We start from the raw sequence: 72,089 nt of genomic DNA, 5'->3' as shown, positions 1-72,089 counted from the left end.
GACCCCCACAGAGCCGAAATCTGTACATAACCTCATCGGGTGGTCCGGTGGGACCGCAGGTGAGCACAGGCGGAAGAATGATGATGTTGATATCCGCACATGGGAGAGACCTGATCTAAGCCATTTCCCCTGGCTCGTTCCGTGTGATTTACGAATACTCTCCTCCTCTTAACGCCCAGCACACGGATGCTTGAGTGTATTAAATCGCATTGTGATGGGTACATTTTATAACAGTTTATAGTTTGTATTAGAATTGTTTTATTATACTATTAGCTGGAGTTTCAAATTGGACACGTTGATCCTGATGTGTTTCCGTACATATGATTTGAGGGTTTTTACAGTTATAACGCACCTGCAATATAAGGGAATATGTTTGTCGTAAGTGGTTTGTGATTTGCATTTTTCTCTTGCAGTCATCAGATTTAAGAAAGCACTTTATTTAATGAACATAAAGTGACCCAATTCTGAATATTCTTTGTTGTCATTAAATGGTAATTCTTCATGACGGGGACTAATATCTGGTTTTCTTGAATGTATGAAAAACTCGATTCTCTACCCAAAACGCCCCGCGGGGTTCTGAGGCGATATGATCGTGTTTCTTCAGTCACACAATCAAACGCCTCATATGCAGTTCCAGCATCTGTAACATAACGTTTGAACACTGTCCCATTTGGAAAATGTGCATGTGAGAGCCAAAATGGCCGACATTACAGTGGAATGTTTAATTTCTCCTCTGAAATCGTTTTTCTGTCACTGGTTTGTTCCTGACGGTTAATGGAGAACTGTAGCCACCCAGCATGTTAAAGGTATTGTTCTTTATGTTTCTAAACTTTAGGTTTTATTTATTTTGATTTTGGTCGTTTTAACTTCGCTTGAACTCTAATTTGCATGGTCATTTTCTTTCGGACGGAACATTATTGTACATTACTGTTGTCATACGGTGGGTTTGTGACTTGCTTTGTATTGGATTGCCTTAAATAAAAAATGAATAAAAACAAATGAATACTTTTGAGCAAAATGTGCAGAGGCCTTTTATTCTAATGGAAGGCAAGTCATCGGTCTGGCAGTTCAGCCCAATGGGGAATAGTTCTCCATGACAAATCTGGTGGTATTATGTTCCCCTAAACTGCAAAGGATTCCTCCCATGAGTCAATCCCTGAGTCCCATCGATCGCGTGTTTCACTTGCTGGACAGAAGACCAAAGGCAAAAGGAAAAAACAGGAACTGGAGAGGGCCTGATCATGGAAGATGTTCTGCATCTGGTGATGTGATATCTATGGTTCACGTACTTCAGGCAGTCGTAGAATGCAAAGGCCTAAGTACCAAATATGAAAGGCCAAGTACTAAATATGACTACTTTATTTCAGATTATGTTCATTCATTTGTCTAATTAGTTTTGCTCCCTGATTGGTGATTGCATTGCCCAGCGTATGGTAAAGTTTGGTCCATTAGGGGTCCGTATTTCATATCTCTCCAGTGACCCCTGCTGGTTGACTGGGTGCCTGTGCATTCTGATGCCGCATGTGAAAGGTCCTCCTCTGACTCCACTCTTTAAGCTCGGCTGTGGTCTGTGCTGTGAAGAGAAGCAGCTGGCAACAGCATGGAATCTGGGTTTTCAGCATGAGCGTGTTTGGGATTGCAGATAATGCCAAATTTACAAAAATAAAAAATACGAAATTCTGTGCCAACCTCATTGGAGAATTTTCACTTGAATAAGCAGACATGGCTGTTTATAAATCTTTTTTATTGGCAAGGAGATTCTTCCTGGAAGGTTTGAGAAAAATAATTGCCAAACATCAATACTGATATTTCAGCAACAACATAAACAACAAAGAATACATTTTAAATTTGGTTTGAGCCCGTGAGGACAGCCCGTGGGAGGATGAGGGTTTGATTGAATTATTTTAAAAAGTTGTTCCTCACAGAACTCGTCTGGGCACTCGGGCACTGTGCCCTCCAGGCCACTAGGGGGCAGCACATTCTGAGAGTCAAGATGTATTTTATTGGAAGCCGTGGGGCACTCACAAAGCCAGTGTGCTGGTCAAGGGCAACGGCTGCTGGTATCCATGCCTTTGTGTGTGGGAGGAAACCGCAGTTCTTTACGAGGCACTAACCACTGTCCTGGTGAGTGCTGCTGTTTCATGTGGTAGATGTTCAGGTGAGTTCAGGTGAATAGCCCATAGCCCATGTTCACAGCGCTCACAGGAGGACAAAGTCATAGGTTTGCAGGTCCAAGAGCAGGCGAGATAATGAGTCTCCAGCAGTGTCTCTAAACTGTGTGAGTTCCGTGATTCCGTGATTAATTCAATCAGATGTGTGAGTTCCTGGTTACAACAAAAACCTTCTGGCAAGTGGGTCTGGAGTTGGGTCTGGTCAACAGGGCCTCATTCCCAAAATGCATTTTGATTCCTGCAGTGCTGGCCTCTCACTCCTCTGGGTCTTCTCTCCAGATGTCAAGATTCCCGACCGGGATCTTGTCTGTTCATTGCTCAAATCCCCCTATGGTCAGTGCCTGCTCTGTCTACCCCCTGTGAGTATGTGTTCAGCTCTACCCTCAAAATTTACCATAGGGGTTTTCTGAAGAATATCATTTTCTTGTGATATTTTCTTTAAAAAAGAATAATAATATGCATATTTTAACAAAGACATTTTTATACAGTTTTGATTTCAGGGCCTTTGCTGGCTTGACGTTGATATGAAACAGCTGCCGGAAATATTTTATGCATATAACTAACATTTGTAGTTACCATGAATATATATGCACGCAGCTACCCATTACAGTCACTATCCCTGGCGGCAAGTATGCCCATGCTAATTTAGTTTAACTTCAAACCAGCAAAGCTTGTCAGTGCAAGTAATAATCTTACATTTTTAAATTTTATTTCCAGGTGGCAAGATGCTGTTGTATAATTGAGCGAGTCACATAATCTCAATGTCTTAATTAGGCATCCACTTATCGAAACACACACGAGATACAGTGTAGCTTTGCAAGACTTCCGGTGTGAGGAATGCTCGCCAAGTACATAAACTGTAAATAACACAACAAAAGACCAGAAATCTCTTTGCAGCTATTTCACCTTATATTATTGTCTGAGCGTTTATGAACCTTAAACTGTGCGGTCAGAGTGAGAATTTACAGTATATAAACAAAAAAATATTTTTCAAATAAAGTTTTTCATTTTTATTTATAGGGAGGGCTAACTTCTTTCGCAAACAAAATGTGAAAACTTGTGCATGCAAAAAAGAGCAGGTTGTGAAACGGGTGGCGCAGTTAGAGGGGAGCTCAGGCCAACGACGCGAAGAATGACAGCTTGCCAACGCGCGTTATATTTACAGCTGTCCGCCCACACCGCGGCTTGTTTACTCGCGTTTAACGGTCATCCGCATTTCTGTGCGCGCGCGAGGTTCCCAGACGAGCTCGCTGGAGAGAACGACGCGACGGACAAGAGACGCGGCGACTGGAGCCTCTGTACGGTACACACCTTTTTCATACCCTCTCTCTTTCTCTCTCCTTGTTCGTCGGGTTTTGCCGTGTGAAACTCTCGTTGGAGTTTTCACGACGATTGCAGTTTCCTCTTTCTGCTGACAAGTCAAGTCACCCCCCAGGGAAACTCCAGCAGCTGCTGCTACCGCGAATCAAACTCAACCCCCCCCGCCCTCCACCTCAAAGCTCGCTCTCCTGCCTCCCACACATCATTAAAGCGCCAGGCTGTCCCCAACTCTCTGACACTTCCTTCCTTTTTGGGTTATTATACAATGCAGGTGCGGGCGGGCAATTAACTGGAGGGCTGCTGCCACGACGATGCGAAATGTCACAAAATTCGAAACTCTGACACGAAAGTCGCTTTATCAGCGTTGTTAACGTGTTTAATTAGTTAATAATCAGCTACTGCACAGGACACAGCAAGAACCTGCTCTGTGTGGAATAATTAGCATTGGCTACACCAAACGGTTTTCCATGTTTTCCAAGTATACTACCTAACCAGAGCTTGAAATTAATTGTATTTTTTTTCTGGAAATGTCAACACAACACCCTGCTGAAAAAACCCCCCAACTCAAGCTAGATTTTGAAACAGCTGGTGGCTGGTTGACCAGCTCAGACCAGTTCCCAGCTCGACATGGTTTGGCTGGTTGACCACTCCAGCATGACATTGTTTGGGCCAGCACAAGCTATGTTTTGAAATAGCTGGTAGCTGCTAGCACTAGCTGGTTCACCAGCTTGTTGACCAGCTTGACCAGCTTATTTTTCAGCTCAATTTTCAAGCTGGTCAAGCTGGCATAGCTGGATTTTACAGCGGCTGTATTTGGAATCAAACTACATGTAAGTATTTGGTAACATATAATAGTATAAGTATATTGCATCTGAAAGTTGACATGGTGCACTGAATAAAACAAGACTCCTGGGTTAGTTATTTAATTAAGTAACACGTTAACATAACATAATGTGATGCAAACAGGCCATTCACCACTCGCCTGTTCCTCCCACTAAGTGCACCTATTGCTTAGTTTGCCTAAACGCAAGATAACATCTAGCACCATATCAAGTCTGGCCTTGAAAACCCCCAGTGTTTCTGCCTCCACTACATGTCCTGGCAAGCTATTCCACACATTGACCACTCGCTGTGTGAACAAATACTTTCTAATATCTGTACGTAATTTGTCCTTTTCCAATTTCCATTTGTGCCCTCTCGTTCTGCTTACCAAACTCACCCTGAAGAATCCCCAATGATTCAGTTTGTAAATCCCTTTAATGGAAAACCACCCAGTGCCATCTAGGCACATTCCTAACTTAAATACCATATTTAATGTTTGATATTGAGCCATCGCAGGAGAGGTGTGTTGCCAATGTGATGGCATTGTATCAGATTTCAGCGTCATAGAGAATGAACACAGTACCAGATTTATCACATTTTTACCTTTTTGTGGTGAAAAGTCAGTGAAATGTCATCTAGGCATTCTGGTAAAAAAAAATAAAAAAATAAAAAACAAATCTACATTTGGTTGAAAAGTCAACGTTTTCTCACCGATTAGGACATAGCAGGGCTATACCCAGGTCAAACCTAGCTGGGGTTAACGTACCGAATACAGGATTATCAGTTGGGAAGGGGCTTCATATTTTGTCTGAAATATGAGATATGTTTCGCATTAAGCATGCAAACACTGCAGTGAACAGTATGTAAATATTTTATGTACGGAACATTCCCCAACAGAGCAACGCTAAAGCACTTCCTCCGCACATCAAAACGTCTCTCAGCCTGGGTTTTCCCCTCTCTAGAGATCTGTGTTCCAGTGTTGCTCCCTGTGTAGTTGCAGCAGTAGCTACTGTAAATCCTCAAATCGTGGCCGGGGTCTTTTATTTACTTAGGCTGCACAAAGCACAGGCCTTTATTTGGGGCAGGCTTGTATTCGAGGCAGGCCTTTATTTATTATTAGGCTTCTGTTGTAGAATTTTATTCTTAGAAATAAAGTAAAAGGCTACACTTAAAGTGGGCCAGCACTGTTCAACACTTCCTGTAACTGTTCAGAAATCAATTAGTGTAGGCTAATCAGGAAACACCGTTTGGTAAGTCATAGTGTCAGTCTTAACAGACTTAGTTTATTGCAAATATTCTCAAACACAATAAATCACATGCAAGTCCAGAATCCAGTCCACTTGCCAGACACGCCTTCATGAACAATAACAAATTAGCGTAGATAACAGCAAGTTAAGGATCTTTTTTTCCTAAAGTGCGTTTTATTGTGAGACATGTGTTTCGTTTGGAGCAGCATACCGGTAGGCTATCAAAAGATTTTCGCTTTGGTTTGGGATTTAATTTACTTTTGGACTGTTTCTATTTCTATTGCTAAATATTGGGACTGATGGGCACTGAAATCTGGGGGGTATTTGATGGTTCAATGTTAAGTTTTATGTAGTTGAAAGAGTGTCGGGATTTCCACCCGTCTGTTTATTGTGAGCCAAGGCAAATGCTTTCATTCATTCATTGAACGTGCGCTGTGCTGTAAATACATGGAAACCTTATTGCGTAGCCAAGTAGCCTAAATTGAGTTAGTTTTTTATTTTGCCTGATTTACTTTTTATTAAATTTGTAGGCTGGAATGCCTCGCGGCAACAATTGTGTTTAAATGTATACTGCTTCAGCCTTTGCTTTCGTCTGGCAGTCGGAGGGTTGCCTGTTCGATCTTGCTCAGGGTGTGTCGAAGTGTCCCTGAGCATGACGCCTAACCCCCAATTGCTCCTGACGAGCTGGTTGGTGCCTTGCATGGCAGCCAATCGCCTTTGGTGTGTGTATGAACGGGTGAATGAGAAGCATCCGTTGTTCAGAGCTTTGGATAAAGGCGCTATATAAATGCCAGCCATTTACCATTTACCATCTGTATCTCGTATTCTCTTTTCTGCTTTCATCTGGTATTTGTTTGGATGTGATACCTGTCCCCAGCTATCGGTGGAGCTGCAGTGGAAGGAGCCTAACTGGGGGATGAATTTCATTGTAGCGTAGTGGTTAAGGTAAATGACCGGGACACGCAAGATTGGTGGTTCTAATTCCGGTGTAGCCACAATAAGATCCGCACAGCCGTTGGGCCCTTGAGCAAGGCCCTTAACCCTGCATTGCTCCAGGGGAGGATTGTCTCCTGCTTAGTCTAATCAACTGTACGTTGCTCTGGATAAGAGCATCTGCCAAATGCCAATAATGTAATGTAATATCTCATGTTTGATGTCTATTGCCTTTTATTAACTTAACTTCACTTTGGCTACATTTGGGTTTTTAGGAACGTTGGTTGATTTCTGGATTTTTTTTTGGCTTTGTGGCATTCTCCTGTCAGTTTTTCAGGCACAGTTATCTTGTTTATTTTTATTTATTTGTTTTATTTTAAACTACAACGATCCAGGAATTGTATTCAGCCCAAACGGTCTGAAGAGCCAGAGATGCTGGCACCCAAACCGCACTCCCTGCAGCAGCTGATAAAGCCGTATGCAAGGCCCAGCCTGGAGACTGAGAGGACAGAAGAGCCTTCTGAGGGACTGGCTCTGGAGGTACTGTACTGTCTGGAGCCCCTCGCAGCACTAAACGCTAGTGAACGCTAAACAGAGAGAGGGCCAGAAACACTCACCTGCTCACTCACCTGAAACACTACCCTGAAACACTACCCTGCTCACTCACCTGCTGCCTCACCTGAAACACTCACCTGCTCACTCACCTGAAACACTAACCTGCTCATTCACCTGAAACACTACCCTGCTCACTCACCTGCTGCCTCACCTGAAACACCCACCTGCTCACTCACCTGAAACACTACCCTGAAACACTCACCTGCTGCCTCACCTGAAACACTCACCTGAAACACTCATCTGCTCACTCACCTGCTCATTCACCTGGAACACTCACCTGCTGCCTCACCTGAAACACTCACCTGCTCACTCACCTGAAACACTCACCTGCTCACTCACCTGAAACACTCACCTGCTCACTCACCTGAAACACTCACCTGCTCACTCACCTGAAACACTCACCTGCTGCCTCACCTGAAACACTCACCTGCTCACTCACCTGCCGATGCGACACAGGGCCAGGTGTCTGACACAGACAGGGCCAGGTGACTGACACAGGGCCAGGTGTCTGACACAGACAGGACCAGGTGTCTGACACAGACAGGGGCAGGTGTCTGACACAGGGGCAGGTGTCTGACACAGGGGCAGGTGTCTGACACAGACAGGGGCAGGTGTCTGACACAGACAGGACCAGGTGTCTGACACAGGGGCAGGTGTCTGACACAGACAGGACCAGGTGTCTGACACAGACAGTCTCGGAGAGGGGAGCTGTCAATCACGCTGGATGCGTCTTCAGTCTTCTGACATGAAGGAAAGCTTCTCATTTCACTGTCGCAAAGGTGTGTGTGTGTGTGCTGTGGTGTGTGATGTATGTGTGTGTGTGTGTGTGTGTGTTCACTCCAGAGAGGTAAACTGGGAGTGAACATCATTCTGTGGATGAAGATCAGTTCAGAGTCCCTGCACACACTTATCCCAGATCTAATCTTCCACTGTCAATTGAATTAATTTAGAGGAAGATTCAATCTCCCTGCTGCTGTGAACGGTTGGGGGGGGGGGGGGGGGGGGGTGGAAACAAAAGCAGGGTGTGAGTAAGCTGCTCCAGAGATGTGTGTGTGTGTGTGTGTGTGTGTGATTGAGTGAGTGAGTGTGTGTGTGTGGTGTGTGAGATTGTGTGAGTGTGTGTGTGTGTGTCCTGCGATGGACTGGTGACCTGTCCAGGGTGTATCCCTGCCTCTCACCTGCGTCACGTTCAGCCCCGACAAAACATAGCAAAACGTTTATTTAAACAGAAACAGTGGCGCGTTGAACACCATCTGAGAAACTGGGTGGACTGACAGACAGAGTGCAGACTGACAGACAGAGTGCAGGCTGACAGACAGAGTGCAGGCTGACAGACAGAGTGCAGACTGACAGACAGAGTGCAGACTGACAGACAGAGTGCAGGCTGACAGACAGAGTGCAGGCTGACAGACAGAGTGCAGACTGACAGACAGAGTGCAGACTGACAGACAGAGTGCAGACTGACAGAGTGCAGGCTGACAGACAGAGTGCAGACTGACAGACAGAGTGCAGACTGACAGACAGAGTGCAGACTGACTGACAGAGTGCAGACTGACAGACAGAGTGCAGACTGACAGACAGACTGACAGACAGAGTGCAGACTGACAGACAGACTGACAGACAGAGTGCAGGCTGACAGACAGAGTGCAGACTGACAGACAGACTGACAGACAGAGTGCAGACTGACAGACAAGAGTGCAGGCTGACAGACAGAGTGCAGGCTGACAGACAGAGTGCAGACTGACAGACAGAGTGCAGACTGACAGAGTGCAGGCTGACAGACAGAGTGCAGACTGACAGACAGAGTGCAGGCTGACAGACAGAGTGCAGACTGCTCTTGTGGAATTCTCCGGACTGTAAAGCCTTTTAAGGCCTACGTCATTATTGTTTCTGGCTAATACTACTGCTACACAGAAACCATAGCAACATGTAGCAAAACGTTTTCTGATCGAATGTGCCCCTGTGGTACTGACCAGGAGTGAGTGACTTCATAAAATGGATGGATGGATGGATGGATATTTGAAATGGTTCAGGAATTCAGTCAATATATAATTCTACATATTAGATTTTTTAAATTTTTATAAATACATTGTATATTATACTAATACTATATTAAATGTAAGTACATTTGGAGGGTTGGGTGTGGTTGCAGGTTTTCATTACGTTGAGACGTTTGACATTTACTAAAACACAAACCTGAGAATTTCTGCGGGGAAACTGACCTTCATGCTATTTGTTTTAAACCTGGCTTTGATAGAGGCTAGAGTAATGCGTAAGATTAAACCACATGATCTGTGCCTGGCACACAGGCCATAGTGCAATATGGACTCTGTGTGTTAGCTCTCTGAACACACACTAATAAAACAGCGTGGGGAATCTACACAGGACTGGCGCTGGCTTTTGTATCGGTTGGACAGGGAGTGTTTAAATTCACACAGCATTCTGGGTAATGGTCGTCATCCTGGTTCTGGTGGTATTGTGAATGAGACACAGTGAGCTATGCTATCTCTGCATGTCTTAGATACCTGAGGTAAAGGAAATGCAGGAATAATCCTCCTCTTTGGGAGAATAATTCTTTTAGCTTTTATTGCGAAGCCATTCTCATTGTCACCTTGGATTTTTCTATCTGTGGCAATGTTCAGAAATTGCATCATATTTATAACTTTCATCGCTGAGAGACAGAAATGGGTCTCACAGTTGCTCCAGAAATATACGCTGTGTGGGTTCTCCATGACAACAAGCTAGCGGGTCGATTGTTACGCTAGATCCCGGAAAAATAGGACGCACTGATGTGTGTTTCTGGGTGGGAGTCGCTGTCTGAATAAGGTCTTTTATTTACATGCAGGTCTTGATATTCTGTTTCTGATATTACAGGAATATTGCATTCATTTGGTAGTGATCATCAGAAAGAGGAGTTTACATTACATTAGTTATTTGGCTGATGCTTTTATCTGAAGTGACTTACAGTTGATTAGACTAACACAGGGACAATCCCACTGGAGCAATGTGGGGTCAAGGGCCCAACAGCTGCACTGATCTTATTGTGGCTACACTGGGGCTTGAACCACCAACCCTCTGGGTCCCAGGCATGGACCCTAGCCACGCTGGTACAGGCTGCCCCCTGCTATAGTGGGGGGGGGGGGCAGTTAGATATTTGCATTGATGTGAGAATGTTGGTGTGAATTCTATCACAGCCTGTATATCCCCGGACATTCATTGTCACGGAAAGGCGGAGGCTTGAATGAATTTTTATGTGATTTTCTCCCAGAGGCAGGGGGAACATGTTTATTTAAAACGCAGCTGATGAAATGAAACGCCGCGCGCGCTGTTTTCCCGCCTGAACCCGGTCCGCACCGCCGAGAGGCAATTTAACCTGCAGCCTCCAGACTCTCCGTCTTTAATCCTCGCAAAACCCTGTTTGCCAAACACATCACACGCATGACCTCGCCTTTTCCCTGCGTGAGTGATCGGACCGGCCCGTGTGACGGGTCTCAGCGGGCCTCCAGGGGCCGGGGCGGGTCTGAACGGGCCTCCAGGGACCGGGGCCGGTCTGAACGGGCCTCCAGGGGCCGGGGCGGGTCTGCGGGTCAGACTTCATCATTCCGCCTCGCTCCGGGCCGGGGGGTTACTCCAGGAAGCGCGACTGTGCCGAATGCGGAAGGGGGAAGGGGCCTCATATCTTAAGTCTGAAATATGAAATATGTTTCGCATTAAGAATGCAAACGCTGCAGTGAACAGTATGTAAATATTTAATGTGCAGAACCTTCCCCAACAGAGCAGCGCTGCAATACTCCCTCCGCAGCCAAATATCTTATATAATCTTATATGTTGCATATTGTTACACTGCGGCTCATATTTCCAGGGGAAGCATAAGGTTACGCGGAATAAGACTGAATATTAAATCATTCGATTATGTCATTTGATGTCAATGGATTTACTTGGTAATGCTGTTTTATTTAACAATGTACGGCTGATCTATATTACAGCACGGCTTTGAAAATCAATGCAAGCCGCAAGCCTCCATAATCGAGGTTATATCGCAACAGTCGCAGGACCTGATGCAATGAGTGTGTGTGCTGACATGCAGGTGAAGTGGGGTGTGCTGACATTGCAGCTGTAGTGGGGTGTGCTGACATTGCAGCTGTAGTGGGGTGTGCTGGCATTGCAGCTGTAGTGGGGTGTGCTGACATGCAGCTGTAGTGGGGTGTGCTGGCATTGCCTCCCCACGCTGAAGGAGCAGGGGCTGAATCCGCTTTAAACTCACCATTGTAGGAAACTCAAGAGGCCCGAATACGCCCAGTCACCCACATTCAGGACGACAAAACGACACCCTCACCTGTGACACGTGGTGTGTAAGTAAGTAAGTATTAGTAAGTCATTTTTATAGCACCTTTCACAGACAGAGTCACAAAGTGCTTCACAGGATCAAAAATAATAATAATACATAAAAGAACAGTCAATAAAACCAACAAATCACAAATAACAGGACATGAAATAAACGGTCACAAAAGCGGCGAGACAAACGCCTGTCTGAAGAGATGAGACTTCAGCTGCTTTTTCAAATGTTCCACAGAGGCCACAGCTCTGAAGTCTGGTGGAAGAGTATTCCACAATTTAAGAGCCACCGATTCAAAGGCTCGGTCGCCTTTAGTTTTGAGTCTAGTGCGAGGGACGTGTGCTTATGCCACGACTTTTCCACTGCGTTGTACGTCACTTTGGATAAAAGCATCTGCCAAGTACAGAATAATGTAAAATAATTGAGGCTGGTTCTGTCGGTTGATTGCCTCTCTGTGGGATCAGCACAGGCCAGTACAGACACACGGCAGCTCCCTGTTTTTAGAGCAACACGGCGGCCTGTTCAGAGCAACACAGAATATCCCCACTGAGATCAAAATCTCTTCTGCTAGGGGGACCTGACATAAAACACGAAGTTGCTGAACAAGACAGAAAATCAGCTCACCAGGACTGGAGTTAAACCTGCAGACACTGCGGCCCTCCAGGACTGGAGTTAAACCTGCAGACACTGCGGCCCTCCAGGACTGGAGTTAAACCTGCAGACACTGCGGCCCTCCAGGACTGGAGTTAAACCTGCAGACACTGCGGCCCTCCAGGACTGGAGTTAAACCTGCAGACACTGCGGCGCTCCAGGACCCCTCAGCTATCCATGGTCCTGTAAAGCCACAGTGCTATGCCTGGAACTCTGAAGCACAAATCTCAGCAGGACTTGTCTTTCTCTCTACTTTTGTGACCCCCCTTTGAAACGCAATGTTGAAGTTCAGAGATAATTCATTCAGGTGACAAGCCTGAAATACTGAGAGACTGAATCCAGGCCAAAAACTAATTTCCTCCCCCTGAGAGAGAGAGTTCCTGCTGCAGGCAAACATCATCAGGGTGATCTGCCCACGGTGCCGTCCGTATCTGCTTATATTGAAGCAAGAGGTTGGAAACAATTCATATTATCTTTTAATTTCCTTCTGTGCAGCATATGACGATCTCACCCCTGTTTTGCCGGAGAGACATCAAACTGTTCCAGGAGAGCTACTGTTCTTTCGCAGTTTTTGTTGTCAAACGATTACCATATCTAGTCAATTAGCCGCATAAAACAACGCCAATGCATTTCCGACAAATGCATCGCAGCAGAATGCCTGAGTATCTGAACACTGGCAGTGGAGTTCTGGAACGCTGAAAAAAGAAACAACAACAAAACAAAAACAAGACAACGAGGAACCGTTTCCCCCGTAGCTGGGTACGGCACGGGGCTGTAGACCTCCTGCAGCAGGCCTTCCTGTGGACGGGGCTGTAGACCTCCTCCAGCAGGCCTTCCTGTGGACGGGGCTGTAGACCTCCTCCAGCAGGCCTTGCTGTGGACGGGGCTGTAGACCTCCTCCAGCAGGCCTTCCTGTGGACGGGGCTGTAGACCTCCTCCAGCAGGCCTTGCTGTGGACGGGGCTGTAGACCTCCTCCAGCAGGCCTTCCTGTGGACGGGGCTGTAGACCTCCTCCAGCAGGCCTTCCTGTGGACGGGGCTGTAGACCTCCTCCAGCAGGCCTTGCTGTGGACGGGGCTGTAGACCTCCTCCAGCAGGCCTTCCTGTGGACGGGGCTGTAGACCTCCTCCAGCAGGCCTTGCTGTGGACGGGGCTGTAGACCTCCTCCAGCAGGCCTTGCTGTGGCTCCCTGGGGTTGTCTCAGCAGGCCTGGAATCGCACTCACACACAGGCTGTGTGTTCGGCAGTAAAGGCACTGTGTGCATTATAGCACGGACACACACGCGGTGCATCATATTTTATTGCGTTTGCAGGTTTAATTTGTTCAGCTGCTGCTCATAATGACGCAGGTCAGAGGCGGGTAGTTAATCACAGAAGACCTCTGTGACTGTGCGCAGTGACATTGTTTCCTTGCACGTGGATTTCTCTGCCTGGTCAACGGCAGGCTCAGCACAATGCGTTTCATTTCCCCTAGGAGACCAGAGGTGGTTTGTGCTAATGCTAAAACAACAGTGCTAGTGCTCACGGAACAATGCTCTGTGCTAATTCTAAATCAACAGTGCTAATGCTCACAGAAAAATGCTCTGTGCTAATGCTAAATCAACAGTGCTAATGCTCATGGTACAATGCTCCATGCTGATGCTAAATCAACAATGCTAATGTTCCATGCTAATATAATGGTAAATGGTTGGCATTTATATAGCGCCTTTATCCACAGTGCTGTAGTGCTATAGCTGATGCTTCTCATTCACCCATTCTCACACACACACACCAATAGCAATAGGTGACAGTTGTAACAGCGGGCCTGAACAGGCTGTAATATGACAGGGGACAGTCGTAACAGCGGGCTTGAACAGGCTGTAATGTGACAGGGGACAGTCATAACAGCGGGCCTGAACAGGCTGTAATATGACAGGGGACAGTCATAACAGCGGGCTTGAACAGGCTGTAATGTGACAGGGGACAGTTGTAACAGCGGGCCTGAACAGGCTGTAATGTGACAGGTGTAATGGCCTTGCCTGTGTGGGAAGGGTTGGATTTAATTAGACCTGGCAATCCTGCCCGCCCATGGCATCCCTCTGCTCCCTGTTCTCACCTGTCTGTACCTGCTGGGACGGGAAGGGGGGAGGGGCAATGGGAGAGAAAGAGAAAGAGAGAGAGAGAGAGAGAGATAGAGAGAGAAACAGGGAGAGAGACGGAGAGATGAGAGAGAGAGAAACAGGGAGAGAGACGGAGAGATGAGAGAGAGATAGAGAGAGAGAGAGAGAGAGAAACAGGGAGAGAGGAATAACAGGCTGTGACAATCACACGTGGAATGGAGGCATTTCTATAATCTCACTCATCACTCGCTTTGATCCTGCATCTTCAAAGGCCTGCTGTGTGTGTGTGTGTGTGTGGTGTGTTTACACGTGTGTGTCTGTGTGTGCGTGTTTGCACGTGCGTGTCTGATGTGTGTGTGTGTTTACACGTGTCTGTGCGTCTTTGCACAAGTGTGTCTGTGGTGTGTGTGTGTTTGCATGTTTACACGTGTGTGTGTGTGGTACTTTTACACATGCGTGTCTGTGTATGCCTGTTTGCATGTGTATGCGCATCTTTGCATGTGGGTGTCTGTGTGTCCATACTGAACACAATGTCAAGAAAGTAAAAAGATTATTAATGTTGATGATCTTTCATGACTAGTTGGTAACGGAAAACTCCACTATATTATATAATGTCTTTCTTGTGTATAGATTCATTGCTTAATGGACAAGGTAATGTCGCACTTTACTGAAAATCTCTGTATCCTATAAAACAGAATTACTCTGTGAAATGTTTGTGCTGCCATCTCCTCTCATTAGACTATGAAGCAGGATAATCACACAAAAAACAGCTGGAAACAGTTCAGCAGTGACATTTTTGGAATGCTTCTCTCCTCCTGTTCATCTCTGCTTTATTTCCTGCAGGAGCTTTTAAGCTTCTCGTTGCATCCAACATGGACTGTAATATCACAGAACCAGGACCAAAAGGTGGCTCAGAAGCAGGACCAGAAGACTGACCAGAACCAGAAGATCTGTTTCAAACCTTTGGCAATTGGAGTCTCCTGGAGCTCATTCCAATCACTTGTTATTATCCACTTTTTAATTTTCCTTGCTCCAAACCCAGAAATCTGTAAGTAGAAGTTCAGAACTTCCGATCTGCAGAATTATCTTATCGTTGTACAGCCTGGCGTGTGAATGATCGATCTCTCCCCATCTGCCCACACAGCTGCCCCGTCTGTGACTGAGGGGGCGTTCCATTCGCCTAATTTACGTCTTTACTTCTTTTCCTTTCCTCTTTTCCTGGCCTCTCCTGACAGGCGGAGCCAGGGGTAGAAAGGGAAAAAGACACGGACTGGAACTGATGCCCCTGGTATATCATTCCTGATTTCTGAGGTGGCCTACTAAAGTTGTATTTTCAGACGTGAGAGAAAAACGGATGCATCAGTGTGGGCCAGCGCATGCAGACACTGCCATCTTGTGGGCTGGGGTGGGAAGTGGCATGGTGAGCTTATGGCCCCAACAGCTTGATTAAACCGATACCAAGCACCACCAAAGGACTACCGTGTAAAGTGTAAATAACTCAAGACATTCAGCATGATCAAGGTCATCTCAGTCAGCTTTGATGGCTTGCACTATGAACTGGTCCTAAAGAGTGCATATGCATGTGCATTACCATAAGGGAAACCCATCCACAGCTTTGGCAGGTTTATGAAACTTTTTCTGTGATCACCGTCAATGTGCTGCTTCAGTAGTGAGCAAGAAACGTGCACACACACGTGCAAACATGCACACACTACACACCACACACACATGCAAACACGCACACACCATACACACACACACACACATGCAAACACACACACACCACACACACACACATGCAAACATGTACACACCACACACACACACTTGCAAACATGTACACACCACACACACACACATGCAAACACGCACACACCACACACACATGCAAACACGCACACACCACACACACACATGCAAACACGCACACACACGCTCGTGTTTTCATTGGAAGTGAGTGAGTGAATGAAGGAATGAATGGCAGAAATGTCTAGCTGTGCTCAGCCAGGCTTGTTAAAGACCGTTTTAAAGGCTAACCATAAATAAAGCAATTTCCTCTCAAATAAAGGGGATGGAGAAATAAAAAACCAGCGCTAATAACAGACGCTTGATGAGCTTTCAAATGTCATCTCTTCACCACCTGGGCTATGACGCATTACTTCCTGTTTTTTAGCCAATCAGGCGTCAGTTCTGACTCTGTGTCCAAAGGGGGGTGTGGCCAGTATCCTGGAAACCACTGGGAACACTGTAATCAATCAGTGAAATGGCCGACCAATGGGACGGAGCCTTAATAACTTGTGTTAATGAGTGTTAATGTCATGTTGTTTAGGAAGGGAATCTACGTCAAAGGGGGAAATAAACGTGTGAAGTGCGTCTGACGAAAGAGGAAGCGATGACTTTTGGGGGTGAGATGAGTGCATTGCTCCAGGGGAGGATTGTCTCCTGCTTAGTCTAATCAACTGTACATTGCTCTAGATAAGAGCATCTGCCAGATGCCATTAATGTAATTAATGTAAAGTGCGCTGAAGGCCCTAGAGGGAAGTACGGTTCCAAGTGCAAGAGTGATCACATGGACTAAAACTTGAACCCTTAGATAACCCTCAGATAAACTGTCCAAGTAGCAATACCACAGTTGGGAGATCGAACACCTTGAGTAGTAAACTAATGAGACACAAGTGCAATTATTATATATATAAGATACACACAGCATACATGGCTAATTATTATAGTGCGGAAAAGGTACAGCTTGAAGAGGTGAGTTTCCAGTCTGCGTTTGAAAATGGTCAAAGGCGGTTTGATGTCCACAGGAAGGTCATTCCACCACCGTGGGGCCAGGACAGATTGCAAAGTGCAGGTGCAAGGAGGGGGGACCAGGCATCCGGAGGTAGTCGAAGATGCTGAATGCAATGACGACAGGAAATAAGAAATAACATCGGCCATACCTGATTTACTGCAGTGCAGTTACATGCAGTGTTTGTGGACCCTGCTGAAAAAAGACCAGCTGGGATTCTAAGATGGTTAAGCTGTGTTTTCCACACCTCTAGCTGGTCAGTGGCTGGTTTGCTGGTGAAAGCTGGTGGGTATTCCCATTATCCAGCTAACTTGGTTATCCTGCTTTGTGAAACAGGGCCCTGCCACCTATATAACGTTCACATCGAGAACAGGAATAAATTACTCGTAAATTATACGAGGTTATAATAAAATACTTTATTTCAACTGTTGGAGAGCAATACATAGCAAAGAAAAAACACCGTTAAGGCAGTCCAAATACATCCAATAAAAGCCATTAACGAGTCACCGCAAACTAGAATAGGTGATACTGGAAGCCTACAGACTGTAGGCAGCCGTTGAGCTTGAGAGAATAGTTTACCCATCATATTACTTTACACCTGACGTTAGAATGGCAGGAGACGCGAATCGCGATGTTTTTTAAACGTAGGTGATTGGTCTGAATATAGAAACATCACTGAATGCGACAATGTTTTGGCTTACTGCCAATTTAGCGCTGACGTAGCTTAAACATGAATTGTGCAACTGAATAAAGACATACAACGTAACATGTAACGTGGACTTTACACCCTAACTTGCGGCTCTAGCTGGTCAAAGCTGGTTAGGCTGGTAGAGCAAACTAGTGGACTAGATGACTAGCTACATAGACTGCGCAGGTGGTTGACCAGCTTATAAATGTTGAAAACACAGCGGAAACCATGTTAACCGCCTTAGGCTGGTTTCGGATTGAGTTTTCAGCGGGGACATCTCGGCAGGAGACCCGTTGCTACAGCGCCAGGTGATGCGCTGCTGTTTTGCCCTTGGGGAAGGAGTTCTACGGGAATGGCTTCAGCATATCTAACTACATACATGGATTGTACATAAATAATGCAATCTGTGTATGATATGTGCCCTAAATAAGACATAAAATGTAAATTGTTGTGACCTTTCTATGGCTAAATTCCTTCTCTTAAAGCTTCACACAAAAAGGCCACAGCAAACCTCGAAAAAAAACTAAAGCAGCACTTCTGTGATTTTCTTAGACAGGCGTTTCTAACTCGCGCTGTTCTCCAGAAAACTTTTACACAACTCTCTAAGCTTGTTAACAATCTGACTATGTGCTTTTCGCAGACGGACGTTTCTAACTTGCGCTGGTAGTTTCGAAGCACTTCGCCCCAACTCTGTAAGCTTGTTAATGAACTGTGAGCTTTTGGCAGACCGACGTTTCTAACTTGCGCTGTTTTATTGAATCACTTTTACACGACTCCGTGAGCTTGTTAACAATCTGACAGTGTGCTTTTCGCAGACGGACGTTTCTAAATTGCGGTGAATCACTTTCCCCTTACTCTGTAAGCTTGTTAGCGCTCTCGGAGGGTCTGTCCAGCCGTTGCGTGCGCCGGTTCCAGCTTTCCGCTCCCAGCACATCGCCTCCCGCAGACGAAACCTTGTGCAGGATCACAGCGGTGGTCCGTCCGTCTCATGCTCCGGGGGCAATGATTCAATATCTGAGAAAAAATGACTCTGAAAGAGGCTATTTGGGAGACTAGACAGTAGCGGCGGCAGGGAGAAGTCCTAATTCAGTGTCTGCAACAGCTCTGGGTCCACTTTATTTACCCACTGCGCAAAAGACGATCTGGACCGATACAGACGTCCGACGATACAGGTGGAAATCTGGAACTACGAGACGTTTGAACACAGACTAATTCAGCCCTAATTTGGCTCTAGTTTAGCCTGGATATAGCCTGGGCATGACCCACTCGGCGAGAAACCTTTCACTTTTCAACCGCTTTTCACCTATGTTTGGTCTCGAGGAGTCTAGATGTCTAGAGGTACAGGTGAAATATCTGGTTGACAAGCTAAAGGTTTCTAGCCGACCCGGACATACCTAGGCTATATCCAGGTGAAATCAGCGCTCAATCGGGGCTAAATTAGTCTGTTTGCTTCAAAACATCTCTTCTCACTCCCAGATTTCCACTGCTGTAGACCAGCTTCCGCCCCTTGCTCACTGGTTAGGCACCAGCTCTTAACCAGACGCACACAAAGAGCTACTGGTCCCTCAGATTCCAGAACATTCCAGAAATTGGTGGTGTGCCGCAGGCCACATCCCTCTATGACAGGGGTACTCTGGTTTTCTTTCCTCCCAGGTAATTAACTGAACTATTCGTGCTATTGATAGGCCAGGCTGTCTTCACACCTGACTCCCAGGAAAAGGGAGGGTGCAAAACCAGCAGTTCTCAGCCCTCTGGGACTGTGAGTTTGCCAAATGCCAATCATGTAGTGTCATGTGAGTCGAGGAATAGGGCCCCGGTTTGATTTTGTTTGGCGAAACCGCTAGCCAATCCAAGGCAACAAGTACAGTTTGAGTGTAATTTTTCTCACCGACATTGGCTGAGTGAGTGAGGGGGTGTGAATGGTGAGGGTTGAAGCCGCCCGTTAGAAACAAAAAACAGGGGTGGGGGGGGCCTAAAACATTCTTACTACCTGACACAAAGGTTTTTGGAAGCAGTGGACTCACCTTTCTGTTGTATCCAGGGTTTACTGTTTTGAGAAACAACGCAGATTAAAAAAACAGCTCAACCAGAATGTGTATGTGGGGACATTACATGACTCACTTCCTGTGGATTCACAATACGACACTGCCACTTTGCGAGAGCCTTTACAACAGATCTGTTCACAGTGTGCAAACAAAGAGTGATTCATCAGCAGGTCCGGGCCTTGTCAGGTATGCTACCTCTGCTGATAAGGAGGTAAGACTTTATGAGAGATGCCTTCTGGGAAACGCAGTTCAGGATGTATGTGGAGCGATATTCCCCCAGCAATTCAACAGATACCGTACTGAGATTGTAGTGTTTGCGGGTGACCATTTCAAAAACAAAACGGAAAAGGGCAATAGGGAATATGTAAAAAGACCAAAGGATTATAAGTGCTGCTTTTAATTATCAAGAAGGAAGGATTGGCACGGGAAATAATCCAAAGTGTTTTTACCAAAACACCACAAAGTGGGCACACCCTGTTTCCCGACTCTACATATTGTGATATGTCTCCATCTAGCGGCCAAAATCATTATTCATAGTTTATTGTGAACGCAAGTAGCCTACTTGAGTTGTTATTGCTGTGTATTATAATACGAACAATAATAACATAATGGCACGTGGGAATCGCTCTCCAAGTGATTTGTCTCATATTTTATAATAGAAAGGGCTGGGGAAATTAAACGATGCATTTCTAAATAGTTATGAACAAACTGAAGCAATTTCCAAACATTGCGTTCATATCTATCCTCATATAGAGTGACATAGCCACTTGAAACGTGCGCTAAAAATGTTCAGCTTCATTTAAAATGGCTCTGATTACATATCCAAAGTCACAAAGTTAAATACAATGGCTTCACTGCAGTTTATATATAGTATTTGGTAATGGATGCACCAGTACTGAGCTATTTTGAAAAAGAGATCATAGGAAAATCAGCGGAACACGTAATGTGATATGATCAGACCTTGAAATCTGCTATTAATACACGAATCGGTACTACCTTCAGTCAAGAACATTAAAAAAACACATTTTCGAAGTCAGCGTTTCTAAAGCACGGGGTACTTGGGTATACCATAAGTGGTAAAAAAAAAAAAAATGCATGTGACATTCCAAGAACCTGACATGACTCACAAGACAAGTCAAGGTTACCACAATTTTGTAAAACGGTAACTTTCCGGGACATAATTGACAGGCAGCGGTTTTATCCAATGAGCTTTGATTCTGGCTCAACTAATGTCCAATCCACGATACGTGCTGTTGTACTCTCGTTTACAGCGCGTCTCTTCATATTTAAACACTAATTCCAAATTTCGTAAAATTAAAAGGAACTAATATTGTTTATTCAGACTACATTCTATACGGGCTTCTTCCGCCTTTTAGCCTACTGTCGCTATCAATGAAAAAGTCGCTATCAAGGAAATGGCGGGAGGTTTCTGATGCAAGCGGCCGAAATTTCAGTTTGATTTGCATTTTACCAGATTAAACACAGCATGCAGTTGCATGGAAACATGCAAAAATATATTATCTACAGAGTTTCCACGGAAAACATGTTGGGAATAACAGTCTAATATTTATGTGCTCGGCAGGAAGACCGAAACTAAATATCTGACATTGTCCAACCTGTCCAACCAAGATACGCGTCGTTAAGGCGTGTCTGTGTGTGTGTGTGTGTGTGTGTGTGGTTTGCTCCTTCCCACAGCAGGCTGGAGAAGGAAGTACAGGCGAATATATACAGCTACTAGCTTGGTCACTGTATCAGAACGTAGCCAACTCGGCGATTGACGACTCACCATCATTAGAAATGGCGCCGAAACATATCGAAAACCAGACGCGTTGTATTATAAGTTGTCTTTTTCATGAAGGAGACGCACATGATAGAGGAATGGTTGTGCCGGACGGGGATGTAGGAGACGGTAGGTGTCTAGTACAGTGTGTCGGATGATGTCATTTTATCTTCAGCAATAATTGACTAAGCACAAGTGCACTGTCGCTTACGTTCAATTGCTTCACGTTCATGCAGGTCGGCGACCGGTCGTGCTTTTGAGCACTAATCTGCTTTATTCTTATTTACGAATGGCAATTATACTTACGAAACAGCACGGCTGTGCATTAAAACATTTATGAATGGCACCTTCGATCAATGGTTCGGGGACACAAGCATGGATAGTTTCGTTTTGTCAGCACATCCAACATGCATATCATACGTATCATTAACTCGCTAGAAAACTGCAGTTGAATGAACTGCACAAGGTATATGGGCAAATCTGAAAGCATATCGGAATTACAATTGTATTGATAGGACATTGACAAAAAATCCGAATTCACTTCGAGAGGTTGTCAGTCTTGTTATAAAGAAAATAAGATGTGGCATCAATATCAGTTGCATATAGGGAGAGCACATAATCGCTCTGGATAAGAGCGTCTACCGAATTCCAATAATGTAATGTAATGTAATGTAACATAATGTAGGCTATTACTGTGGGACATCTTGCCAAGTTCGTGGTACAGTGGCCTACATCGAAGAACCGTATTTGTGTGAGCGACTTTGTACATGATGTACTGTACAGAACGACGCTGTCTGCACATCCATTCACGGTTGACACGCACGTTGAAGATGTAAGCGTAATGGCGACGGCACTCTAAAACCAAAATGTTTCATGATGAACTACATCATTATGTATGAATAGACTATATAATAATAATAATAATAATCATAATCATAATAATAATAATAATAATAATAATAATTATTATTATTATTATTATTATTATTAATAATAATATCCAATGAGCTTTGATTCTTTTATCATTATTATAATTAATAATAATAATTATAATTATTATAATTATTATAATTATTATAATAATAATTATAAGTAATAACTTTACTTATCATGCATTGGAAGCAGCTCAGAGTGCTTTGACAATAGACAGAAAAAATATAAAATAAAAAGAAATGATTTCTTTCTCTGATTTCTTTAGGTAGACTGTTCCACATTTTCGGTGCGAAATAAAAGAAGGCAGATTTTTCTGTGGGGCACTTTAGGGACAATTAAAAAAACTCGCTTCAGTGGACCTAAGTGTTCTCGAAGGGATGTAACACAGCAGAGACTCTGTGATATAAAATGGTGCTATATCATTTAAGGCCTTATACACAATTTAAGTAACTAAAAGCTTGTTAGCAAACTAAAAGAGACTAGCTAGAACAGGGATGACATGCTCTCTTCCGTGTTTTCGTTAAAAGTGTTTTATTTTGGCAGACCGGTAAAAAGAGCATTACAATAATCAAGTCGACTTGAAATAAAAGCATTAATTAACTTTTTTGCATCATGTTGGGTTAAAAATGGCCGCACTTTGGCAATGTTTCTTTGGTGAAAAAATGCTACTTTAGTCACCTTGTTTATTTGCTTTTTAAAACTAGGCTAGTTACTTCTGGTTTAATCTGATGGGCTAGATTTCCTAGCCTAATTGAAACAGCATCCCTTTTTGCTTTGGGGCCAACCAGAAGAATTTCTGTCTTATCCTCATTTAATTTTTAAAAAGTACAATTAAATGTACAATTGTGTGTCGTCGGAATAACTATGAAAATTGACGTTATGTTTTCTAATAATCCAAAGGTAACATATATATTGAAAAAGGAAGAGGGCCAAGACAACTTCCCTGTGTAACACCAAAGGCCATGTCGCAGTTCTCTGACACACATACATACATAAAATGTTCTCTCTAAAAAATATGTTCGAAACCAGTTCAGAGCATTTTCAGACAGGCCAACCCAGTTTTCCAAACGGGGAATTAGGATGGTCAATTGTATCAAAAGTCCAGAAGAATAAGAACTGAGATATTGCCAGCAGCAGCACTAAGTCTGAGATCGTCGGTTACTCTAATTAAAGCCGTCTCCGTACTGTGGTTAGGTTTCTCCAATATGCCATTTAATTTTAATTTATTTAGTTTATTTAGTTGGTTAAAAACTACTTTTTCAAGTAACTTGCTCATGAAAGGTAAGTTGGAGATAGGCCTATAATTACTATACTATAAAGGACGTTATTGTCCAAATTTGATTTCTTCAGTAGCGGTGTCGCAGCAGCGGTTTTAAATGCATTTGGAAAAATTCCAGTCTCAAGAGATGTATTAATAATTTTTTGAACTGATGGGGAAAGGCTATTAAAAACTTTTTTTTTAAAAAGGGTTGTAGGGAGTTCTGCCTCAGAGATGCCACTGAAATTCCTCAAAATTTCAAAGTATTTCTGATGACACCTGCTCTTATACTTGTTATTTTTTTTAATTCTCACATTTTGAGACAGAGGCCAGGCTGCAAATATCCCAGGCTGGTGCAGGATTTAGTTGTCTCTCAATTGTTGAGAATAAGGCCCTGGAATTGCTGCCATTCTCTGCAATAATCCTTGAGAAGTGTGCTCTTCTCTCAGAACGAATAGCCTTATTATAAGTTATAATGTGCTCCTTAAAAATACTACGATGAATCTCCAGTTCAGTTTTTCTCCATTTCCCTTCCGCTGCTGTACATACTCTCTTAAGATCTCGTGTAGTGCTATTTAACCACGGCGATAAATATTTTTGCAGTTTTAACTGGCGCAACAGTGTCTAGTGCTCTTCTCACATTGTTATTGAAGGCGTCAACCATTTCGTTTATCGAGAAGTGTTCAATACATGTGTCGAATGAGTTTGCAAGGTCAGATAATTTTGTTTCCGCTGTGGTATCTAGATAGGCTACCACACGTTTCCCTCTTATGGGAGGTAACAACGGTAGCCACAGTCATGTGTAAAACGTTTGTGCAACTTCTGCTCATTCTTCTTGATGTTACCTTGGTGAACTGCTGTATTGCGTTTCACCGGGTAAAGTTTTACTTTTCATGTGTATCGTGGTCTTACCAAACCACCCACCATCTTTTTTTCCCTAATCTCAAATGTGACTTCGCTAGCTGGTCAACATAAAGTGAATTAAATTACATTTTCTAATAGGGAATTTCTCCATTTCCATCATGCCAGGAGTGCAGGAACTGAGAGAACCGCAACCACTCCCAAAATGGCAGAGTCCTGCGCTTGCGTCTGCTGCCAAAAGCTTTCCCAAGATTCAGATCGGAGAGCCCATCTTGGTGACTCCCGCATCCTATGCTAGAGGTGGGATGATTTATTTACAATGGATGCGGCCTATGGCCCAAATGGTTATCAAGGGTGCCAATTATTTTCGATGCGGATGCATCTGTGTGATACATTGACACACGCGTACACATGCACACAGTTGTTTGCGTGTGTACAAAGTTGTCGCATAACTTTTACAATTGTAAAGTTATTACGCGTGTGTGCGTATTTTTAATTGTTTTTTTAAATTATTTTTTATGGACAAGGCACAGGAATGTATGTCGATTTAACTAATCAATCTTGTGTAAGAACATTATTGTCATACTGAATCAATGAATATCAATATTTAGTTAATACTGAAGTCAATAGTTTTTCCTTTTTTGCTTGACTGAAAATTGAAATCGGCCATTGACTTGTTTATTCTAGTACAATGTGTCTGATGACGTAATTTAATCTTCAACAATAATTGACTAAGCGCAAGTGCACTGTCGCTTACGTTCTGTCGTTCTTAAGCACCAATCTGCTTTATTCTTATTTACGAATGTCAGTTATTGTTCCAGTTCCTTGTTCGCGACGGGATCATGGCAGTTTTTAGACTTCAGTTCTGTCTATGGTGGAGATCACCGGCAGACTCGCAGACATAGGCCCCTGCCGCTAGCTCTTATTCAGCTTCGTGCTGCCTGGCTGGACAGAAACGCCAAGTGACGGTTTTGTTTGATTTTATGTGAGTTAATGTAATTAAACAATTAATTGTAATGTAATTTCCGAATTGGCTCTGCAGTGAACGGTTCACCATCGGAACCTCATTTTTATTCGATATGAAGTGTACAACCCCTTTTTAGGTTTGTTACATTTTGTGGCATTACAAGCTGAAATTAAACCACCCGTTTCCCTCTTATTAACGATGGTCGCCACAGTCATGTGTAAAACGTGTGTGCAACATTTGCTCATTCTTCTTGATGTTACATTGGTGACCTGCTGCGTTTCACCAGGTAAGGTTTTACTTTTCATGTGTATCGTGGTCTTACCAAACCACCATCTTGTTTTTCCTTATCACAAATGTGACTCCGCTAGCTGGATAGCTAACATAAAGTAAACGTAATTTCCTAATAGGGAATTTCTACATTTCCATCATGCCAGGAAAGCCGAGACCCATATATGCCCAGGGACACCCAGAACTCCCGGGACCCCCAAAACCAACCAATATCACTGTTGTGACGTCTTCCGTAGTGTATTTAAGAGGTGGGATGGATTTATTTACAATGTGTACAGCCTATGGTTTTCAAGGGTGCCAATAATTTTGGAGGTGGCTACGTCTCCAGTGTTATCCAGTGTAAAGTTATTACGCGTGCGCATTGTTTTTATGGGCAATGCACAGGAATGTATTGTTGATTTAATTTGTCAATCTCGCGCAAAAACATTATTGTGATACTGAATCAATTAATATAAATACATTTTTTTACATTTTACATTTTTGTCATTTGGCAGACGCTTTTAATCCAAAGCGACTTACAAGTGCATAGGTTCTACCATAAGTCAAAGCATCACATCCAGAACTAGCAAAATACACATGAAATGCTGTTCTAAACATATAGTCATCATAAGGGCAAAAATGTATTTTTTTTGGGGGGGGGGTTAGACAAGGATAGGGATATCAGAAAGGCGGGGGAAATCAGGAGGGAGGACTAAGGTAGAGTTTGAAAAGGTGGGTTTTGAGTCTGCGTCGAAATAGGGGGAGGGATTCTGCTGTTCTGACAGTGGTAGGCAAGTCATTCCACCACTGAGGAACCAGAACGGAAAACAGGCGTGAACGTGCAGCTCGACCGCCAGGTGCACGTAGAGAGGGAACCGTAAGGCGACCAGAGCTGGCAGACCGGAGTGGTCTAGCTGGGGAGTAGGGAGTGATCAGGGATTGTATGTAAGGTGGGGCAGTCCCCTTAGCAGCCTGAAATGCCAACACTAGGGCCTTGAAATATATAGTTAATACTGAAGTCAATAGTTTTTCCTTTTTTTCACTTTAAAAGATTTTGCTCCACTGAAAACCTCATCTTTCATCAAGCCATATAGGGGGGGGATTATAGCTTGATGAAAGATGAGGGTTTTCAGTGGAGCAAAATCTTTGGGAGGGAAAACTACATTTTAAATTGGCCGTCGAGTTATTTTTTTTAAGGAAAGTGAACAAAAGGAAAAATATTTCAGTAGATTCTCTTTGCATGCTGGTGTAAGGTGTTGGTGTTATTTGCACGCTGGTGTAAGGTCTTGGCATTCTTTACACACTGGTGTAAGGTGTTGGTGTTATTTGCACACTGGTGTAAGGTCTTGGCGTTCTTTGCACGCTGGTGTAAGGTGGTGTAAGGTGGTGTAAGGTCTGTGTGTGTGTGTGTGTCTGCAGAGGACCCGTTTGATCCGGTGCTGATTGCGGATAAGCTGAGGGAGTTGGGAGACGACTACGATGAGAAGGTGATTCAGCCCCTGATCAACAACGTCAGACAGGCAGCTGCTGACCAGGTGAGACTCTCATAGCAGCTCATAGTGTGTGTCTGTGTATGTGTGAGTGTATGTGTGTGTATGTGTGTGTGAGTGTGTGTCTGTGTATGTGTGAGTGTGTGCGTGTATGTGTGAGTGTGTGTGTGTGTATGTGTATGTGCGTGTATGCATGAGTGTGTGCGTGTATGTGTGAGTGTGAGTGTGAGTGTGTGTGTGTGTATGTGTTTGTGTATGTCTGTGTGTGTGGGTGTGTATATGTGTGTGTATGTCTGTGTGTGTGTGTATGTGTGTGTGTGCGTGTGTGTGTGTGTGTGCGCGCGCATGCATATGCTTTTGTATATGCTTTTGTATATGTGTCTAGAGTGTGTGTGTGTGTGCATGTTACTCCATCAAATTTCAGTTTGGCGTAGGTAGACAGTGTGGAGTGTGTGCATGGGGCAGGTGTGTGTGTGTGTGTCTTTCCTGAGGCCCTGTGGGTGTGCTTGGTGCAGGTGGTGCAGGCGTTTGGAGACAGTGTGGATGGGCTGTGTCGGAGCTGGGTGGGGCAGGGCACGGAGGTGGTCTCTGAGATGCAGCTGCTGAAGGCGTCCGTCACGCTGGGCCTGTATGTAAAGAACCGGTGCCCAGACCTCGTCAGCACCGTCCAGAATGCCATGGGGGCCTTCGTCAACACCCGCCTGGGCAACTGGGTGGAGCAGCAGGGAGGCTGGGTGAGTTACCATAGCATAGCACAACATAACATGCAGTAACATAACATAACATAATATAACACAACATAACATGCAGTAACATAACATAACATAATATAGCACGACATAACCCAACACAACGCAACATAACATAACATGCAGTGACATAACATAACATAAAATGCAGTAACATAACATAATATAGCGCAAACATAACATGCAGTAACATAACACAACACAACATAAAATGACAACACATGCAGTAATATAAAATAACGTAAAATAATAACATAAAATATCGTAACACAACATAACATAATGCAACATAACATTAAATAACATAACATAACACAACATAAAATACAGTAACATAGCATAAAACAACATAAAATAACGCAACATAACACAAAATAACATAACATAACATAGCACAACATAAAATACAGTAACATAACATAAAATAACATAATATAACACAACATAACACAGAATAACATAACGCAACATAGCATGGAGATGGGGATGAATATAATAAAGAGGGGTATAAACTTATTAGGAAGGACAGATCTAGTAAGGGAGGTGGGGGTATGCCTGTTTATCTAAGAGAAAATCTTAATGTGCAAGAGATTCCAGAGATTGACCAACACATGCCTACACATGAGGGTCTTAACATTGGAGTGTGTTCCGACCACCAGCCTCTGAGAGTAGTGTGAATACAATGCTCTTTAAAAATATAAAACAAGCTTGTCGGGGAGGTGAGACTATTATCATGAGAGACTTATATTACCCAAATATTAGCTGGAATTTGGTGACCGGCTGGGGAGAAAGTGAGGAGAGGTATAGAGCAAAGGTGTCCAATCTTATCCTAAAAGGGCCGGCGTGGGTGCAGGTTTTTGTGTTAGCCCAGCAGTAACACACCTGATTATACTAATGAACTAATCCTGTTCTTTAATCAAGACCTTAATGAGTAGAATCAGCTGTCTTAGTCCAGTGCTAAAACAAAAACCTGCACACACACCAGCCCTTTGTGGGTAAGATAGGACACCCCTGGTATAGAGGTAATGGAACCACTTTGGACAAGTGATCATTCCACAAAGGTTTTGATGTATTTTGGCAAATTGAGAGGGACAGCACCGAGAGTAATAAGGCTGAATATTGTAATATGCGTGCCAAGGTTAAAAAAGAAATAAGGTTAGCCAAAGGGCAATTTGAAAGGCAAATTTCACAAGATGCAAAATGAAATCCAAAACGTTTCTTGCGGTTAAGTGCATTAAGAATGACTGAAGGAGAACTGCTGTATGAGAAAAATATATTTCTGATGCCTTAAATGGCTACTTTGTTGAGAGTTTTACCAGGGAGGAGGTTACTAATAGGCAGAAAGGCATGGTCAATACTCAGAACATCTTAGCCAATATTGAGCAAGAGGATAAAGAAATACTAGATAAATTACATTACATAAACTAAAGACAAATAAGGCAGCTGGCCCAATCCCGAAGGGTACTCAAAGAGTTAAGTGAGATAACAAAACCACTGGCAAGTATTTTTATTAGATGGTCTTGATGACTGGAAACAAGCAGCTTGTGGTTTCAGAATCAGATAGTTTAAAGGTAGCATGAGGATTTCATTATGAGGTAATATTTCCTGGTGGCGCAAAAGCACTTACTTGAAGTCAGCTGATTTCTCATCCATAACGGCTCTCATGTAGATTGTGCAACCGTCAGTGGACTGCTGTCATTACCTTTTATCACCTTAGAATCCTGTAACCACTTTAATTAAATGGAAGAGTAAATTAATGGATGAAATCCAACATTGTATAAGCAGTATGTTTATGTAAAAAAAATTTTAAGCATCACTTATGTACATTTTTTAATGGCAATGAGGCATTATTTAATTTTGAAATATATTATAGCATGACCCTGATAGTTGTTTGTCTTTGACCCTGATATTTGCTCTAGTTTTTGTTTTGAGTTTTGTCTTCTGCTTTTGTTCCCCATGTAATGGCACTTGTCTCTCACACATCGTGTCATCAGGTGTAGTTGTGGCAGGTGTAGTTTTTGCAGGTGTAGTTACGGCAGGTGTAGTTGTTGCAGGTGTTGTTATGGCAGGTGTAGTTTTTGCAGGTGTAGTTATGGCAGGTGTAGTTTTTGCAGGTGTAGTTGTTGCAGGTGTAGTTATGGCAGGTGTAGTTTTTGCAGGTGTAGTCATGGCAGGTGAAAAGTACAGTAATTAGCACTCATTGTGCTGGTGCAGTTGGAGTGAGTAATATAATGGAGAAGTTTTGTGGTTTCAAGGTTGCTTTTAATTCCTCTTCAGCAAATTTATAATGTTTATAATGGTTATGTTTTTACTTTGAAAGTTCCCACAAACCTCTAGAAACAGGAACCAGTCCTGTGGTGGTGGAACATTCTCTATCAATCTCTATCAAGCAGAATTCCTGTGGTATAGTAGCAGAGCTGAGCGCTGCGGGTGTTAATTATGTATTGAAGCTCACCTTGATTTCAGTTCATTATTGTTCATTTGGGCATTAAATTGGGCTGGCGAGGACCACAGCAGGGAATGCAGTAAAAATACAGTTGACCGACTGAAACTTATTCTCCACAAAAAAAGTTATTGCATTGCTTGTTGCATTTACATTGAATCTTAGGCTTAAATATGGTGGTATTCAAGGGTTATACACTAAGTTAATATGTTTCTGACAACCATCTGCAGCACTGTAATACCTACTTTTTTGTAAGACTCATAGTTTAGCCGAACATGTCATTGGTGAAGGAGAAGGCAGCCGTTTCCAAAATACTGCACAATTATTTCCTGTGTTCCAGTTTGACAAGTTTGGGATGTAAGGTGTCGGACGGTAACTGAGTTCATCTGCGGCTTGCAGTGTGCAGCATGTTATTTTTCAAGATAGATCTTCTCCACATTAGTGCCGTTAAGAGCCTATCTGCTTGAGATTCTCTGTCACAGCGTTCCAAGTTAAAACTGTAATCTGCCCAATGGGTCATTCTTCCTCCATTCCGTAATGCTTTGTACAATAACCAGGAAGCTGGCGTCTTTAACACCCATTAAAACGTGTCGCAACATGGATGTTTCTGAATCAGTGAACATTATTTGCAACGGTATTTTTGTTCGCTTTTTTCAGGATGAAGTTGCCTCGAACTAAGAGTGCCTGAGCTGATTTGATTCCCAGGAAGATTTCCAACACCTCAGGGATAAACTTTTTTTACCAGCCATTTTGTCTCAGTCTTCTTTGCAACCTGTTTTCAGAAAGACCAGCTTTCTTAACCATTCCAGGGGGGTATGTCATGTCATGAAGCAGGGTTACTGGGCATGCTGGGTAACTGAGCTGAGTGAAACCTGGAACAGCTCTATTTACTGGTACATGCTCCAGAATTTGAAGGTTTGTGGGTTTTACTCGGTGTGGTTATCCAGCGAACTCACTAATCCCGCTCTGTGAGACAGGGCCCTGTATTTGAAACTGTGAATTTGTCTAAATATTATTGTAATATTTGAATGGTTTGAGTTTGTGTGTATATAAATGTTGTTTTAATAATTCTAGAGGAGACGTGCACATTGTCACTTGTGTTGTAAATGAGACCTGTAATTAACATCATATTTCATCAAGAGATGTTTATCTATGGCATGACAGACCTCTAGATACCTGTTAATCTAATGAAGACCCAACAATTCATTTAAAAAAAAAATTTTGGAAAATCTTTTCACTACAACATGGTTTTGAAAGACACTTGTATTTGTATGTACTGCAAGTTGTGACAGGGAAAATATTAATTCAGTAAAGTGTGACACTGAAGACCGAAGGATTTGAATCTGTCTTGTATGTTTTTTTTTTTGTTGTTTTTTTTTTGCTAGGATTTGCTTTTGTTTTTCCCCCGACAGCAGATTAGGGATGGCGAGACGATGCTTCCGTCAGAACTGCGGGACAGAGGAACCGAGTGCAGACTCGGGGTTAACATGAAAACCACGGGCTTTAATGAAGCAGACAGGTCCGGGGCCGGACGCAGAGTCTGATCCGGAGAACAGGCAAAATGCACCAACCGGTAATTCGGTCCGAGCGAAGCAGAAGTACACAATCAACAATCCAAGAATAAATCTGAAACAGCTAAACAGTTAAACCAGTTAAACCGGGAATCCAAATCAGACAGGACAGCAACCATACCGTTCAAACGGGGCAGGGACACAGAGGCTGGCACTGGCCAGAATTACAAGGGTAAATGCAGGTAGAACAATGACAAACTAGCAATGGAAAGACCAAACAGGCATGCTTAAATACATTCACCAATGAGCAAAAACGACCGACGGGTGTGGGAGCTGGGGAACAGGGCAGAGACACGTAACAGAGAAAGAGGGAAAACAAGGACTGGACTGAGAGCACAGAAAATTGCAAATGGAAAAAACAATAGAAGGGACAGCTTCTTGAACCGTTGAAGCTTTCCAGCCGATTGTGTTACAGCCAGGGTCTCAAGTGCACACTAGTGACACCTGCTGGTAAAATAATGCACCGCTGCCGAATAATCACAGGCCACATGCCCAAGCGCAAATATGCATTTTTTTGGCAGCAAAATCCTGCATCCACACCGGCCCTCCAGGAATGGCGTTGTCCATCCCTGGTCTAAACTGAGAGTTGCTTCCATGGACCTGTTTCAGTTAAGATTGCCTTTTCCCAAACAAAAATAATTATCTGACATGTGTACGAGTACCGGCTACTGATGTTCGAGTACCTGTGCTCAAGTTCATTCTTGAAGCATGGTCATTTACATTACATTACATTACATTACATTAATGGCTTTTGGCTCTTATCTAGAGCGACGTACAACCAAATTACACGAGGCATTTATAGAGCTGTCAGCGAATTAAAAACAAGACAATTGGTTGAAACAGAAACCAGTACACGGGCCCACCCTCGAGGACCGCAGTTGTGCGCCCCTGCCCTAACCGCAGCATCTGATCAAAGCCGGGAGCGAGGGCTTACCTTTCAGTACGTTACGTTACATTACGTTAATGGCATTTGGCAGACGCTCTTATCCAGAGCGACGTACAACACAATTACACGAGGCTGCTCTATTTTTATTTTATTTTTAAAGTTCCCCTGACTGATTAGCAAATATACAGGCATGAACTGAAACAGCTTCGACGAGTAGCAAAGTGTACTACCACTGCTTCCAGTTACTCTCGATGGGATTAAATCTCCGCCCGCCTTTCAGGCCTGCGTGTATTTAGTTTTTTTTCTGCGGAAGTATATCTGTGTAGCGCACTTTGTGAAGTGGCTGGGTCCCGGTCATGGCTCCCTCTAGATCCCTCGTATTCTCTCTGTGTTCTGCCCGTCTGAAGAGGCAACAAAAAATAATGTGGGTGGGATGTCTTCTCTTTTTAAAACAAATAACCATCATTATGACAGCAATTCACAAGGTTATTTGCTTTACTCATTTTTTATTTATTTACCATATTCATAATGACTCATGGGACCGCCTGTAGCCTAGTGGCTAAGGCGCATGTAGCCTAGTAATAAATAATAAATAATAATACATTTTATTTGAAGTGGCGCCTTTCTAGCCACTCAAGGTCACCTTTGTGCAAAATACAAAATAAACATTGTAAAAACATGATACAAAATATCCAATTAAAAATAATTTACAATGAACATACAATTAATATCAAACAAACAGACAGCAGACAGAGATAGACACAACAACATGTAAAGGGAAAGAAACAGTCAGGGGTATGCAAGAGTAAACAGATGAGTTTTGAAAGATGACGGTGACTCATGTGTATGGGTAGAGAGTTCCAGAGCCTGGGTGCTGTAGAGCTGAATGCTCGAGCACCCATAGTAGAGAGTCGGGTGGTGGGGATAGACAGGAGGCCAGCTGAGGAGGAGCGGAGAGTGCGAGTTGGGGTGTAGTCGTGAAGAAGGTCAGAGAGATAGGGGGGTGCAAGGGTGTTCAAAGCCTTGTATGTGAGTAGGAGGATCTTGAAATTAATGGCTAAGGTGCATGTAGCCTAGTGGCTAAGGAATCCTTGCGTGGGTGGGGGAACTCTGGCTGGTGCTGGCACAGTATCGCCAGGAGTGACAGCAGTACCCGAGTGATAGTTTATGATACTGTTGTCATTAGGCTACGTTTGCTGATGTAATTATTCCCTACTCATTTCTATTACACATGATATATATTTTCTGATTCAAGAAGTTCGAAAGTAGGTCAATGCTGCAATTATGTTAAGTGACTGTTGACTACGAAATGGGGACCGTGCGAAATTCGGGGTTTGCCTCCTCATATCGAAACCCGAAACCACAGAGCAAATCTCCGTTTGTCCAGTGGTCACGTGATTTTCTGAAAACGGAAAGTAAGACAACCGAGTTCAGTACGAGAGTAGTGTTGTTTATATATCCTTAAATAAGCAAACGGTCATGGTTATTACAATTACATGGTTATTTCTTTGTGCACTACGTGATCATGCTAAATTTATACAGTGTCTATTTAACAGAAAAAAAGGCTACAATGTATAAAGTATTCAATGCAATAACTTGTGCCAGGCTAATTCATGTGGTGTTGGTGTAGGTAGCAGACCCGATACTGTAACAAACCATGAGCCAAACCAAACCATGCTGGGAGCACCTGAAGGGGCGGCCTGTAGCATAATGGTTAAGGTAGCCCCAGTGTAGCCACAATAAGATCCGCACAGCCGTTGGGCCCTTGAGCAAGGCCCTTAAACCCTGCATTGCTCCAGGGGTGGATTGTCTCCTGCGTAGTCTAATCAACTGTAAGTCGCTCTGGCTAAGAGCGTCTGCCAAATGCCATTAATGTAATAATGTAATGTAACCTGTATTTCCAACCCCTAGATTCCTGTTTGGCTCAACGCAGTAACGTTAATGTGAGCTAACTTCGTTCTTACATTGCTCAATCTTGTAATCATTAATTAACACTAGTCATAAGTCCGTAAATGTACTTCACTCGCATTGCATTCACATTAGCTTAAGAAGCTGCTAATAGGCCTAAATAAAATCCAATCCGCGTGCGGAGGGTATATGCGTTTGTGTGCGCGTGCCTGCATCTTGGTTGGCATTTTTTGTCAGAGGAAGGGCCCACGCCTCGGCAGCATTTGTAACATCTCTAACTACGATGCCGCTGCGTGCAGCGTCAACAAAAGACACTTGATTTGCAAGAAACGTGTGAGCGAGCGTCCAATGAATCTCACAACGCCACAACACATCATTTCACCCATTCATTCCTTGACATTATGTCACCTAAATCACCCGCTAGCACCGTCTCCTACGTTTTGCAAGATGGCGGTGAGTCACACTGTGCGATCTGCACTTCGTTGTACATCGCTCTGGGCAAGAGCGTCTGCGAAATGCTTTGTAATGTAATGTAACAGACTCACTCGACATGTTGGGAGTAAGCACTAAGAGCGGTAAGAAATGCGACCAAGATAAAATAATCAAATCGATAGCTTGGCTGTAAGTTAGATTGCTTAAGGATGCTAAGCTACTATGAGAACCAAATGCCTTCTGTGGGGGAGTAACTAGCCGAATACATTCGTGTTTGTTTATTCGTTTTAAAGCACTACAACTGCATTAGCTGCACCACACTAAAGTATGCCAAACAATTGATCGCAAGATTGATAGCAGTACCTTTGGTTCACTGTAGATAATTGGGAAAAAAAATCTTACATCAAGGTTTTAGCCCAGGAGAACCAAGGGAAGGAACGAAAGTGTTTATGGCGAGTTAAATGCCTGTTTTTGTACCTACGTAACGTACTACTGTCCGGTCGGTAGGCCTACTTCTGGTATGACGAAAGTGTGTTCGGTCTAACTAATTTAAATGCATTTGCCATCAGCTACTTTTTTTTTTTCTTCTGTCTTTTGAAAAGGCTTCACACATTCGACCTACATTCTGACATTGTTTTGGTAGCATTATCAAAGACGATAAGTACTACTTTGACCTTGAATTGAATTTGTCTGGATCTTTGCTTGTACTTGTACTTTGACTTGGTATTTTGGCGGTCTTGAATACAACAGTGTACGGGGTGATATTATCGCGCAGATCCTTTTTTGTTTTTCACTTTAACCACCAGAGGGCGATATAACACCACCTGCCAGACTTCCAGTTACTCTCGATGTGATTAAATCTTTCAGGCCTGCGTGTAACCCCCCCCCCCCCCCCGAAATCCTCCAAAACCCCCCCCACCCCCGGTGATGAGATGAATGCCACAGAGACCAAATGCAGTAAAACACGTTTGAATGGCACGTCTTCTGTTAATAGAGCACAGTACCAACCCTCAGAAGCCACGTGTGAATTGTCAGCCTTCCCGTGGGGTTGGGTGGGGGGGCGGGTTGTCTACGGTCTCCGTTCCAAACAGGCTCTTGGTTCGCGGCCAGGCCGATGTCGTCTAATCTAATCCAGGAGGGGCCCCCAGCAGATAAAACCCAAAACCTGTTCAAACCTCAGTTTACCCTGCCTGGCTCAGTACGGTGTTTGAAACTGAAACTGAGGCAGAAGTGTGTTATCAGTGTGTGAGATCGAGCTTATAACGATGAGCCGTCTTAAAGTTAACAATACCATAACCTCTTCTGCACCGGTGTGGCAGTGGAATATGCTCGATATTATAAAGTTATGTTTCAGCATTTTTGTGAGGATGATGGAAAAATATTAGCACTTTTATTGAAACCGCAAGACATTTAGACCATTTCCCTAAACTGGTGATCGAGTTAACACTTGGTCGTAATAATGATAATTTTAAAAAGTGAAACTCAAAGTGAACTGTCACTTTGAAGGCAGAAGAATTAGAGTCCGCGCTGCCTGACCCTGCAGGGGTGGCCTGAAAATGAAAAGTCAGAGACACAGACCTTGAAAGGGTTTGTTTTTTAGTGACCTCTGCATCGTGCTTCAGATGCAGAGACGGGTGTCGCCTGTTGTGTGTTGTGCTTCCTGTTTCCTGCCAACTCTCAGCGGCTGAAGAAAGACGTGTTGGCACAGGGCAGGGGACCAGATGGCAGATGCAAGAATGCGACAATAGCTGGCATGGATCCTGCCTTTAATCATTCGTGCAGGACTGTGACCGGCTATGGAGGAAATATTAATAATTACATGCCGTCACTTCCCTGAAACAATGGATGTGATTTCTGTGCGTCAGTCTCAAAATATGTTTTCCATCAGTGCATTATATGCAGATATACATTATTGTCCAACTGCGTATTCCAACATGGTAAATGCAGAATGTAGAGCAATATAATAATGTGCGTATTATATATTTATATATGCATGTAAATGTATACAGTACTGTGCAAAAGTCTTAGGCACCTATATAAAATTCTGTACAGTTAAGATAAAAAAAAAAAAATTCAATGAAAGGTCCTAAATAAACGTACTATACATTTTACATTACATTTGAGTAATTTGGCAGAATAGTTAAAAACAAAATAAATATTTTTTGTGACCACCCTTCGGCGTTAAAACTGCATCACTTCTCTGTGTCCTGCGGTTCTATAAGACAATCAGCAGGGAGGTTGTTCCAAGCATGTTAGAGAACTTGCTGCAGTTCTTCTGCAGACTTTGGTTGGCTGATCTCTGACAGCCTTGATCAAGTTATGTAAAAAGTAGTCATTTGCTTACAGTAATATGTTAAAATTAAATACAAAAATGTCTCTGTAAAATTACATCTTTTGGAAAATGAATATTAGGGCATCTCAAATGTGTTATTTTATACTAACACACACAAAAAATTTTTGTGTGTATATGTATTTTGTGTGTATATATATAAAATAAAGTCTAGGGTGCCTAAGACCTCTGCACAGTACTGTAGGTGTGGCAGGTATGTACCCACTTTCAATAATACAGAGTGTAGTATTTGGGCAGTGACACGATTTTGAAAAGCTGTAACTCCATATGGATGTAAATACGCTCACAGTGAAGTGCAGACAGCCCTTTAAAATTCTGTCACTGTCCAAATACTTACGGACCTCACTGTGCGTGTGTGTGTCTGTGTGTGTCTGTGTCCAATGGGCTATATAATCCGCACACACAATGTGCATACATTCGGATTTCTTTGAAGCTTAAACATGCTTAAACATGAATTGTGTATGTAACTTCAGGAGTTCATCTCCATATAAGTGCAGCATTAGTTGGGTGTTGGGTGAATTGTGCCGTAGGGTGTGGCGTGAATTGTGCCGTAGGGTGTGGCGTGAATTGTGCCGTAGGGTGTGGGGTGAATTGTGTCGTAGGTTGTGGGGTGGTGAATTGTGTCGTATGGTGTGGGGTGAATTGTGCCGTATGGTGTGGGATGAATTGTGCCGTATGGTGTGGGATGAATTGTGCCGTAGGGTGTGGGATGAATTGTGCCGTTTGGTGTGGGGTGAATTGTGCCATAGGGTGTGGGATGAATTGTGCCGTTTGGTGTGGGGTGAATTGTGATACAGAGGACAGGGCTATATCACAGATGCATCCACTTTTATTAAATAGTTCTGATTAGAGTGCTGTCCCCGGGACACACTGCCCTCTGTCGCCGACGGGGTGCTTTTAAGAGACGTGACCTTCGTTAACGACATCCCCCCATCCCCCATCCCCCTCACACACCGAGCGGTGTCCTCCTGAACAGTGGGACAGGCTACACGCAGAGACACGGGCCGGTCTCGTCTCGGGCAGTATAAAAGACGAGTCGTCCGTAGAGAAAGTAACCGCGGCGGTGTGTAATGTAATGTAATGTAATGTAATGTGTGTGTGATTCCAGTGGGCAGCCGCAGTCGTCTCTGCTCACGTAGCTGAGATCGTGATGAAGTGCTGCACGGGGGGCCTCAGGATGACATTACATTATTGGCATTTGGCAGACGCTCTTATCCAGAGCGACATACAGTTGATTAGACTAAGCAGGAGACAATCCTCCCCTGGAGCAATGCCGGGTTAAGGGCCTTGCTCAAGGGCCCAACGGCTGTCCGGATCTTATTGTGGCTACACCGGGATTAGAACCCCCGACCCTGCGTGTCCCAGTCATTTACCTTAACCACTACGCTACAGGCCACCCCATGAGGCAGAAATAAGCCGGTGAAGATGTGTTTCCAGTCCCTTTGGGTCCTGTTTGTTTCTTTTTCCTCCTTCTCTGTCCTTTTGCTTGCTTCATCCAGCCACTGTGCAGAGTGAGTGCACTTCCTCCTTCAGCAGGGCGTAGGACAGAGCTGCTACAGCCCTTCAGTAGGGCGTAGGACAGAGCCTCTACAGCACCCAGCCCTTCAGCAGGGTGTAGGACAGAGCTGCTACAGCACCCAGCCCTTCAGCAGGGTGTAGGACAGCACCCAGCCCTTCAGCAGGACGTAGGACAGCACCCAGCCCTCCAGCAGGGCGTAGGACAGAGCTGCTACAGCCCTCCAGCAGGGCGTAGGACAGCACACAGCCCTCCAGCAGGGCGTAGGACAGCACCCAGCCCTCCAGCAGGGCGTAGGACAGAGCTGCTACAGCCCTTCAGCAGGGCGTAGGACAGCACCCAGCCCTCCAGCAGGGTGTAGGACAGAGCTGCTACAGCCCTCCAGCAGGGCGTAGGACAGCACCCAGCCCTCCAGCAGGGTGTAGGTCAGAGCCTCTGCAGCGTCCAGCCCAGGTCGATGGAAACGCTCGATAAGCCTACGTATGTCACTGCGCTCAGTGCTCTGATATCGACTGGCTGGCCTGGGGGTGGAGAGCGGCTGAATCCAGTGCGCCTGAACGCCTCCAACCGACAAAGCAACCCCCCCCCCCCCAAACACATGTCCTCTGTAGCCCCTTCAGTGAAAATAAGCCTTTATTCCTGTACAGGTGTACAGCCCTTGAACCTTATGCACCATGTCATTTAGTGGGGGCGGGGGCGGGGGCTGGGCGGGGGGCATAGGGTGAATAAGAAACAGTAAATCCGTGTTCCAAGTTCTTAATCGGCTTTTTTTCCCAGCAGCCTTCACTCGGGAGCGTGAATATTAAGGCCTTGGTCTTCATATGTCTATGAAGCAGCTAGAATAGCACTACTTGACTAGCGAGGGGGTCACAAATGACATATTGCTATACATTGTCAAACATTTAGCCTACATTTAAAGCCCTAATTTTGTCAAAGTTATAATGTAATACTTTTTGTATAAGTGAGGTAGACCACACACACTCACACACACACACACACACTCTTTAAATATTTTTTCCTTTTCATTTGCACACATGACATCATGGGTTCATAGCGGATGAAATGAGAGCTATTTTGCCGCAGTGTCGGAAATGCACAGTCCTACATTTGGAGTGGCTCCATTTCATCATGAAAATGGCAAGAATATTTCTTTGCAAAATAAGACCCAAAATGTTGCCTATGAGGTAAGAATAAGAACACTTATAGTCACTTAAAACAAGCAAATATTTTCTACTTAATTGTCCTCACTCTTAAGTCTTATGATCCTAATTCTTATTACAAGACTAAAAAAACGCTTGTTAAGATGGACAGTTCTTTGCAGCATGTAACATAAAAAAATCATTGGGGGGAACCATCGTATCCCTTCTCCCCCCCCCCCGCCCCCATCCATCCATCCATCTTTCCTCTAGCCAATCAGATGTCGTCGTGGTGCTGTTGCTGGTGCCGCCGGATCAGGCTGTCCAATCGCTCGCTGGGGCGGGTCTTCATGTGGCCGTCGTCGCGGCAGCACAGGCACTGCTTCCAGATGCGCAGGAACGCGGTGCGGAACTTCTTGATGCGGAAGGCGTAGACCACGGGGTTGACGGCGGAGTTGCCGTGGGTGAGCAGGATGGCCGTGTAGGTGAGGATCATGGGCTTGTGGCACGCCGGGCAGAAGAGCGTGATGCAGTTCAGGACGTGCAGCGGCAGCCAGCCCAGGGCGAAGAGGAAGAGGACCAGGGCCAGGGACTTGGCCAGCTTCAGCTCCTTGCCGTAGTACCTGCTGGGGTCCAGGTGGCTCGCCGACACCTTGCGGCCCAGCTGCCGGTGGATCATGTAGAAGATCTCGGCGTAGATGACCAGCATCAGGAGCAGGGGCGGGAGCACCCAGCTGAAGAAGTTGAAGTAGACCATGTAGTCCATGCTGATGACGTTCTCGAACTGGCAGGTGATGACCAGGTCGTCGTCGTGGGAGCGGTTCTCCCGCAGAGCCTCCAGGTTGTTCCAGCCCAGCATGGGGGTGAGGCCCACCACGATCGACACTGCCCAGCACAGCACCACCGCCGCCCCGGCCCTCCGCGGTGTCACCACCCGCTTGTAGCTGCAGGACGGGGGAGAGGAGAGGAGAGGGGGGAGGGTTATTTCGGGGCTTACCGCAAAGGCGCAGGGTCAAGGGGCCGCATCCGAAAACCACTTAGTGTTGCGTGCTTAACCCTTTCAGTCCCAGCTCAAGCGTAACTATCGTACAGTGCTAAGAGTGCTAACACTATTGATTTTAGCTCCTATTAAAACCCTACAAAATTCTACCTCAACTTTCTCAACCAAAGCCTAACCCCTGTGTGATTTGGGTGGAGCCAATTCATATTGGGTTTGTGACTGGAAGGGTTAAATTGAGAACACTGGATTAGAAAGTCCTTAAGTCAGGGGTGTCCAATCTTATCCAGAAGGGGCCGGTGTGTGTGCAGGTTGTTGTTTTAGCACAGGATTAAGACAGCTGATTCTGCTCATCAAGGTCTTGATTAAAGACCACGATTAGTTCATTAGTATAATCAGGTGTGTTACTGCTGGGTTAAAACAAAAACCTGCACCCACGCCGGCCCTTTTAGGACAAGAGTGGACACCTCTGCCTTAAGTAGACAAAAGGTTTCTCCAAACATTGTTGATTATATACGTATTTCCAGTGCCTTGCGGAGTGTGGGAGAGCCCAAAACTACCGTGTCCTCAAAATATGCAGCGTCTACCCTGGTGTGAAATCCAGCTACTATGACTCATTTGAAATTACCAGCTATCAGCAGTCTCAACCTGGCTTCAGCTGTTTTTTTTCCTGGTGTCTACTGAACGCGTAGGTGACTGCGTGACATTTCCCCATGCGGCACGGTGGAAGTGTCGTAATAAAAACCCCCGGGATGATTATATCGGGTGCACCCCAAAGGGATCAAGGCCTGCACAAGCACACTCCATATCCCTGACGAAGATGAAGATGGGCTGAAGGTTGAAGCACCTTGCACAGTCAGGAGTGCCTGCGCTTATAGCTGAAGTGGTGCGTCTGATGCCTGGGCACTAATGCTGCTAATCAAAAGTTCGCCTTGCCGAGTAACCTTTCTTTGAGTGAGAAGAAAGGTGCCCTCCGTCTTTATTCAAGTACTTGTCTGTTGGGAGTCTGCACCAACCGTTCTGCTGCTTTCTATCATCAGATTTGTTTGCGTCTCTTAACTGAACTACGTGCCTCAACGACCGGCAAGAGTGTCCATTCCAAACTCCCATCCGTTTTATGGTCTTCTGAAATACGCTGTACAAGAACAACCTGAATTCAATTAGACTTTAAGAGGGCCTGGAGGCTTCATAAATCCAGGTTACTGGGTTCTTGCTCTCATTTCTTCTGTTAATTAGCAATATGTAAAGGAACATGACCTCTCTCTTAGAGGTTGGCCGTTACTCTGAATGTTTTCCGCTGATGCTTAAACAAGGACGATAGCCAATCGGCTTATTATCTCCCAGTTTTTATGCTGACATTTTTCCTCTCGTTAAATAACGATAAGAAAACACCCGGTGTAAATTGCACATGAGAAATGAGAATTCACATGCAAGGGAATATTGTACTTCAATGGTTCCAGGTTGTACAGTATGTCAAGTGATGTCTTCAATTAGACAAAGTGGTCTGTAGGAAATGGTATAGCCTATGACCTCTCTTTCTGACAGCGAAGGTTACAGATTTGATGTAATCCGCCTAATACTGATTACGAAATGGTTAGAAAATGTTGAGTAAATAATGTGATGCCATGACGGTGCTGTCCACCAGGGGGCAGCACCCACCCTCCCAACAGGTATGCCCACAGCTGTGCATTGACTGTAATCACTGTAGCTGTTGCCTAATTATTGCGCTGCATAGAGGTCTGGTTCTCAGGCCTTGGAGAGCTGGGTTTTGGAAGATGTTTGTGGGAACTTCTGGACGAGCACTTTCTGAAGGTTAGTTTTGGTAATTGTTCTTTCTTATCTCTCTCGTATGTTTTGTGTTGCCTTATTGGCCTTGTTTTGCCTACTTTGGTATTTTATTTGACCGCATGTCTGTTCACCACAGGAGCAGTGGCCACCCATAGCCCTGCATCTCAATAAATATTCATCTTTGATTACCTAATAAAAAGGTAGCCAGTAGCCGGGTGAGGGGGAAGTGAATTAAAAAAATTAATGGAAAAGTACCATAAAAACACCATAAACATAACTAAGTAGACTTGTATTTTCAAAATGTACTTTCACAATGAAAAGTTGAATAAAAAAAACCCCCTCAAATTCCAATACAGAATGAATCGCATTTCGTTTTAAAGGCCGATCAGGTGGAACTTGCGCTCGTGATGTTTTCAACATCCTACGGCCCTCCTCCTGCCCGCCTGATGTTTGCCTCTCGGGCTGACTAAGCGGGTGACTGAATGGGGCCCTTTTTTTACCTCCTGGGTGTGGAATTTGACGGCTGGAAAGCCCAAACACAGAGACCCGTGAGCTCTGACTAAACTACAGGATGTTTTAAGCTGATTGATGGTCTCCGTCTGTGTTGGCATCTGTGCAGCAAAGCTGGAATCTGACCGTTTTTCTGTGGGAACCAGTGGCTTTGGGCTCGCCTAACGGCTTCTGTGGCACCGCCCTGTGCCGAGCAGTCTGACTCCACACCAGGGTATTATGTGCATGTTTCTCAGTAAACTAACCGCTCCACAGCCAATTACAAGCCTTTTTTTAGCTTTTGAGAAGAGCAGTTTAATGGGTGAGGGAGACGCGGTATGTTTCTCTCAGTCAGCTAGTGTTCACAGCACTGCAAAAAAATGACTGAAGCTTTATTAGTCTTGTAATACGACTCAAGATCTAGATCTGAAATACGAAATATTAGCTTGTTTTAAGTTGCTGTTTGCTTAACAAGTCAAACTTTCTCTCCTCATTGGCAGTTGTCGTGTCTCATTTAGCAAAAAAATAACAAAAATAAGATTAAGTCTTAGTATAAGACTAAGATACTTGTTACGTCTGACTTATTTTGAACTGTTGACTGCAGGAGAGAATGGAAATGTTGGTCGTTTGGGGGATGTTGTAGTTTAAATAAACCTGTCACCTCCCACAGGACGAAGCAAACCGCAGTGCTTCAAAGACATGCTGATCAAAAGGGGAGATGGTGCCCGGGCAGGCAGGCAGTAAATGGCCTTTGATTGCCTGTAGTTTCTCTCAGAACTGCACAACAGGCACCCCAAAAAAAAGTATGTTAGCTAAATATTAATGGTGAATAATACGGAAATTCAAATGCTTTTCTCCACTTGACTCCGAGATGTCTGGTGTTTTGGGAGCCTCTCAAAATGCTCTCCAAAAAGCGCAAATCCCACCTTTGTCAAAAGTGCCAGACTGCGCTCGGATCTGAAGGTCAAGTGAATCGTGTGGCGTGCTAAAAATAGGCGGCTCAGTATCTATGGAAGCGCTATCGTGCGGCTCCAGCGCAGGTTCCGGTGTTCGCGTAGTGCCGAGGCCCTCGGCCAGGTCGGCTGACCACTTCCTGTTTATTAACACCGGCCGACCACTGAGTGCAGCCTGCTAATCTCAATCTTTCAACACGCTGCTAAAATTATACCCATAATCCTGAACCGTCATGAGGCGGGTGCTGTTCTGCTTACTCATTGGCCTTTCACACCCGACAAGGCTCCGGGCCGGTTCCGGTTCCCGAACCTCATTTTGAACCGGCCGGCGCGTTTAGATCGAAATTAAATTGGTTCGGAACCTGAAAAGTCGGTTCTCAGCTGGAACCAAAAAATAGTTGGTTTTTTCTTGTGAACCGTGACGTCATCAGTGGGCGTGTCATATTCCGCCTGTCTTGTGCATTGAGCTACGCCCTCCGTTGATGATGGAGGGCGGTGGAACTTTGGTTCTGCTTAAACTGGTATGGACACGGGCTGGTTCGCCAGAAAGCACCAAGGTTCTGAGACTCCAGAACGGAACCCGAGCCAGAACCAGAACCGTGTGTGTCTGAAAGCGGTATCAGAGAGCATGTTGGGGATCTGCACCAACACAATTTCAGATATTGCACACAGAAAGACCCTCATGTTCAATCAGCTCTTAACACTGTTAAATTAAAATTGAGCCGGTCATGCTGGTAGCTTGTCTGAGCTGCTATGAGCTACTAGCCTTTTCAAAACCTAGCTTGAGCTGGTCAAACCGTATCAAGCTGGGAGCTGGTCTGAACTGATCAACCAGCTACCAGCTACCAGCTGTTTCAAAACATAGCTTGAACAGCTCTTCTCTGCAGGGCTTACACTAGGTCATGTTGTTGAGGTGGGTCCTCTGGGTGTTTTCAATACCTTGACACAGTGCTAGATACCATCTAGGTTGTGGATAACTAAGCACTATGTACACTTTAGTCGGAGGAAAATTGCACGCACTGCTGGGCTAATTGACCTGTTGTTTTCATTGCTGTATATTATGAGTATTTTACGGAGATTTGTCTTATTTATAAACCGAACCAAACCAGATTCTGACTCTGTTCACCAGCTGCGTACATGGCGTTAAGTTCTGTAGAACTGAGAAGGCTGGCACAAAGTTACTTGGAAATAAATATTTCTCCCCCTTCACCGATGACATCGATGTTGACAGTTCTCCCGGGGTGAAATCAAAAACGGCTTCCCTCATGTCTTTAATGTTGCCTGACTCCGGCTGTTTTGCTCTCATCACTTTCTGATGCAGGCCTTCATCTTCTGGGCTGGTCTGCTGTGCCTGACCAACCACCCAATAAATCACTCTGCTGACTGACTGCTGCACGCAGACCGCTTGAATTCAAGTCCCCCACATCCTGTGGAAGTTGGACTGCTTTCCTGAAACCTTACATTACATTGCAGTTATCATAGCAGACACTTTTATCCAGAGTGAATTACAGCTGTACAGTTAATTAGACAAAGCAGGGCCCATTCCCCCCCGGAGCAATGCAGGGTTAAGGGCCTTGCTCAAGGGCCCAACGGCTGTGCGGATCTTATGGTGGCTACACTGGGGATCGAACCGCCGACCTTCCGGGTCCCTGTCAAGTACCTTAGCCACTAGGCTACAGGCTGCCTAACCTCCTCTATAAATTACTTGGCCACCTGCCGCAAGCAGAGTTGAAATCGACCTCTTGAACTTCCTCATTCTGTAGAAGTTGAACTGGTTCCCTTTACATTTTGTGTGGATACGTCATGCTTGTCATCTAGAGAATTCAAAGTGGTCTGTCCCCCATGTACCTCTCAGCTCTCCTGTGCTCTGGTCTTCCGGGACAGACTTAACCAGATCTTACTGATCTTACAGACATAGCCAGATCTACTAACACCTTATACACTCTCGCTAACCCCGATGGGGATGCTAACGGAGTGTGTTTTTTTTTTAAATTGCTTTTATTTCATGATGCAGCATATATTGTTGGTCTATGACTACTCTACCAGAAAAAAAGGGTTCTTTAGCTTGTCTCCATGGAGGAACCCTTTGTAGTTCTTTATGGAACCCTCGATCACAGGTGTGTGAACTCACAAAGAACCATTTTGCCTGACACAGAAACCTGTTAACATGAACTAGATTGGCTTCCTCTATGGAGTCACAGGGTTCCTTTTGAAACCATTGATTCCAAAAGTGTTCAGTTTTTATATCTTTTTATCTGTTGTGCCCCTTTCTGAGGTTGTATAATGTATAATCACTGCGAGAAGTATTTGTATCATCCGCCTTCAGCTGCATTGCTATGGACTGACATTTGCAAGTGTGACAAATGATCTTTGAACGGCATGTCAAGTGCTCTCTGTTGACTTGAGTGAAGGCATCTACTTGTTCTCTCTCACAGCCCCAGAATGCTTTATGCTGATCTCATGCTTTGATTAATCTGATAATTTCTTGGCCGGCAACGTGCTAGGGTTTCCTCTCGGTGCTTGTCAATCAAAAGGTCGCGAAGCCCCGCCAACACGCTACAACCCGCCAATCACCAGCGGCCCTCTGAGGCATCAACGCTGATACTCGGGAAGGAACTTTGTGTTTCATGTCGTTCCGGATAAGAGCGTCTGCTCAACGCCTGTAATTTAATGCACGCGCAAGTCACTTGTTTTCAGAGCCTTTTGTACAGCGCATGTAAGAATGAAGACTAAATAATGACCGGAAATAATCTTCAATAACCTTCAGATAATTTAAGGACAGATTGACAGCGTAATTATCAGTACTGTGACGGCGAGCGACAATAGCAAGTTAATTAAGCGTGCGCATCCACTGTAGTTTAGGCAAATGACGCACGCGGTGCAGTCCGTAAGTATTTGGACAGTGACGCGTTTAATCGATCGCTATGTGGATGATGTGCACAAAAACTTTTTACATCCACATTGGGTGAACGGTGTCGGAATTGTAGCTGTTATTTATGCATAGTCCCAAAAACAACAAACGATTTGTCACTGTCCCAAATCCTTAGACTGCACCGTACGTAACAATGAGGAAAATGTCACCATTACGTGTTTGCATAAGCCAGCTCGCTCATGATTATCAGGAACTAGATGCCGCCCTTTGTTCTGCCACCACAATGCAAGGGGACGTTATTAGTCGCGTGTTCAGGTGGAAACTTATTATGCACAGGTACTGAATGAAAAAACCTGTGGTGAGTTAATGAAGGGTTCAGTTGCCAAGGGGTGGCTCACTGCCCTCCCTGAACACCTGAAACACCGGGGGGGGGGGGGGAATGTGCTGGTGCTGGTGGTTCTGACTTCCGGAAAAACACCCCTCTCTGCATGAGAGCCTCGCTATGATCGTGATTACTGGCTACCGCAAAGTAAAAATTGCCTTTCTGAAGGTGTGCGTGTGCCCACACAATTATTGGACCAGGAGAACTGGTCTATGTTGGAAACTTAAAATGTTTTCATTAGGGGGATTCAGGAAACGATTGGTCACGTTAAAACAAAACAATTGCAAGCGGTGAAAAACATTTTAGAAAAATCCACTTCTTTGTGTTTGTTTATATGCCGTATAGCAACTCAGGTCAGAATTCAGAGGAGAGGCAGTGTGCTTGTGTCATGGTGTTCCTTCATCATGTGCCATTTACGGATTCTAGATATTCCTCTCTACACCTTCAGCCAAACAGAATGGTTAATACAAATAAAATTGATTTTCTTTCAATGCCAAGTCTAAGGACTTGGAATTACACACAAATAGATCTTCCTACTTGCTGGTTGCGCTATAGCAATCAGGCCGCCACAGACACACGCATCGTATTCATTTCTGCAGGGAAATCAGTCTTCGAGAATAAATTAAATCGTCGAGAATAGATTAAATCCAGTCCTTCTGTCGTTCAGTAAACGGCGTCGTCTGAAATGGACTGGCAAATTGAGTCCATTTAAAGTTTAACATTAACATTCTTCTCTAACACAGACATCCCCCCCCCCCCCCCCCCCCATCGCCTTTTCATATAGCCCACCCGACTAATTTCTTCTGCGAGGTGTATGTGAATGTGGTAAACGGCACGGAACGCAGCTAATACCTATGTAAGATTTGTATCTCTAGAAGACGTGTTTCCAACAGCCAGGACATCCACGTTTTCCATTGTTTCGATACTAACTTAAAATACGTGCGCCTGAAGGTCACTAGACTCGCAGTAAAAAAGCGTCTGAATCACTTGGGTTTGATCACATTATCACATTAAATTATCCACCTTAAAATTAATCCCAATTAAAAATACATTTGTTGCGACCGAGATGCGAGTAGCCATTGAACGACAGGTAACATACAATAGCCTACCACTATATTTCGGCTGTCTGCCGATATTATGCCGCCACAACAACAAGGTTCGCATGCTCGCGATTTCAAGTGCTGGATCTACCGTTCGCTCTAATTTTCCCTGATGCCTTTGGATAGTGTCGCAAGCTACATCCTATATTGCCATTTTCAGCACCAGGTAACTTGTGATCTGGTGTCGTGGTTTCAGGTACATTTTTCGGACGGAGAACTGATTTTGTTTCCATAACTGTCCGGGTGTACAAAAATAAGGGGACAACTGTTTAAACAGTGTGGGTCAGTTGCAGTGTGCTTAATTGGCGTTTAAAGGTAATGTACAGACCATTGCACTATAGCCTAACTGGAGCATCCTTCGGCTATTTCACATATTTGGATAGCTGTTCCTGTTGTAATGCAGTTCTGTGGTCTGGCTGATTAAACCCCAGCTAAATGGTAAATGGTTGGAATTCATGTAGTGCCTTTATGCAAAGCGCTGTGCAATTGACCCTCTACATGCACTTTCGGCAATAGGCCTATGAAATTGATTTATCCCGATATTAAGTGCATTCTCTATTACGCTTGGTGCATTGAGCTCCAGTTCTATTTACCAGCTTCTTCACTCCCCGGAGAAACCCATCCATTATCACTGTATGGGACCAACTAACTCTTCCACATGTGTACAGTGTAAGTCGCTGGATAAGATAGACCGCTAAATGAATGTAATGGCATGCAATTCCAGTTCGGTATTGAAATCATCGTATAGAAACGTGAAATAACATTCGCGTAATTATGAAAAAACACCCTTTTACTCTACCTGAGGGGGATCTTGACCCTTAGGTAGCGATCGATTGCAATAGCCAGGAGGGCCAAGATTGAACTTTGCGTCAGCACCAGGACCGTGCATGCCACAAGCAGGCAACTGTAGAAGTGCGTCTTCAGTCCAATGCTGATAGTTATGGCCAAGGGAATGACGAGTGCTCCAACGGCAATGTCAGCCAAGGCCAACGAAACGATAAACCAAAAAGTTGTGTCTCTCAGTGAGCGATTGATTTTCACAGCCCAGACCACCATCACGTTCCCGATCACGGACGACACCGCGATCACCACCTCCATGCCGATATAGAGCGCCTGTGACGACGACAAAGCTTCAGTCATCCTTGCGATTTTATCTGTAAATGGAAGAGTGGGTTATATTCTTATAACTTTGCGAGCTGCAGAAATTTCCATTGTAATGTCACCGCGCATCATTTGAAACGCTTCCGATGGGAGTGAACAGTTCTTTGTAAAATCCACTGACGAGGCATGGTTTGCATACTAATCGAAATGGGGGTGAAAGATTATTTAAAAAATCCGGGCAAAATGTAGACGGTCCACTTAGTTATCCTGAACGGCGAGGTGTCATTTTGTCCAGATATGTTTCCTTTCCGCTTCAGAGACGACAGTTCATATGTAGGCAAGTCGCTCATACAGCAGTGGGAACAGCTCGGCTCTTTATCAACAGAAACAGCGGGGGCTTCGGGTCTGTAGGTGAGCGCTGTGTCACCTTGAATAGAGAAACAAAAGCGTACGCAGAAGCCGGCTGCGCATTTAAAATAAAGCGCTTCCCCGTTGTCAACGCGCTCTATTCGCCTTTTTTTCTGAACGCTTTCCAGTTTATGAAACGAACACCCTGCGACTATTCGCGTTTAGAATCCCTCTCTCCTTTTCTTAGTTCATTGATTGATTGATTGATTGATTATGCTGTAGCCGGTCTTCTTTTGTATAGCAATCGGTTTGCATTTCGGATTGTCCAGTCGGTCCCAGAGTAATTCCTGCTTGTTTTTGCGTTGGGGGATATTCAAGTGTAGCCTGCCGCAAGCGTGTCCTTCAAGTCGTGTGTTCCCCGGGAAAAATGAACGTCCCAGCAAGACGTCGCTCCAGACACGCTTTGCCCCGCCGCCAGATTTTGGGCATGTCCATTACGCATGCTTTGTCGGAAATCACATGCTCCCGTTTCCCAACTGCACTTATCCACTCTGCACTGCGCACTAGTTTCTCGGGAAGTTCTGACTGTATGTGACGTGCTAGATCGAATGAAGGGATCATTGACCTAATTGTAATGCGGTTTGTTGGTTCTTAAAAAGACGCTATACTGCGAAACGGCCCACATAACCCTCCATTATTTCCACAACATAACGACCCAGTCGTAAAGATCTCAATAACAAGAACTTTGAAATGGGTACTTACTAAGCGTGTCAGCATGATTGACAGCCGACAATATTACCATACGAACGGGACTATTGTCCAGATGTTCAATAGTACGAAGACGTACCTTTATGAATGCTTTTCCTCATGCTGGATGTGCTAAGGGAAGGTTAGACATTGAGTTTATTGTGAAAATACTGGCAACTATACAGAGGTGTTTGAAGCGCCGGCGATGATTTATAGTCATGTTTAGCCTTTCTTCGAAGAATGTGTACATTCATCCTGGGCTGTAGGGCGTTTTCGCGGAACGCACCTACTATACTCGAATTGGCCTTATTGCAAGTTGTACTGAGAAGCTCAGCTTATGAACCATCATAATGTTACTATCTCTTTCTTTGTACTACATACGAGGCATCGGAGAGCGTGATAATGACTTTCGTCGCCGGCAGGTGGAGTGGAGGCTGTGGAAAAATTGTTGCTACACTGTAGGGACTTCGTCGGATTTCTCCCTGTATGTGCGCAGGATAACCCGTATCGCCATGAATTGAGTTGTATTTGATTGCCCGATGGGACAGATGAATACATTATTAGAATAATAGATAATTTCATAATTTATTGATATTGTGATTGAGTACTCTGCACCTGCAATTGCATTTGTATCAGCAGTCCTATTCCTGGACTCAGTCTGTGTGGAACAAACACAGATATTCACACACACACACACACACACACACACTCGCACACACACATACACACTCGCACACACATACACACTCGCACACGCACGCACGCATGCACACACACACACACACACACACACACACACACACACACACACACTTGCAGCCCCAGTCCTGAACTCTGTCGAAGTGGAACACACACTCACACACACACTCACACACACACACACACACACACACACACACACACACACACACACACACACACTTGTAGCCCCAGTCCTGAACTCTGTCGAAGTGGAACACACACACACACACACACACACACACACACACATATACACATTCACAGTCCTTGTACTACATGGAACAGGTCCGAATGGGCCAGGGTCTTTCCACAGTAGCCCTGCAGCTGAGTCACGTTTGGCAATTTATTTACGTCAATATTTTTAATACAATGTCCGCAAATGGGGGAAAAAATGATACGTCTCTTTCAAATATACAAAGGTGTTTCTTTCATCTCAAGGAAAGGTTAGCTATTAAACAAAGTTGAACCTGAAATATTAGGGTTTTGTTTGTTTGTTTGTTTGTTTATTTATTTCTTTTTTGCCAAAAGTTCTAGCATTATCTCCTGGCACTTTAGCATGCAGTGCACCTCAATTATTCAGTATTTAAAACTCCTTGTTTCCTGCTATCACACAAATCTAAAACCTGTATGAATGAAATGATCAATAATTTGCAAACCTCATAAATCAGGTGCAGAGTTTTAGGACAGGTCTGGGAGGAAACGGATCTCGGGGGACAGGGTGGTTCCATGGCAACAGGATTTTGGGAGGGCAGGACTGGAGGTGTGGTTTTCCGTCTCCCGGAATACGACCAACGGGCAGCTTTAGTGTCGGGAGTAGGAAAGGAATGACAATACGAATTCTTCACGGATTTCATGTGGGATCAGTCATTGTACACACAGAGGAAATGAGGCCCTGGCCTTGGGTTAGGGGTGAGCTGTGGTTCTGGGAGGTGGCATGGGTCCAGACATCAGCACGTTCCAGTAGAGCTGTACAAGAGCTCTGCGCCGTTCTGTCAGTTCCTGCATGTTGTGTGCAGCTGTCTGGGTGGAGTTTGGGACGTATCATATCCTGGATTCGAACACTGCAACACCACGTCTCAGCGAAACGGACAGGCGCTGTTTCTTACTGCTCATTTCCTGACTTTCTGAAAAATGCTTTTTTACCGTGTAGTAAAAAAAAAAAGGTGTGGTGCAAATACAGTAAAGTTTGGAATTAACTGAATTCCTTTCAGTTCCCCTGCAGTTAAACACTGGAAGCTGCTGCTTCTCATTTACCAGCAAGTCTCTCTCTCCCCATTTACTGTACAAATCACTCCCCTCTCTCATAGTACCAAATGTCTGAGACACATTGAACGCATATGGAGTTATTGCTGTGGGGAAAATGGCAAGATGAGATATCCACGTACTTTTATTTTTATGCTTGTTCCATTATAACGGTGAAAATAATTACATTCACCTGATTTATTTACATCTTGACGACTTTAATGTTGAGGTTTTAAGATGATGTCACTATTCATCCTTGTGATGGGAGGGTTTATGGGTAGAAGATTGAGGGGAATGTTGATGCTATCGAGCTTTATAGCGCTTTCCAATATCATATGGTGCTACTGCATTATATTCAGCAGAATCAGTCTACCCACACTGCTGATGTTCACTATGTCATGTACAATGACGTTCTGTTTCCAGAGATGCATATGAAGAGCAATTGTGTTGTGCTTTTTCAAAATTATAAGCATAAATATAGAGTAAGCTTATATATTGTGCTGGTACTTTCCTTTGGCACAGCATTCTCAGGGAATTGGAGCTGTAGGACATTTTTCCAACCAAAACCGGTTACCCAGTTCTCCCAACTGGCCCTCCCAACTAGCCGGCTGGTTGTCAGGAACATTTTTATCTGAATATGTCAAATTATTTCCCCCCAGAAAACTGTAATAATATCATAAAAAAATAAAAAAAACAAAGTTGAATATGTTTTTAAAATACGTGGATACAGAGGCTTAAGATCCGGCAGAATTGCTTATTCAGAGGATCTGAATTCCCATTGAATTACTCTCCCTGTCTGGGAGTGATGAGACATGCGACATTAAGACCCCCTTCTTTTAAAGAAAATATACCAGTCTGGCTGCAGTCTGAGTCATCTCTCGCTCTCTGTCTCTCTCTCGTTCTCTCTCCCTCTCTACCCTCTCTCCCTCTCTCTCACCCCCTGTCTCTCCCTCTCCCCCTCTCTCTCCCTCCCCCCCTCTCTCTCTCCCCCTCTCCCTCTCCTCCTGTCTCCCTGTCTCTCACCCTCTCCCCCTCTCCCTCTCCCTCTCCCTCTCCCTCTCCCTCTCCCTCTCTCTCTCTCTCTCTCCCCCTCCCTCCCTCTCCCTCTCCCTCTCCCTCTCCCTCTCCCTCTCCCCCTCCCTCCCTCTCCCTCTCCCTCTCTCCCTCTGTATGCAGGGTGCAGGTTGGCACATCACCTTCTGCGTAGTCATCTCCATGTCTTTGCATTTGTCCGAAGCTGTTATCATTGTTATAAACTATTTTCTTGCTCCGTCCCCGCCTCCCTATCTTGCTTGAACAGCTGGTGGAGTTATTCCCTGCACAGAAGGTCTTTTCTCATTCCACTCTTTTGTTTACAGACATTCCTCTCCTCTCCTCTCGTTCTTCTTTACCTTCTGATGTCACGTGACCCAGACATAACCTCCAAAATCTGCTTTCTCCCCCCCCCTCTCAAAACTTTTTTAAATCTATTCCTCTCTTGCTGAATATCCCAGCCGATGGCTCATGGCTGTGTGAGGCCACACTTGCTGCTTTGATTTATGGGGACAGTGCTGTAAGGCTCACCACCAGCGTGTTCATGCAGTTCACTCCGTAATATCGCATATGGAAAAAACCCACCAAAATCTGGTCTTCAACCCAAAGACTTTTTGCATTAGTTTAATGTTTCAAAACATGTACTTTTGTTGCATTAAATGTATGAAAAAAAAATCCCTATATGATTCATAGGTTGTAGCATTTTCCCTTATGGATTTCATGTACGCGTTCTCATGTGAAAGGCCATAAACATCACATGAATAACATGATAATGTTGCTAGATTTCTGTAGGTTGTGTGAGTGATGAGAGCATGCCTGTGACGTAAAGACGGAGACTTCTGTTGTCTTTTTACATGACATCACATTAATGGCGTTTGGAAGACGCGACATACAGTTGATTAGACTAAGCAGGAGACAATCCTCCCCTGGAGCGATGCAGGGTTAAGGGCCTTGCTCAAGGGCCCAACGGCTGTGCAGATCTTATTGTGGCTACACCGGGATTAGAACCACCGACCGTGCGTGTCCCAGTCATTTACCTTAACCACTACGCTACAGGCCGCCCTACAGGTCTTTCTCCCGCCCTCCGAAGTAAAGGTGATCATCAGGGCCAAAAATACCAATTGCTGGTGTCTTCAAAAACAACAAGTCTCCAAAATGCCCTGACTGTAAATGAAACACTTACATTCTTTGGAAGCCATCTTGGGAACCTTGGTCCTGGCTTGGGTCTGGCATTTCTGGTTTGTGACTGCTGTTTCCGTTTGAATAGGAACATACCACAGCTTGTTTGGGACTGACGTATGCAGGGTAGTTTTGGCAGTTCTGTAAGCTCTGCTGGGCACTTCTGGAAGCCCAGGACAGCAGAGTGCCAGCCTGTGATCTTTAGGAGAGCAGGACTTTCGCATCAGTGGACAGATTGTGCTGGACCGGATCCCATTGGCTGACCTCAGAGTTCTCAGTCTGAAGAACAAGCTGCAAACTGCCTGCTTTTCTTATATCACATAACGCTGGAGTGAAGTGACCAAAAGGCTAATGTAAGGCCCTCAACAACTTGCTCAAGGGCCCAACAGCCGCACTGATCTTATTGTGGCTCCACTGGGGCTTGAACCACCAACCTTCTGTGTCCCAGTCATATATACCTTGGCCACTATTGTTCTTTCCTTCCTCTCAGTCATACAGGGCAGCCCAATAACCCCAGACGGTCAGACCCAGTGCCTTCTAGGAACGTTTAAATCATCAACCATCTCATCAGTAGCGAACGTGTTTCCAAACAAATTCCAAAACACTCAGAGTATGTTTTTTCACCCTACATACAAGGCTCTACAGATCGGTCGGAATCCTCTCTCCGCTGATCGAGTGGAAGTTTATCGTTTGATCATCTGGTAGCTTTGAAATATCATCGTTAAAAATAATAAAAATAAAAATAATCTGCCGCGTTGTTTTGGTACGGCAGGAGGAGCCCAGAAGTTCTCTGGAGTGATTATAGCGTGGGTGAGTGGAAAATGACAGCCAGATGTTGTTGTTGTTGCCATTGTTGCTCTGTTATTATGTCCCAGCAGCAGTTGAGCCCCATTATACAAATAAAACTGATTTAAAAACACAAACAGAACTCCTGCAGCATTACTGGGGCCCTGCAAGCCAGTCTGTCTCGTTGGCATACTGTGCTGGTTACTTTAGCCTTGCTGTGGTCCTGTGTTTACACTCAAAGACTTCTCCTCCTCCATCCTGCACCCCAACCACTCGTCTCCATTGTTATATTTCAGATCCGTTTTACAGTTCTCATCTTTTCAACAGGAAACGCTGTTCCCCGGTTGTCTCTGGTTTTGGAACGAGCCCCGTCAGCTTGTGTTTCACTTCACTGTGTTTTTTTTTTTTGCATCTTTACCTCCCGCCATCGCCGTAGCAACAAATACTGTTGCCGTAGCGACTGACCCCAACCCCACAGAGATTGCCGGTGCATTGTAGAACATGGTTATTTTAGAATATTGTCAAGATGAAAATCCTGCATAGTATGCCTTTTATGAAGGAAAAAAACATTTTCCCAAATCCAGACTTCACTGAAGGCTGCCGTCCAATAAAATGCAAGGATTCATTAATTCCATCAGTGTCCGGGGTAAATCCCAGTGAACACATCTGCACTTACCCCCCCGGTCTATCAGTTCTCTGATGGGCAGCGGAGCGGGCCCTTCTCAGCGGGGCCTTCTCAGCGGGCCCCTCTCAGAGGGCCCTTCTCAGCGGGCCCTTCCCAGCGGGCCCTTCTCAGCGGGCGGAGATGAGCACGGGTGAGGCGTGGTGGTGCACTCCGCAAATAATTGCTTTTCCATCATCATTCAAAGTCTGACCCGTGTGATAAATCTCCAAATATCACCCCTGATCAAGCATGTCCTGTCGAGCTCGATTAGAGCTGATTAAAGTGGTCTAAGGAAAAGGAGATTAATTTCATTTAGAAGCTGTCATAAGCTGTAATAAGATATCTTGGCCATCTGAATGCGGGATATTTGTAACACTACGAGTCAAAATGAAGAACAAACAAAGTGGTCAATTTGCCATTTCTAATGACACTGATGTCTGACTCCTGGTCACGTGCGGGAAAAGAGATTACGGTTTCCCTGGATACATACTCAAATAAATACTGTATGCAAAATGATGAAGAGCTGCGCATGAATATGAACATGAATATTATATGGTGAATATAATCATCTGTAAAGGTGTATTCATGATGCATCAAACCCTCAAGTGCTTTTATAAAAAGGCTAATAAACAAAGTAATTGGTACAAACACTATTTAAAATCTTTCCTTATTGACTCACATTCATGTATCATGCGTTCTGTTCCGCTGTGTTGGAGCCTTCTGCAGGTGCAGCCTATTGACTGGATTGGCTGCACCTGGCCAAACGTAATAAAGCTGACGTGCCTTCAAGAACGTTCATGGTCGACTATGTTTGCAGCAGACTGCTACTGTTGAACGATTTTAAATGAACATTCCTTTTAGTTCGCCACCAACGTCAGATGTGTGCCAGTGTGCCAGTAAGCTAGTTTGTTGCTTACCTGTGATAAAAAAATAAATAAAAAAAATGTAATAGTACATTGATTAATAATTACCAAATTATTTTCTTTTCTTATTTTCTTTTCACTACCTTTTCAAACTTCATTAATGTTAGGTAGAATTTATGCCTGACAGAAAACTATTTGATACGTTTGCTGACAGTTGCCATCTTGAATGCATGTTTGGAAGCCTTGGCACTTGTCGGAGACTTTCTGAAGATTCACCTTTCGAAAGCTGCTTTTTAAAAATGTGTATTTTGTATTGTATTTTTATATTTTTAAGCGAAGTGTTCCATGTTTTGTTTTCAGTTTATCTTGTGAGTCTTTTTTTTTATAGGGAAGCTTCCTTGCAGAAGACTTGCTCCTTTTTAGGGGTGGATTCTGTTTGTATGTGTAAATTTAGGAATGGTTTAGCTGGCCTCTGCTTTGTGCTTGGGCCATTCTGTCAGCTCACTCATGTTTTGTTTTGACTTCTGCTTTGTGGTGTTTATTTTGTCTACGGTCCATCGCATGGTATAGTTGGGCCGTGAAACATTCTGCATACCACATATTACTGCTGGAACCATCAAATAAATTCTTTTTTTCTGGCAGATACACATTTTTCATGGTAAATGTAATATATTTTTTTATTTAATTGACGTGCATGAAAGATTCCATATCCATCATTATGAAAAATGCCATTGTAATTTTTTACAACATTTTTTTGTAACAGATTTAAAGGGCACATTTATATTAATATCCTGGATACAATATGAACATTGTTTCCCATCAATCTAATTTATTTTATTATTTTATTTAAATTTTATTTTTTAAACTTATTTAAACTTGGATACAATATGAAAGTCATTCCCCATCAATTTAATTAAAAATAGCATTTCTATATTTTTGCCCTTCACATTTTGAGCAGAACACTATAGTCTTATGTACCTTTTCATTTTCCTCTAAAGACATTTATTATGAAATATATATTTACATTAAACATTTTTTGTATTTCAACTTGGGCACTATAGGAACTAAATAGATGAATGATGTTCATATAATGCCTATGTTGAAATAATTGAATACAAGTGTGTTTAAAGACATTTATTATGAATTCATTATATTTATTTTAAAAATAAAAAGTATAAAATATACATTTCTTAGCCTTTGTTTCGCACTTTGGACATAAGACAAATATATTTTTCAGAGAAAATAATTAATTCATAATAAATGTCTTTAAACACACTTGAATTCATTTATTTCAATATAGCCATTATAAGAACATCATTTCCCATCCATTTAATTAAGAAAATTAGTTTCTTTTTTATTATAGATTTTTTCACTTTTTGGACATAAGCCTATAGTCTTATGTATTTTTCATTGGCTACTGAAAATAAAAAAATCATCATAAATGTCTTTAAACACACTTGTATTAATTTCAACATGGGTACTATATGAACATCATTTCTCAATAAGTAATAACAAGATTTTTGGTTGTTGTCCTTTTTCACTTTTTGGATATAAGCCTATAGTCTTGTGTATTTTTCATTTTCTACTGAAAATAATTAATTCATCATAAATGTCTTTAAACACACTCGTATTCATTAATTTGAACGTAGGCATTAGATGACATCATTTCCTGTCCATTTAATTTTGAAAATGACATTTGAGTTTTTTCATTTTTTCACTTTTTGGACCAAAGACTATAGTCTTACGTATTTTTCATTTTCTACTGAAAATAATTCATTCATAATAAATGTCGTAAATTACACTTGTATTTATTTCAACATGGGTACTCTATGAACATCATTTCTCATTAATAAATAAAAAAATGATTTATTTTGTTGTCCTTTTTCACTTTTTGGACATTAGACTATAGTCTTATGTATTTTTTATTTTCTACTGAAAAAAATGAATTCATCATTCATGTCTTTAAACACACTCATATTAATTTATTTCAACATGGGTACTATATGAACATCATTTCTCAATAAGTAATAAAAGAAGATTTTTGGTTGTTGTCCTTTTTCACTTTTTGGACATAAGCCTATAGTCTTATGTATTTTTCCTTTTCTACTGAAAATAATTAATTCATCATAAATGTCTTTAAACACACTGGTATTAATTTATTTCAACGTAGGCATTATATGACATCATTTCCTGTCCATTTAATTTAGAAAATGACATTTGAATTTTTTCATTTTTTCACTTTTTGGACATAAGACTATCCATCCATCCATCCATTATCTGAACCCGCTTATCCTGAACAGGGTCGCAGGGGGGCTGGAGCCTATCCCAGCATACATTGGGCGAAAGGCAGGAATACACCCTGGACAGGTCGCCAGTCCATCGCAGGGCACACACACCATTCACTCACACACTCATGCCTACGGGCAATTTAGACTCTCCAATCGGCCTAACCTGCATGTCTTTGGACTGTGGGAGGAAACCGGAGTACCCGGAGGAAACCCACGCAGACACAGGGAGAACATGCACACTCCGCACAGAGAGGCCCCAGCCGACGGGGATTCGAACCCAGGACCTCCTTGCTGTGAGGCGGCAGTGCTACCCACTGCACCATCCGTGCCGCCTATATGAACATCATTTCCCATTTAATTTAGAAAATTACTTTTTTAAATTTAATTTTACTTTTTGACATAAGAATATAGTCTTATGTATTTTTCTTTTCTACTGAAAATAATAATTTCATCATGAATGTCTTTATACACACTTGTATTAATTTATTTCAACGTAGGCATTATATGAACATCATTTCTCATCCATTTAATTTAGAATTTATTTTCTTCATTTTTTCACTTTTTGTACATAAGACTGTATTTTTCATTTTCTACTGAAAATAATTCATTCATAATAAATGTCGTAAAATACACTTGTATTTATTTCAATGTGGGTACTATATGAACATTGTTTCTTATTAATGAAAAAAATAAAATTGCACTTTTAATTTTTTGTCCGTTTTCACTTTTTGGTCATAAGACAATAGTTTTATGTGTTTTTCATTTTCTACTGAAAATAATTCATTCATAATAAATGTCGTAAAATGCACTTGTATTTATTTCAACATGGGTACTATATGAACATTGCTTCTTATTAATTAAAAAAATAAAATTACATTTTTAATTTTTTGTCCTTTTTCACTTTTTGGACATCATTTCCTGTCCATTTAATTTATAAAATGACATTGAAATTTTTTCATTTTTTCACTTTTTGGACATAAGAATATAGTCTTACGTATTTTTCATTTTCTACTAAGAATATTTCATTCAAAATAAATGTCTTAAATCAAACTTGAATTCATTTATTTCAGCATGGGTACTGTATGAACATCATTTCTCATTAATAAATAAAAAAATGATTTCTTTTGTCCTTTTTCACGTTTTGGACATTAGACGTTAGTCTTTTTCATTTTCTACTGAAAAAAATTAATTCATCATTCATGTCTTTAAACACACTCGTATTAATTTATTTCAATGTAGGCATTATATGACATCATTTCCCATCCATTTAATTTGGAAAATGACATTTGAATTTTTAAATTTTTTCACTTTTTGGACATAAGACTATAGTCTTATGTATTTTTCATTTTCTACTGAAAATAATTAATTCATCATAAATGTCTTTAAACACACTCGTATTCATTTCAACATGGGTACTATATGAACATCATTTCTCAATAAGTAATAACAAGATTTTTGGTTGTTGTCCTTTTTCACTTTTTGGATATAAGCCTATAGTCTTGTGTATTTTTCATTTTCTACTGAAAATAATTAATTCATCATAAATGTCTTTAAACACACTCGTATTCATTAATTTGAACGTAGGCATTAGATGACATCATTTCCTGTCCATTTAATTTTGAAAATGACATTTGAGTTTTTTCATTTTTTCACTTTTTGGACCAAAGACTATAGTCTTACGTATTTTTCATTTTCTACTGAAAATAATTCATTCATAATAAATGTCGTAAATTACACTTGTATTTATTTCAACATGGGTACTATATGAACATCATTTCTCATTAATAAATAAAAAAATGATTTATTTTGTTGTCCTTTTTCACTTTTTGGACATTAGACTATAGTCTTATGTATTTTTTATTTTCTACTGAAAAAAATGAATTCATCATTCATGTCTTTAAACACACTCATATTAATTTATTTCAACATGGGTACTATATGAACATCATTTCTCAATAAGTAATAAAAGAAGATTTTTGGTTGTTGTCCTTTTTCACTTTTTGGACATAAGCCTATAGTCTTATGTATTTTTCATTTTCTACTGAAAAGAATTAATTCATCATAAATGTCTTTAAACACACTCGTATTCATTAATTTCAACGTAGACATTATATGACACCATTTCCTGTCCATTTAATTTTGAAAATGACATTTGAGTTTTTTCATTTTTTCACTTTTTGGACCAAAGACTATAGTCTTACGTATTTTTCATTTTCTACTGAAAATAATTAATTCAAAATAAATGTCGTAAAATACACTTGTATTTATTTCAACCTGGGTACTATATGAACTTCATTTCTCATTCATTAAAAAAATAAAAAGACTTTTTTTTTCGTTTGGTATTCTGTTATTCATTTATTTCAATTTGTGTACTATATCAACACCATTTATTATCCTTTTGGTTTTTTTTATCCTTTTGGTCCACCAGTCATATTTTTCTTTCTTTTCCATAGGAAAAAAACTATTAATCATAAATGCTTTTATTCATTTATTTAATGTTCACTTTAATATACACATGAATCCATATCACAAATGGAATTTGAATTGTTTACTCTTTTTCTGGCTATCTGACTTTCTTTGTATGTATATATGACTTTAGTTTTATCTATTGTCAATTTTCATTTTTCATTTTTCATCATCATTTTCTCCACAAACATTTTTGTTAATTTTTTCCATGATGGTTGTTACATACCCCTGACTCCATATGCATCTGTCTTAAAAATGGCATGGTAAAGATGTGAAAGGGTGTGTGTGAAGACGGAACGGAGGGCTTGAGGAAGCCAGACTCAGTGTTGAAAACCTGGTTGATTTAGTACTAAGTTTGGCCCGCAGAGTTTAATCCCACTCTCTTGGTAAGACTGCCCCATCCCTCCCTGTGAAGAACCAGGCACTGTGAACTGGGGGGGGATCTGGGGAGGGCGATATCAGCGATGACAAACCTGCTGTGAATGTTGGTCCCTCCACACCAAGGCCAGCCGGTCCTCACTTGTCACAATGTGTGATATCACTGACGCGCAGTGGGTGTGTGTGTTCTCTACAAAGGCATGATTTTCTTCTTTCACCCAAATATTTTTAATTATGTCAAATCTAATTCATTTGTACAGTATTAACCATCAGAGTAGTCTTTAGAATGGACCCAGGAAGGTGGTTTACACGAATTGCTTCAGTATAAATCCAGATCTTTAGTTGGATACATGCAAAAGCTGTGTAAGTGCATCTGATAAATGCCTGTAATGTAATGTAATGTTGGAGGGAGAAACAGTGGCAACTATTTGTTGAAAAAGTCACTTGAACATTGTTGGAATTTATATCTAATTGGAATTTATAAAACAAAATAATTGCCTTTTACTTCAAGACAGAACATTCCTGTCTCCAGAACTAAAAATAAACACTCGGAAACTCATCTTCTTTCTTGTCATGTGGAGAAAATGTCGAATTAACCTACAACAACCCACCCCAATGGCAACAGAAAAACAAATTCTTTACATTGAGTTGTACTGAAGACTCAGAAGTACATCCGTAACCATTACGCACACGAGGGCAGTGATAAACATGGCCTCCCGCTGATTCTGAACGGCTCATTAAACCCAGTGTCTCAGGTGCAAATGCATTAATTAACATCCCGGCTTTGCAAATGTGTTTCACTTTTAATTACTTTAGCGGGGAGCACACTGCTTAAAGGAGAAGTGCATTACCAAGAGCTGTTCCTGAACGAGGCAAGGCTGCTGTCTCTGACTGGGCCCTGAGGCATTGCACAATCTGCTGCATTGACATTCATTACCTCAACATGCCGTGCGGGAGGAGGGTAGATGTGTCTGGCAGGCTGGATTGGTAAACTGATCATATGTGGCTGTATATTTCAATGCTGTCATATTTTAATTTTGAATTTTCATGTTTACTGATGTCCTCTTGGCTTTGGGATTTTCCTGGATAAGTAAAGGTTAAATAAATACATGCAAATATTAAAAGCCATGGATTACCAGTATAAACAGCATATTCTGAGATATTGGGTGAATGATGGAGTCGGTGTGAGCAAGGATGGGAATATGGCCCTTTTCCAAATCTGAGATGTATCACTTGGAATGAACATGCTTTGTTGACCCCTTTAAATTAGGATTAATTTATCCAGTTACAGAAAATGAGGATTTATTTATCCAATCACAGAAAATGAGGATGTATTTATCCAATCACAGACAGCGCCACTCTGTAGTTTCCCAATAAGCCCCACCCCTCTGTGTCATCGTATGATTGATTGACAGATGGAAGATTTCACTCCTGCTTCTCTCCACAACATAACATAACATCCCACCATCTCCTCTCTTCCACACGGCCAGTTCCCCCCGTTCCATCAACAAAAAACCCCCCCCCCGCCCCCGCCCCCCCCCCCCCCCAAAGTGCAGTCAGTAGAGAAATAGATCTCAAAACTGAATAATAAAAAAAGTAACAAACAAACAAAACAAGCAAAACAAAACCAACAAAACCAACAAAACTAAAAAACAAACAAAATAAACATCACCAAGACTCAATTTTTCTCTCTCCCCATGGAGTCCCGCGTCCCCCTCAGTCAGAGTCAACACGGCGCACGTTCCCGTGCCGTCTCTGGCCAGAGAAGGGAGTTGAGAGGATACCTGCCTGCGCTCACAGCGCCTCCCGCAGGACGGAGGCCGTAGCTCGACTCCTGAAGCCTCTCAGCCATAATGACCCGTCCGGGCACGTCAACACCGCGCAGGGGGCCAGGGGAGTCAGGGGGCCAGGGGAGTCAGGAGGCCAGGGGAGTCAGGGGAGTCAGGGGGCCAGGGGAGTCAGGAGGCCAGGGGAGTCAGGGGAGTCAGGGGGGCCAGGGGAGTCAGGGAGTCAGGAGGCCAGGGGAGTCAGGGGAGTCAGGGGGGCCAGGGGAGTCAGGGAGTCAGGAGGCCAGGGGAGTCAGGGGAGTCAGGGGAGTCAGGGGAGTCAGGGGAGTCAGGGGAGTCAGGGGAGTCAGGAGGACAGGGGAGTCAGGGGAGTCAGGGGAGTCAGGGGAGTCAGGGGAGTCAGGGGAGTCAGGGGAGTCAGGAGGACAGGGGAGTCAGGGAGTCAGGGGAGTCAGGGGGCCAGGGGAGTCAGGGGAGTCAGGGGGGTCAGGGGAGTCAGGGGGGCCAGGGGAGTCAGGGAGTCAGGAGGCCAGGGGAGTCAGGGGGGCCAGGGGAGTCAGGGGAGTCAGGGGAGTCAGGGGAGTCAGGGGAGTCAGGGGAGTCAGGGGAGTCAGGAGGACAGGGGAGTCAGGGGAGTCAGGGGAGTCAGGGGAGTCAGGGGAGTCAGGGGAGTCAGGGGAGTCAGGAGGACAGGGGAGTCAGGGAGTCAGGGGAGTCAGGGGGCCAGGGGAGTCAGGGGAGTCAGGGGGGTCAGGGGAGTCAGGGGGCCAGGGGAGTCAGGGCAGGAAATGAAACGTGCAGGAGGGAGACCATGTCTGCCCGTGGGGCCGTGTCAGTTTGGACATGCTGCTGTCAATCAATCCTCATCATGATGTCATCATGATGTCATCTTTACTCAGACACATTTTCTCCTTACTGCTATAAAGCTTCCTTTAGAAGAAAAGCAGCTTTTACTTAAGAATGGCAATTTAATTCGAAAACAACCATTTTTTGTGACAGAGGACTGGCTGGCAAAGCGTCAATTTACAGTCAGAATATACAATTTACCGGGTAATTATATGACAAGAATAATTACCCCGGTAAAAACTTGATAAATACAAAGGAAGTAAAACTAAAATATGTAGAAACGCTTCCTCTATGACCTAACAATTCAAGTGACTTGAGTTATCAAAGGAATGTCTGACTTTAAGTGTGTACTTAAAGGAAGGAAATCAGAGAATACTTTCTCATAGAGATGTTTCAAACAAAGTATTATCTAAATTCCAAGGAAATACAAAATTAAACTCCATATAACCATATAACCAAGTTTAAAGCCCAATTGGACATGGGACCAGTGATAACTATCCAATCATGTGCTATTTTTACTATAAACAGTGCAGTCCAAGTCCAAATACTGATGAACTGCACTATATTTAGCTGGTAAATACCTCATACTTTGGGGACTATAAAAAGAAGCGTTACCAATGAACTGTCGGTCAAATTCCTGCAGTATTAATGGCAGTTTTAGGATTCTTGGGAGTTTCAAGAGTACATTTGTGTTGAATGTTCAGCTGGTGCGGAACCTGGCCTCTTTCAATCAGCTGAAAGCCAAACTCTGCCATGGACCGTCCGTCTCTGACACGTCCAATCCGCCTCTCCATACATCACAGACGTGAGCAGAGAACATGATGACATCACAGGGCAAAGCAAAATCACACATCTGGGAGCAGCTGGATGAAGTGCCCTGGCGCTCTGCGGATTCCGGGACTTTCCGAGGAAACAGAACGAGGGCTGCAGGACGGGCGTGCCCAGGGCTGAACGTGCCCAGCCCGTAGTGTGTCATAGCATGCCTGGCCCGTAGCGTAGCATAGCGTAGCGTAATGTGCCCAGCCCGTAGCGTAGCATAATGTGCCCAGCCCGTAGTGTGTCATAGCATGCCCGGCCCGTAGCATAGCATAGCGTAGCGTAATGTGCCCAGCCCGTAGCGTAGCATAGCGTAGCATAATGTGCCCAGCCCGTAGTGTGTCATAGCATGCCCGGCCCATAGCGTAGCATAGCGTAGCATAATGTGCCCGGCCCGTAGCGTATAATAGCGTAGCGTAATGTGCCCAGCCCGTAGCGTAGCATAGCGTAGCATAATGTGCCCGGCCCGTAGTGTGTCATAGCATGCCCGACCCATAGCATAGCATAGCGTAGCATAATGTGCCCGGCCCGTAGCGTAGCATAGCGTAGCATAGCATGCCCGGCCCATAGCGTAGCATAATGTGCCCGGCCCGTAGCGTAGCATAGCGTAGCATAATGTGCCCGGCCTGTAGCGTAGAATAGCGTAGCATAATGTGCCCGGCCCGTAGCGTAGAATAGCGTAGCATAATGTGCCCGGCCCGTAGCGTAGAATAGCGTAGCATAATGTGCCTGGCCCGTAGCATAGCATAGCGTAGCATAGCATGCCCGGCCCGTAGCGTAGCATAGCGTAGCATAATGTGCCCGGCCCGTAGCGTAGAATAGCGTAGCATAATGTGCCCGGCCCGTAGCGTAGCATAGCATAGCATAGCTTAGCATAATGTGCCCGGCCCGTAGCGTAGCATAGCGTAGCGTGACTGGGATCCAGCATCGCTCAGAGTTTCTCAGATCCGCTGCAGCCGGCGCCCCTCTAAACGAGATGAAGCAAGCGATAGCACGTTAGCGGGATGGGTTTCATCAGTCATACCAGACGCTGCCATGGCGACTGGCCCGTGTGATTGACGCCTTCGGCGCGTGCATGCCGAAGACCGTGCGCAGACAGACCCGGTGACTGTCCCAGAAAGGGGGCCTTGGCCCCAGCCAATCAGAGCCCAGGCTGAGCGGTCCCCAGCCAATCAGAGCTCAGGTTGAGCGGTCCCCAGCCAATCAGAGCCCAGGCTGAGTGTCCCATATCGGCCGTATCTCTCACGCTCGGAGACGAGCTCGTTCCGGCAGAGTCTCCTCACACCCGATGCCTTCACAGATAAACGTGAGATCCCTCTAAAGCCACAGTGCTGCGTTCAGCACAGCAGAGTCCACAGAGTTTCACCACACCATTAAATTAACCAATCAAAGCATGCAGTGTATCTGTTAACATCAAATTAACCAATCAAAGCATGTAATGTATCTGTTAACATCAAATTAACCAATAAAAGCATGTAATATATCTGTTAACATCAAATTAACCAATCAAAGCATCTAATGTAACTGTTAGCATTAAATTAGCCAATCAATGCATGTAATGTAACTGGTAACATTAATCTCTGCAGTAGGCAAGACTGAATCAACAATCCTATTTGTTCACAGATAGTATATGGTTACTATGAGTGAATTAAAACAGCACAAGGTTCCATTATTGATCAACATTGGTATCCTCAGAGTGTGTCTGAGAGAGGGAGACAGTGAGTGACTTAGAGAGAGTGATGGGCAGAGAGAGAGTGACTGAGTAAGTGAGAGAGATATGGGCAGAGAGAGAATGAGTGAGTAAGTGAGAGAGATAGGGAGAGAGAGAACTAGGGAGAGAAAGAGATGGTTGAGTGAGTTCAGCTTTGCTTGTTAGCTCAGACCTCAGTCTTGGTGCGATACTTTTTCAGGGATTTTGCAGGAAAGCTGTTCTGATGCTGGTCACACACTCAGCAGGTCCTGTGTATCACAGGGAGAAGGAGAGCAAATGGCGTGCTGTACTTTGAGAGGGTGCTCTTCACCAGAACCACACACAGATTATATCCTTCACACACAATCCATGCCTCTCAACCGACCCTGACCAGGATTAGGTGGGTAAGATAATGAACGGATGGACATACTCCTGTTCTCCCCCCCTCTCTCTCCTCCTCTCTCTCTCTTTCTCTCTCTCCCTCCCTCTCTCTCCCTTTCTTTCTCTCTCCCTTCATCCCTTTCCCCATCCCTCTCCCTTTCCCTCTCCCTCTCCCTCCCTCCCTCTCTCTCTCTCGCTCCACTCATTGTTCTCTCTGGCATTTATCCCAGCGTGTCCTTGAAGGAGAGAAGCATGTCCTCAATGGACCTCTGCTGAAATGAAAGATTTAACATAACATAACAACATAATATAACATAACATAACACAACACAACACAACAATCTCAGTAGCTTTTGTATGACTTTGGAAGGGACTTTGAAGGGTACTGGGTAAATACTGGGTAAATACCAGTGAAATAACTATTTTTCTTTCAGAGGTATGTACTATTAAATGGGCTGTAAAACTTTCATAGTTCTTAACAACTTTGTTTCATGGTACGTACAGACTTTGTTTCATTGTACTTAGCTGTGAAATCAAAGGTTGCCTAATAATTTTACAAGTAGCTGGTATTTACCCAGTAAATACGTGGTAGTCAACTGTCTGTAAAATAAAGCCATATGATTTTTTTTTATTATTATTTTTTTAAGAATAATGCAATTAATTGGAAATACAAAAAAGGGCAACCAGGTTGTTCAAATTAAGACTACAAACCCACACTCAGCACACACACTTTTGTACTTTGCATAACAAATGTTATTTCATTTAGATAGGTGGCCATGCATGTAATAGCATGTTTTTCATTTGATATTGACTAAACTAATGTCTATTTATCTGTGCAGAAAATAATGAATTCATGTTTTATTCTCTCATTGTTTAATCACATGAAATATTGATTGCGGTTTGCTTATTTGTGCACTGAATAGAACGTCTCTCAATGTAATTACTGAGAGTAACTGTGCCATTGCTTGCTAATTATTCTTGCAGCTAATGTTTTTTTTTTTTGTTAAATGCACTTGTTCTGTGGACAATTAGGTCTAAAGGTTGAAAATAAGCTTTTTGGCCAAAATGTGTTGGTTAAATGTTTTCCCATAGTTCTGTAGAAGTGAGACAGTGAAAATATAATCACATATGAGATATGAAATACACTAATTGTACTGAGGGGTTCAAGATTAAAATACTAAAGTGTACAAAATGTAATTCACATGCTCAGACTGTTCTATCAGCAAGACCAAAATGTTATTTTCACGACCAGAACACATTTTCACCCAGTCTTAAGTGACATCAACCAGCTATCAGCTGTTTCAAAACCTAGCTTGAGCTGTTTTTTTCAGCAGGGGAGTAACATCATGGCAAAATGAATAACTTAATTTCATACAACAGATAGCTAGCTGCCAGTCAATGGCAACATTGCTATAAAAAACCCAGCAACATTCAGATATACAGTACTACATTATCTATAATGTCATTCCGGAGTAGAAGGACCTTCCTGAGTTTGCGTTATGTGTGAGAGAATTAATTATTGTTACCTTGGTTACTTGTCCATCTCTTCCGTGTGCTGAGTTTTGCTTTCTGGTCAGTTTGACACAAATACACTGCAGGCTCCTTCCTCACCTAAAGAGTCTGTCTGTGATTCCCCCAACGGACAGACAGACAGACAGACAGACATGCTCAGAAACAGACAGGCAGACAGACATGCACATGCACAGGCAGACACATATATTGTGCAGACATGCACGCGCACACACATACACAGACACAGACACACACACACACACACACACACACACACGTGCATGCACACACGCGCGCACACACACACACACACACGTGCATGCACACACGCGCACTCACACACACACACACACACACACACACACACACACATGCGCACAGGCATGCACACACACAGGCCCTGTTTTGAAGCCTACTTCACTTCATGTTCTGAAAGCCTTCAGTGAACACTCACGTTTAATGGCTTCCTTCTGAAGTCCTTGCCTGTCTGCAGGCCTGTGAGCCTGTGTGTTTGAACACTTCCTGACTGACTTTAAAGTGAGTGTTACTTTACTTCTATGTGTAATTGGCCTTCAACATGATGTACGTTTCATTTCAGCTGGAGATCAAATTCAAGCTTCCTGGAAAAAATATGAAAAAGTGTGTTCCTGGTGAACTAGTTGGACAGAAAAATAACTTTGCTGTACATGACTAAAGAGGCTAAGTAGACAACTGCCAAACAACAACACAACTGCCAACCATTAAAACAACTGATACACATCATGGGGGTATTCCAGGAAGCAGGATTATTGAGTTAGCTGGATAACTGCACTGAGTAAAACCCAGGACAGCTCTTTTTACTGCAGTCCATGTTCCGGTTTTAAGAGGGTTCCAGCTTTTACTGAGTGCATTATCTAGCTAACACAGTAATCCTGCTTTGTGAAACAGGGCCTACCTCACCTCAACTGCCTAACATCAACGCAACAAACTATTTTGGTCAAAAGATATAATGCCTTTCATGGTATCTGGTTAGCCACAGAAGGTAAATATGAATATACATTTCAGTAATTAGGTTACTCCGGATTGGAGTACTAATATATGACCCTGATTCTACTCCTGCAGTTACAGACTTCATCAAACGGTAAGCCGGAGGTGCCAACAAGCACGCTGCGATCCATGGCAAATAGCAAACACACGCATGATAGATTAACATGTGCTATAAACATGTCTCTGTGTTTATGTTTCTGTGGATATTTATAAATAAATGAGACTTTTTGAACTAAGAAAATTAAATCTAGTCAAGTACAATTATGAGCAGAAAATAAACAAACGAACAAATAAATAAATAATGCCAATACGATCCCAAGGTCAAAGCATTTAGTGAAAGTATTTTCCTCTGAGCCCAGGAGAATGCTTAAAGGAGCAGACGTGTGATACTGAATTATTCATGGCTTTGGCAGGCAGGCGTTTTGCGGCGAGATTTCCAGAGTAATCCTGACACCCCCGCCTACATCACCTGCCCCCCCCCCCCCCCCCCCCCCTGACAGGGACCGTGACAGAGGCTGCCGCTCTGTTTAGCACATGAATTATGGAGGCTGCTGGCTACAGGCCTAACGGGAAGGGAAGCTTTCTGTTTGTGCAAAATAAGAAATATCTTCTTTGCGTTGAACAAGGCTCCTTAATGCATTTCTCATTTTTGGCGACAAGTGCTACTCACCTGCAAACAAAGCAAATCCGAGACAAACATGGTCCGATGTGCAAAGGCTCATTTGTGATTACCAGCCGCGAGAGCTGTCAGCCCAAACAGAGCCGTACCTGTCACCGGCTGACTGCCTGGCTCCGGAAGAGGGAGCCTTCTGTCATAACAAAGAACAATAATTTATGAGAACAGCCAGCGAAGTTCTCAGCCAATATGAAAACTCCCGCCTCAGTTATTGCTTTTCAGAAGCATCCCCCACTCCCTTTTCTGTGATAAGTGCGTTAAAGAGATTCACTTTATGGGATTTTTTGGGATGTTATTTCAGTTTTCGGGCATCTTTTAAAATCGGCCAGACAGTTTTGTGTCTGACTGAGGATATCTCTGATATTTTGGAGCAGATAGTCAGACCGGAGCAGCAGTGCGGTCATGCCACCAGAGGGTACGCATGTGGATGTCACCGGATTATTCTTCAGGAAAGTATGTTTCATTTTATGTTTGGTGAGAACTACTTCCTATGGTGCATGCAAACCATGTCTGCTGCTCTCAAGGATAGCAGTACAAAATTTAAATTAAGATTTGTAATTGTGAATAAATGCTAGAAAATATATTTTCATATGTACAACATCAGGAGGCATTCACCGACAGCTACAACCTACAGTTTATTAGACTAAGCAGGAGACAATCCTCCCCTGGAGCAAT

At 43.6% G+C, this 72,089-nt stretch overlaps 2 protein-coding genes across 3 annotated transcripts; one reads left to right on the top strand and one right to left on the bottom strand.

The window, feature by feature from the left end:
• Positions 1–21,400: 21,400 nt before the first annotated feature.
• LOC133110230 (bcl-2-like protein 15) lies at positions 21,401–31,798 on the top strand. 2 transcript variants are annotated; one of them, XM_061220176.1, is made up of 5 exons: positions 21,401–21,626; positions 24,718–24,849; positions 27,203–27,318; positions 27,789–28,007; positions 31,123–31,798. In XM_061220176.1, the coding sequence occupies exons 1-5, from the start codon at positions 21,515–21,517 to the stop codon at positions 31,141–31,143; spliced, it is 600 nt and encodes a 199-aa protein (XP_061076160.1). In that variant the 5' UTR covers positions 21,401–21,514; the 3' UTR covers positions 31,144–31,798. The 2 variants fall into 2 exon arrangements, with proteins under 2 accessions (XP_061076160.1, XP_061076161.1); XM_061220177.1 differs by lacking the exon at positions 24,718–24,849.
• An 8,737-nt stretch (positions 31,799–40,535) lies between these two features.
• LOC133110336 (adenosine receptor A1-like) lies at positions 40,536–50,739 on the bottom strand. The gene is made up of 2 exons (XM_061220353.1): positions 49,645–50,739; positions 40,536–41,208 (listed from the first exon to the last, which is right to left on the bottom strand). The coding sequence occupies exons 1-2, from the start codon at positions 49,983–49,985 to the stop codon at positions 40,542–40,544; spliced, it is 1,008 nt and encodes a 335-aa protein (XP_061076337.1). The 5' UTR covers positions 49,986–50,739; the 3' UTR covers positions 40,536–40,541.
• Between the last annotated feature and the right edge of the window lie 21,350 nt (positions 50,740–72,089).

Source organism: Conger conger, chromosome 14, assembly GCF_963514075.1.
Source record: "Conger conger chromosome 14, fConCon1.1, whole genome shotgun sequence".
NCBI classification, from domain to species: Eukaryota; Metazoa; Chordata; class Actinopteri; order Anguilliformes; family Congridae; genus Conger; species Conger conger.
The sequence above is the reverse complement of the archived record's forward strand: the minus strand, read 5'-3'. Positions and strand labels throughout refer to the sequence as shown.

Bases quoted from the DNA above. Each gene is read 5' to 3' on its own strand.
- LOC133110230 (XM_061220176.1), top strand. From the start codon at position 21,515: ATGGCGCCGAAACATATCGAAAACCAGACGCGTTGTATTATAAGTTGT. The intron at 21,627-24,717 runs GTAGGTGTCTAG...CCATCATGCCAG, and splicing joins GGACGGGGATGTAGGAGACG to GAGTGCAGGAACTGAGAGAA. The intron at 28,008-31,122 runs GTGAGTTACCAT...CGCTTTTTTCAG, and splicing joins TGGAGCAGCAGGGAGGCTGG to GATGAAGTTGCCTCGAACTA.
- LOC133110336 (XM_061220353.1), bottom strand. From the start codon at position 49,985: ATGACTGAAGCTTTGTCGTCGTCACAGGCGCTCTATATCGGCATGGAG. The intron at 41,209-49,644 runs GTAGAGTAAAAG...CCCGTCCTGCAG, and splicing joins AGGGTCAAGATCCCCCTCAG to CTACAAGCGGGTGGTGACAC.